This window comes from Carassius gibelio, chromosome A15 (genome assembly GCF_023724105.1).
Source record: "Carassius gibelio isolate Cgi1373 ecotype wild population from Czech Republic chromosome A15, carGib1.2-hapl.c, whole genome shotgun sequence".
Taxonomy (NCBI): Eukaryota; Metazoa; Chordata; class Actinopteri; order Cypriniformes; family Cyprinidae; genus Carassius; species Carassius gibelio.
The window spans coordinates 12,959,540-13,031,628 of record NC_068385.1 but is presented as its reverse complement, the minus strand read 5'-3'; the positions used below and the strand labels follow the sequence as shown (position 1 = coordinate 13,031,628).

The 72,089-nt window shown below is 36.7% G+C and overlaps 3 protein-coding genes and 1 pseudogene across 6 annotated transcripts in view; 3 read left to right on the top strand and 1 right to left on the bottom strand.

Annotated features, from left to right (window-relative positions):
- si:dkey-103g5.4 (uncharacterized) overlaps positions 1-10,053 on the top strand; it is a 21,931-nt gene extending 11,878 nt beyond the window's left edge. For 2 of the 3 annotated variants that reach the window (XM_052617272.1, XM_052617273.1), the window contains exons 15-32: positions 45-380; positions 453-827; positions 2,273-2,443; positions 2,524-2,681; positions 2,784-2,921; positions 3,066-3,213; positions 4,556-4,689; positions 4,944-5,069; positions 5,208-5,397; positions 5,477-5,542; positions 5,635-5,778; positions 5,859-5,918; positions 6,727-6,843; positions 7,140-7,291; positions 7,856-7,942; positions 8,194-8,340; positions 8,445-8,603; positions 8,764-10,053. In XM_052617272.1, coding sequence (XP_052473232.1) covers positions 45-380; positions 453-827; positions 2,273-2,443; positions 2,524-2,681; positions 2,784-2,921; positions 3,066-3,213; positions 4,556-4,689; positions 4,944-5,069; positions 5,208-5,397; positions 5,477-5,542; positions 5,635-5,778; positions 5,859-5,918; positions 6,727-6,843; positions 7,140-7,291; positions 7,856-7,942; positions 8,194-8,340; positions 8,445-8,603; positions 8,764-8,922 — 2,867 coding nt within the window. In that variant the 3' untranslated portion in view covers positions 8,923-10,053. The remainder of the gene's footprint in view (positions 1-44; positions 381-452; positions 828-2,272; positions 2,444-2,523; positions 2,682-2,783; positions 2,922-3,065; positions 3,214-4,555; positions 4,690-4,943; positions 5,070-5,207; positions 5,398-5,476; positions 5,543-5,634; positions 5,779-5,858; positions 5,919-6,726; positions 6,844-7,139; positions 7,292-7,855; positions 7,943-8,193; positions 8,341-8,444; positions 8,604-8,763) is intronic. The other variant, XM_052617274.1, reaches the window with a different exon arrangement.
- A 324-nt stretch (positions 10,054-10,377) lies between these two features.
- Positions 10,378-23,517, top strand: LOC128029470 (tetratricopeptide repeat protein 12-like). 2 transcript variants are annotated; one of them, XM_052617271.1, is made up of 21 exons: positions 10,378-10,512; positions 10,698-10,861; positions 11,086-11,116; positions 11,335-11,412; positions 11,516-11,637; positions 11,750-11,809; positions 12,400-12,471; positions 12,586-12,646; positions 13,023-13,211; positions 15,178-15,247; positions 15,726-15,814; positions 16,203-16,368; positions 17,012-17,101; positions 17,712-17,775; positions 18,912-19,046; positions 19,283-19,375; positions 19,567-19,635; positions 20,273-20,374; positions 21,682-21,781; positions 21,898-22,123; positions 22,848-23,517. In XM_052617271.1, exons 1-21 carry the CDS (start codon positions 10,455-10,457, stop codon positions 22,915-22,917), a joined length of 2,109 nt encoding a protein of 702 aa, XP_052473231.1. In that variant the 5' UTR covers positions 10,378-10,454; the 3' UTR covers positions 22,918-23,517. The 2 variants fall into 2 exon arrangements, with proteins under 2 accessions (XP_052473231.1, XP_052473230.1); XM_052617270.1 differs by having other exon boundaries at positions 12,400-12,646.
- Positions 23,518-39,206: 15,689 nt separating this feature from the next.
- LOC128029487 (ankyrin repeat and protein kinase domain-containing protein 1-like) lies at positions 39,207-40,863 on the top strand (annotated as a pseudogene).
- Positions 40,864-50,611: 9,748 nt separating this feature from the next.
- Positions 50,612-62,654, bottom strand: LOC128028600 (D(2)-like dopamine receptor). Its single transcript, XM_052615865.1, has 8 exons — positions 62,204-62,654; positions 59,455-59,759; positions 57,337-57,446; positions 56,742-56,878; positions 54,391-54,590; positions 53,284-53,367; positions 52,677-53,025; positions 50,612-51,924 (listed from the first exon to the last, which is right to left on the bottom strand). Exons 2-8 carry the CDS (start codon positions 59,731-59,733, stop codon positions 51,737-51,739), a joined length of 1,347 nt encoding a protein of 448 aa, XP_052471825.1. The 5' UTR covers positions 59,734-59,759; positions 62,204-62,654; the 3' UTR covers positions 50,612-51,736.
- Between the last annotated feature and the right edge of the window lie 9,435 nt (positions 62,655-72,089).

The following is a 72,089-nucleotide window of genomic DNA, read 5'->3' as shown; positions in this document are numbered from 1 at the left end:
GTATTAATGCTGATTGAAATGTTATTGAACCCTTTCTTTCTTAGGTGAGGTGGGAAAATGGGAATCACCCCTGCTTCCTTTCATTCCGTACCCTCCATCCCGCCACGCTGAAATCCATGCTGCTTCCAAACTCCGGGGGCTTCGTTCAGGCCAAAGGCTGGTGCTCGGAGGACCCATGTGTGACTGTGACACTGGTGTTTTGGTGCCTATTCTGGCAGTCACCATCCATCCACACACTGGTTTGGTTTATCCTTTGGGAGGAGTGTACACATGTCCCATCTTGCGCCTGAAGCAGCCTATTCAAATAGGCTGTCCCATGCTGGACCCACGTACAGGTGACCTAGTGCTCATCACAGGCATCAGTCTTGATCCCCATACAGGTCCGTTTTCTGATTGTTGAAAAAATGTCTCAGCATGTTCAAACAGCCCGATTGATGAGTGTCTCTGTTCAGGGGCTGTACTTCCAGTTGGGGGGCTTCACCTAGGCGAGTCCTTCATCGAGCCCTTGAGCGGACGGATGGTGCGGGTTGGTGGAGGCAGCGTGCGAGGAGGAAAGGTGGTGCCTCATGCTGGGGGTTTCCAGGCTCTGCTGGACAGCCAGGCTCTGGGCGCTTGCTTGCGAGTGGCAGAGCTCCTGCAAGGATTCAGTGAGGAGTGGAGCTCAGCAGCTGCAGATCCACAAGGTGACCTGGACAGACTCTCGGCAGCAACATCTGAGCAGGAGAAGGCCTGGAAAAGCAGCCAACACTGCATGTTACAGCTGCTGATTCGCCTGGAAGCTGTGCAGGAACAGGCCAGGGGTGTGGCGGAGAATGGCGGTAGTGTGGGTGGGTAGGAGCTCCTTGGTACAAAACATCTATACATCGCATGAGCTGCACATTAATATAAGTTAGGTTATTGCAAAAATATACCATTCTAACAAAATTGCTATCACAGTTATTGATACTTTGGTACAATTCTGCCTTAATAGCTATAAAAGTTGCCAGATGTAGATTGCCAACTGTTGTCTACCATTTTCTTTTCTAAAGTTTATGGAGAATTTGTGTGCTTGGATAGTTTTTTGGAAATTATAAAAAAATTGATGTGGATAGTAACTAAAAAGTTCACTTTTTAATCCCATTCAAATGAGGCTTTTTCATTTTCTGTTGGCTGTGAATGTGTTGAAATATTTCCCTCCTTTCTGATTGACTGTCTCTGCAGTTTTTGATCAAGCCACTGCATAATTTAACAATTTCTTTTAAGAAAAATACTTTGCAGTGTCACAATTCATTCCAGTCCATGTAATATTAATATCAAATCACTTTTTTACCATTTTATGAGCAGATTTTACTGAAAACCATACTGTTCATGGACATTTCCAGTTCATTCTTATGTGATGTTCTATAAGGCTTGTCTGAGTGAGTTGGCAACAGTAGCCAATGGTGAGTGGAGCGTAGTGAAGGGTCATTTAATACGGGATTCAGACAGTGTTCATCAGTTTTGATTATTTTTCCTTTATGATAACAGTGGTGTTTAATACCAAATAAAAGCTTTGTAGTAATATCACTAACAGTAGGTTATGTAGGTAAGTGAGATTAATGTAAGTATATGCTATTTGGTACAATTCAAAAGTCTCAGATTCTCACTAAGGCTGCATTTATTTGATCAAAAATGCAGTGATAACAGCACTATTGTGAAAAGCTATTAAAATGTTAAATATCATTTATCATTTTAATATATTTTTCAATATAATTTATTCCGGTGACGGTAAGCTAAATTTTCAGCAGGCTATTACTGCAGAACTTAGTGTCAACATGATCCTTCAGAAATCATTTTATGCTAATTTGGTGCATGTTTATTATTATTATCAATGTTTAAAAATGGTGCTTAATATTTTTATGCAAACCATGATACTATTTTTTTTTCTTTGATGAAAAATGGTTCAAAAGAACAGGATTTATTTGAAATAGTTTTTTTTTTTAACAAGGTATAAGTGTGGACTGTCACTTTTGATCTATTAAATGCATCCTTGCTGGAAAAAAACAACAACATACTGATCCCAAACATTTGATAGGCAGTGTACATTTTTTTATATTTCTTTTTATTTTAATTATACATTTGTTAAATATTTATTTTAACTTTTTCTTTTTTGCATTTTGCATATTTATAAAATGTTTTTATTTGTATCAAATGTAGGTTTTATTTTTTAAGTTTAACATTTACCGTCATTTTATCAAAGTTGAATTTTTTGCTAAAGCTCATTTTGCCTCCTTGCTTTCTTCCCTTCCTTTAGGGGAAATCAAGCTTCCTGGGATTGAGCTCTCCTTGCCAGCTCTCCCCGGGTTGGAGTATCCTGACCCTGGAGGCTCGGGTTTGCATGTCCCAGTTCTGGGAGCTCAGTTGGACTGGGTGTCAGGATCTATTGTGCCCCTGGCAGGAACCATAGAGGATGCAGATGGTAAAGGTAATGGAAGTTACAAGTAATGTTCAAATCCAGTTACATTAATCTCTAAATGTTAACCTAGAGTATATTTTGACTCTCAGGGCTAGTTCCCATGCATTTTGGAGCGCAGACGGTGGACCCAGTGACAGGGGTGTTGGCTCCAGTTGTGGGAGCCAGTCTGGATGTTTGGAAACGGACTGTGGTTCCTGTAACTGTGTCCCAGATTCTCCTGTTAGGAGATAACCCAGACAGTCTCACGGTGAGCGAAGTTGAACGAAATCACAGCAGCATAAAAGCTCATTTGGCTTGAGGGTGTTTATATGTGTGCAAATATGTGCAAATGTGTGTTTGTTCGCCTCAGGTGGAAGCCCTCCAGAAGGAGAGCAGTGTACAGGGCACTTACTGGCGTGAGCAGACACTGAAGGAAGAGGAGATGGTGGGAGACTTTGACAGAGCCATTAAACACTATCTGTCCACATCCATACAGGAGTCTGACTTTGTGAGTTGTGGCCTATTTAAAATGCAAGTCTTTGGACCAAGTGTCTGTTTTTATTTTGGTGAGTGTCAGTGTGATGGGAGGCGTTTCTACCATACCTGCATCCTGAATGTGATTTCTGCATGTTCATGTGTGTGCGTGAAACAGATAGACTGGATGGACACAGACAGGCAGCTCAGGGAGACCGCCGCTGAGATTCAGGAAAGCGCTCAGTGTGAGGCCCAGAGAAAAGCTCTCCAGAACTCAGAGTTATCGCTGCTCCTACAAGCCCATGTGTTACATGTTCTCACAGGAGGTCAGTCCTCACATTCATACTCCCACTGAGAGCACAAACCACTATGCTTTAAAGATTCAATACATAAAACTCATGATTTGAAGTTGGTATGATTTTTTTTTAGGGCCGGGACTCGATTAAAAAAATTAATCTAATTAATTAGAGGCTTTGTAATTAATTAATCGAAATTAATCGCATTTTAATCGCATATAAATATTTGATCTGAGAACAGTGAGAAGTAATTTTTTTTCACATGGATTTATAGTATACCATTGAATAATGACTGAATAAATAAGCTTAAGCAACAAAATATTGTTTATTTTTGTTCAACCAAGTCTAGCAGACCAGTGCAATTTTTGCCATGAAGTGTAGCAATAGCATATTTAGAAACAATTTAGAAATAGTACCTTTCAGAAATTCAGGAAATATATATATATATATATATATATATATATATATATATATATATATAACATTGGAAACACTGACTATTAGAAAACATCTCTCTGTTGCTTCAGACGCCATAACATACTAAGTCCAACTCTCCATTGGCCAAAACAATAAAGAGTTCAACATAAACTGTTGCACCAACAAAATAATACATAGTTCAACATAAAGTGTAAAGTCCACGCTAGCTGCTATATGTTTTGCGTTGAGGTGATACTTGAGGCTCGTAGATGTGCTGCTGCGGTGATATGCGAACGCTAGTTGGTGCTCCAGCATAATCGGTCCGCCGAAACTCATCCAGTGAGAAACGTTCCGCGGTGCAAAAATAAGTTATTAAAAATGCGGGAATTTTTTTCTGTAATTAATTAATCTTAGTTAACGCGTTATTTTTTGTGTAATTAATTAATCTCATTAACGCGTTAAAGTCCCGGCCCTAATTTTTTTGTTAAGTTTTAGAAAGAATGAAGTCTCTGATGCTCACTAAGACTTGATAATATTGCATGTGAGTCACATGGGCCAATTTCATTTGGAGCAAATGTTTGGAGCTTAACCAGCCCAATCTCATTGGAAAACGTAACTATGTTAGGATGCAATTCGTATGTACAATTGTTACAACAACAAAAAAACATGAACCTCTAAACCTATCTATCACTAGTTCCTAATTAGAACTTAAGAAAACGTACTAATGAGATCGTACACATTCATATGAATTAGCCATCAGATTTCCAAAATATAACATAGTTACATATTGCATTGCAAGTTTGTTGGCTTAACAAAGGTGACTATTAACTATCATTGTTTGGAAAAAAATGTTGTCCTCAATTTTGTTTCAGATAACAGGTTTAGGGTTTGGAATTACAAGATAGTGAATAAGTAATGGAAAAGTTTTGATCTCTGTGTGAATTCTTCCTTTAAGGAGACGAGGAGGAGTGGGAGCAGCAGTGTCACTGGCACACTGAGCTCAAGGCCGTGCTGAACCGAGTGAGTGTGTCCATGGAGAGACTGCAGAAGGACCGGGATCAGCTGTCGGCACAGGAAACACAGCATCTGGTCAGCTTGTTTTTTTACATTAAAACATAAAAACACACTCTCACCCTCAGAGAGAAAGATACAATGCTGACAACAGTCTGTTGAGCTCATTACTACTTCGTTGAACAGATGAATGAGCAGATCAATACACTGGAAGCTTGATATCCTTCACATGACTATTGGTGCGATCGACAATATTCTGGCTTTGTACTGTCCATTTGTTTGATGGAGTGTGGTCTGGGATGAATAACACAGTGTCTTTTTGATTATGACAGAATGGAAAACTGAGGGAGCAGGATCTGTGGGAGCAATTAATGCAGAGACAAGCAGAGCTGGATGCTGCGCTTTCCTCTCTCCACTGTGCTCGGCAGGTCTGCCAGCTGCGTGCTGACATTGCGCAGGTAACACGTGCCGGAGGCCAATTGTGCAGGTTCATCTTAGAGCTGTTTGGTATCTATTTGGGACAATTAGGAACGCTTTAGCAGACTTTATTCCACCTTTACCTCTGACAGTCTACTGAATTGATTCTTTTCCTCTAGTCATTGGTTTCTGGCACATTCTGGTATAAGGATTTTGGCATGCTGCAGCCCAAGGGTGTGAGGAACCCTTTGAAAGTAATAGCTATGACTCAGCAGAAAATCCTCCCTCGGCTTGAACGACTTATTCAGCTGCTGGAGGAAACCAAAGCACTTGGCCAGTCGACCAGCGCACAGCGGCGGCAAAGCTCTGGTACAATAACCTCATTTATGCCTTATTACTTGAAAGTTAATCATGCTTTTTGTTTCAGTTGCAAAATGTTTCTCAAAAGGGAAGCAGGCGTTCAGCCGAGACAGCGCTTCCAGAGCGTGGACCGAATCTGTGCCGGTTGTGAAAGGTATTTTTCAATGCACAAAACAATAAATAGTGAGATTCTGGTTGTCAGCCTGTAGAATTTCACAGCTGTGTTTGTGTCTCCTGCTGCTCCAGGTGTCTCAACTCAGTCCTTTAAAGATCAAATGAAGGCTCAACCTGCAAGTGAACAGAATGCCCTCTTGGTGCCCTCTCTTCCTCTGTCAAACCCATCTTACACTCAGAAAAGTCAGGAAAAAACACAGCTGAACCACAGCCAGGGTGAGGGTGTCTTAAGTCAGAGATCTTACCAGCATCCTCATTTCAGATCACAACATGATGTTCTCTCTTGTTCCATTCAGATGTCCAATCTCTCCAGGAGCCTGGTCTGTCTGCACACATCAGTATCCCACAGCTAGCAGGTCAGAGCATTTTACTTGAGAGCTTTGAGCTGAACCAGTATATCTTAAAGACTCATAGGTTCTTTTATATTTGAAGGTCACATTTGAACCACAAGAGAACACTAATGCAAAAACATTGTTACATTGCACATGACTATTACTACTATGACTATTATGGCTATTATTGGGGTGTTGTTTCCTATACTTGCTTACACTTAGAGTATGTTCACATCCCTAATACTAGGTATTAAACTTCAGTTATTGCACCATTTGCCAGTGTTGTAGTACTCAAGTCTGGACACGACTGGATTCTAAGACCATATTTTTTATGACTAGTCGAAAACAGCTCATTTGAGTCCAAGCCCAGGCCAGGTTCAAATGCTCCTGATGTAAAATCCAATCATTTCAGTAGTAATCCAGGGTGAAAGTTTTCCCCATGCAGATTTCGTGTGTTCAGGTTATTCACACTGATTCACCATGTTGACCAAAAGAAAGCTGGTTTCTGGTTAAACTGTGTTTGTACATAAACTGCACTATTGACAATAGACAATTTACCTTTTGCAGTGAATTCCAATTTTTGAGTGCAGAAAAATGACCCCCAAAACAAACATTGAAAAAAGGATTCATTTTTAGGACAAGAGTATTAGTATTAGAGGATGGGCAACATACTAAAAACCACTCAGAACGTGTTAGGAACTACATTTTAGTAATTAAGGATTGTGATGACATATTTTGAGCTGGAAAGAACCTAAAATCTAAGTACAAGTAAATGCTAAGAAACATTGATTTTCCTGTACTGGTGTTCTGTATTTGTTTTATGGTGTTGCAGAGGAAGACTGGTCCAGACTAGTAGCACTATCTCCTCTATTCCAGCTGATGAAGGAAGTGGAGCAACAGCTCCGGGATAGTGCCAGAGATAGAGGCCTTCTCAAGATCCAGCCTGCGGGTAAGGCTCTAATTATCACCACTGAATCGTGCAATCTGAACTCATCAGAGCTGCAAAGTCATTAGTATAGCAAAAGATGACTTAAAGCCATGAAAAACATCATGTACATGTCACTGTGTGAATATAACTTGAGCTTTATATTTAGCAGCTTCATAAGGTTAAGGGGCTGTGTTATAACTTATTACTCATGTGATGATGTAATTAATTAACAGCTTTATTTTTTGTTAAAGTTCGCAAAGATGCTGAGTGATCAAAGTCTGACTCATTAAATGGTGTGAGTTTGTACATGCATTCAGGTGCAGGCCAGTCATTCATGGATTTCATGGATGCCCAGTGGGAGTGTGAGGGAGAGCTGATTCAAGTGAGCTCTGAAACCCTCAACCCACGACAGCTTCTGCTCTACCAGCATGGACAGTTTCTGCTCCAGCATCTTCACTTACATAAAATGGTCTGGATCCGTCTGTCATTTTCTCCCTTATTATTATGTTCTCATAGACAGTGTTGGGAGTAACTAATGAAATGTAACTACAACTACAAAGTAGCATGATAAAAAAAAGATATTTTAACAAGGTGATGGGTTGCATATGCAGCTTGGTTTTAATTGGTTAGATAATTTAAATGTACCAGTTGAAAAAAAAAATCTTATGAGTACCCGCATTTATAGTTCTGACATTTTATGATTTATTTTTCTAAAGGGATATACAAAATAATATTATGTAAAGCATTTTTTTTACAACTGTTATACAAAATAATCTAATATTTAATTAATGTTGATCAAATTATTTATTTATATAATTTATATAAATTAGGGTGTGTTTTTTTTCTATTTGTATTTAATAAATAATAAATGTCAATGTCAATATAAATATGTCACTTGTCTTTACTGTTATTTTTGATCAGTGTAATGTGTGCTTGCTGAACAAAAGTATTAATTTCTTAACAGTCTTACTTACTCCAAACTTACATGCAAACAGCCTTAAGTTTATTGACAGCTTTGATTTCTTCATTCTAGATACCAGCAATAACCCTTCGACTGGCTTCTACTCTTCCTTTCAACGACTACCATAACAATGCTTTCCGCAACTCTTTCTATTATCAGGTATCTAGGCGCTTAGGCATGTATGTACTGAACCAGCCATAAAAAGAAAGAAAAGTTATTAATAATTTACCAGACTTTGAGAAGTGATAATTAGCACCACTTTCTCTGTGATAAAATCGGTCTCATGGCTAGTTCGGTTGCACTAAGGTTAAATGGCCTTGATTGTCAGTCACTGGATAAGTGATAATTAATTCCTACTTAGTGCTCTGTCATACAAACCCATGTGCACTTAGCAGTTCTTATGTTTTCAGGAGGAACAGAAGACTCTGTTTGTTCGCAGTCAGAGATTGCATTCGGTGGGTGGTCTCTCTCTGCTGCTAATGCACTGTGCTGCACACATTTCCACCGGCCAGATGAGGACCGACACCATTCCTGCCTTTCAAAGAGCCTTCTTCAAGGTGCTATAAGTAACCACTCCACTCCAGCACAGCTTGAACAAACCAAGCATGGAATGTGCTATAGAGTCTTTCTTATTGACATAATGTCCTGTCCCCATTTCCAGGTTTTACAGGTGGGCCTAAGCGAGCTGTTCCATGCCAGACTGGGACAAACTGATAGTCCAGACGATGAGAGGACGAAAGATTTGGCATCTGATGCAGCTCTCGATGGTCTTCTGCTGGAAAGAGTCCAGAAGCCAAGTCCTGGAGTTTTTTCAGAGCATGTAAGTTTGATTTATTTCGACATATTCGCCCCTCATGTTTTCAGTAGCTGTTGCCAAGTAATTCACAGGGATGTAGCAGATGCCGTAGGATCAGACAGATGTGGCAGAAGCAATACTCGTCGTAGTGTGAGATTTCGGATGTGTGCTGTTTTCTGGGCAGGAGGTATTGGAACGTCTGCGCAAATACAGAGAGGCTTCAGTGTTACGCCAGGTCGAGAGTCTTCTAAAAGAGTCTCCTAAGAGCCTGGAGATCAACCGCCTCAACACTGACCCATCACTCAATGACGACCCAGAAAACCAAGATGCTGCTCCTGCATGAACTGATATTTTAACTTTGAACAGCGCTGCCTTTCTGACAGTGATGAATCCAGCTTTCAAAGGAATGTTATGTGCTGTGAGGCAGCTGATGGCCTTATCGTCTTGGGTGGTAAAGGCCCCTGGACCAGGTTAGATCATCTAGTTTTGCTTCTAGTGGTGACCTAGCACAGCTACTTTCTTGTACAGAAGTTGAAAAAATGGCCCTAAGAAAAAAACCTGAAAATGAGCAATATTTTCATCTGCATAGACCCAACAAGCGAAACTTTATTGAATCCATTTTTTATGTCGATTTCGAGAATAAAGCCATGTTACAGAATTTGATCATGTTGGTTTCTACCTATTCTGACTAGCTTCTACCAAATGACACAAATTTGTACCAAAATATCATACAGTTTGTTTGGACTTAAACAAAATTTAACATGCACACACATATATTACATTTTATATATATATATATATATATATATATATATATATATATATATATACACGCACACACACACACACACACACACACACACACATATAAAGCCTTGCTATATTTCTGTGTAATGGGGCAATATGATTATATGACTCATTGCATTTAATTTATTTGTTTAGAACCATCATTTTCTGTTGTCAACGTTTGTATCAAAACCATTAAAACAGACCAACAACCAATTGTATGGTCATGACACAGTAGTTAAGACTCATTGTATTAGATTATGACTAAAAGAAAAAGAAAAAGACAAGCATTTGCAGAAAAAATATAGCAAAATAATGGTCTGAGCATTGAGTTTAAAATAGATTTAACAAAGCAGAATGCTCAGGGCAAAATTATAAAGATTACATTTTAAAGTAGCAATGTATAAACTATCTCTGTCTTCTTGATCTGTTTACTATGATAGTATAAGACAGTCCATTTACACTTCTCGTGTCTCAGAATGGAACTTTAACAGTCTTGTTTACCAAATACTTATACGCATAACTCATTGTTTTGTCTTGCACTGTCTTGTTTGATTGCATTTTATTTATGTATAGTGGTGTTTTTCTGCTATTCACATTTGATACAGCTGCTAGTTTGTGCCTGAATGTCCCTCTAGGGATCAATAGTTTGTTTATCTAAAACAATAAAACACTTTTATCTGTTTAAGTGTATCTGCTTTTGGATTACATCTCAGTCGTTGTTCATATTTATGAATACATTGGAGCACCTTCATCATCGCGTACACCCAAGAGCTCTGGCTTTATCTAGTACATTTCAACAGTAATTCAAAGTTATGTTTTCTGAAAGAATGAGTGTGGCTGTGTCCTTGCAGCTTGCTGTAGAGAAGAAAACGGATATAAATACGATAAAAATAAAACAGTTTTTTTTTTTTTTTTTTTTTTACCGTGTAATGACGTAGTTGCAAGTATCTACCAGCAGGAGAAACAAATCTTCTTGCACGTGGCCGCTGTTGCTATGGTTACAGGTACGCTTCCGCAAACAAAACTGCCTCGCTTCTCTCCGGTTGAACTTCTCTTTCGGTGGGCTTTGTAAACTCGTTTTTAAGCATGAATTTGCAAGATAACGACGACCTCGAAAGGTTTTTGAGGAATGTTGACCAAATGAGTAAGTGCCGTTTGTTTACAACTTATGTTTCTTGATAATAAAACGTCGTCTGACGTCAGTGCGGACAGACGGGACTCTTTCAGTGTAATGTACTGGAATGAACAGATCACACGTTTCTTTGAGTCATGAGGTAAATGTAATTTGGGAGTTAAAAAATATAAATATTTTTTGCTTTCTGATTGCAGATGAGTTAGTAAAAGAGTTCAATTGCAGCGATGTGTCTCGCCAGGAGAAAGCAATTGCGAAGGCAGATCAATTCATCTCATCCCTGGAGCAGAAGGAACCGTGTCAAACCAAAATCAATAAAACTGTTATAAACAAAAGTCCTTCATCTGAAAATTGTCCAGCGGTAACTTACAGTATTTGTAGTCTGTACTGGAAATAAAATATGAATGAATGAGTAAAAACTAACTTTTATAGCATTTTAAATTAAATGTTAGAGTTCACGATTATATCTGTAATAAATGAAAATTAGTTACATGCTTTATGTTAATACCTAATATTTAAAAAAAGCATGTTTTTTTTTCAAATGTGAATAAGTTGTTACAACTACAGTTGTTTTCCTCTTTTTAGAACATCCAGTATGAATCTGGTCAAAATCCAGGTAGGTTTGTGTTGGAGTCTCTTATTTGTTCTTGGTTCAGGAGTTGACAAGACTTCTGTCTGTTGAATAATTTGCTTTCAAGCAAAAAACTTGGATGTCTGCCCTTGAAGTCTTGCAAACGATTTATAAATCAATACAAACTAGCTCACCTTCATCTTCACTTCTTGTCTTTTTATTATAAATCTTGCAACGGTTTGTTGTACCCTTCGATTCGTCAGAGAATTTCTTGAGGATATTAGAAAAAGATGCAGAGGAGAGAAGACTGAGAAGAAAGATGAAGGAAGAAAAAGCCAATGGTGGGTACGCTGAAGCCTGAGAGCGAAATGGGCAGTTTCTGTTTTCTGTGTGCTTTGTCAGTTTGTGACGTCTAGATTTGCTTTGTCCTCGTTTGACCCGCAGCGTTAAGGGAGAAGGGGAATGAGGCTTTCACTCAAGGTGACTACGAAACGGCTGTCAGGTTTTATACTGAAGGCTTGGAGCAGCTGCGTGACATGCAGGCTCTCTACACAAACAGAGCACAGGTACGTCCGCGTTTCTTGTACAATAATCTGAAAAGTCCGTATCATAACTGTTATTCCTGTGAGACTACTCCTCTTGTGATTTTATGGTCTCTTACGTTCATGTATTATGTAGGCCTTTATCAAGTTGAAGAGATATAAGGAGGCCATAAGTGACTGTGAGTGGGCTCTGAGGGTGAGTAAAACACTGGGAAAGAGGTCAGAGAAGTACCCTCTCATTTTTCAGTGTCAGCGGAAGCAGAAGTTTCTCATCCGAACTTTTTTTGGTGAGAACAGCAGACTGCATAGTACAGTGTCTATTGAACTGGATAGTTGTGCAGCATTGGAAAATTGGGTTGAAGTTCCTTCTGAGCTGTTCCAAATAGTCTTTACTTTTGGAAAGCATTTAGAAAGTTAAATAAGAGTTATTTATTTATAAATAAATATATCCATATGGTCTAATGGAAAATCCAATATATTGTCTATTGGGCCAGTGAGAAATAAGGATAAAGAAAAGGAAAAATCTTTTAAAATGCCAGTCTGTACAATAAGTACAACAAATAAGTACAAATAAATAATTGTTATGCCCTCCAAAATATATCAAAATGAGCTTTAATTTAGATGATAAATGTTTCATTATAGAAAAGTTGTAATATATTGGGTAAAATAATAATTTATTCTAGATTGGGACCAAATAAATCACATTACTGGTTCTAGTTTATTACTTTAATGCAGTTCTCTGTTGTTTTCAAGTGGCCAGTGAATATATAAAACTTTTATTCACAGTGCAATGAGAAGTGTATTAAAGCGTATGTACACATGGGAAAATCTCACCTAGCACTCAAGGATTTCAAACAGGTAAGTATCATTCTGGAGAAGTCCTTCTGTCCTTTCACGTCTAAAGCTGGATTACATTTATATTTCTCACCTTATCTGACCTCTCTGACCTGTTACTTTTGCTTCACTTTTCAGTCCAAGATTTGCTATCAAAAAATTTTGGAGATAGAGCCGCAGCGTGAGACCATGGTCAAAGGTATGATCCAGAAATGCTGTGAGGATCTGAAGCGGGGTCAATATACTTTAGATCCATGCTTTAGCACCGGAGTAGGATTAGCATTGTTTTTATTTCAGCATCCACTCTGGCTGTATATCTGCTTTCTAGTCAAGCATCTCTCAGAATAAACTGAATTTGCTTGTAGTTTTACATGAGTCTCTCTCACACATTCCTTCTTTCGCGTCACATGCATTTTTATAACATTTGTCGCTCATTTAAATTGATTTTAAACTTTTCACGGGGAATAATGGCATTGTGCATTTCCATTCTATGCATTTTAATAGAATATTTCCACATGAATTTGCAAAAAAGAAATATGTTCATGAAGCGATCACATTACCTTGCATTACACTAGCTTATCTGAGACAAGTGGATATGGAAGAGAAGGCATCTCTCCAGGAAAAGGCAGCTTGGGAAGAGCTACAGGAGGGAACAGAGCAGGCCAGGAGAGTACCAGAGCTGCTGAAGAAGCTTGACAGACCCAATGAGATCAGTCTTTACTACTGTGGTGGATTGGAGCTGCTCTCACAGGCTATAAAAGACTGTAAGTTCACATGATTAATTCAGAGTCCTTTGTTTATTTGAATCATATATATAAATACTTATACATTTATTAATTGTCACTGAACTCCAGCCGGTTTTGGTAGGATGAACAAATGTTTATGCCATCCTTAACCCTCAGATCAGTCTGAAATATGCCTTCGGTTTACCCAGTGTTGTTCCAGAAACCAAGGCGATATTTCTTGCACTAGGGATCGATGCAGAGAGGAGAGAAGTGAGGAATTTTGTGCTGAGGGCTCATTGATTCTGCTCTGTGGCTCATTTGCAGTTCATGATGAGGAAACTAATCCTCATGATCAGCCACAGAGGACAGACAGTCCTATAGCAAGCACAAGCTCAAGGCTTTTTCACTTTGTTAGTGAATGCGTGCATTACCTTTTATTTTGTTTTTGCATAAATCTGATCCTGTGTCAATATAGATTGATAAAATATAATATATAAAAGGGACAACCTGAGCTTGTTGCCATGAATCACAAAATTCCCTTTACTCTGGTGAATATTTCTCAGGGGGGTGAGTTTATGTTTGAAACTCAATTTCATATGAACACAAACCTTAAAAGTACTGCCTACAGGAAAATTTTAACGGTATATTTAGAATGAAATAAAATCTAAAAGGTTGCTCAAAGTATTTAACTGTTGTTTAGTAATACATTTATTTATACATTTATAAAACACGTCCACTTGCCCTTATGTGACACACACACACACACACACACACACACACACACACACACACACACACTAATTATTATTAAATTAATTCTATTCAATTTCTATTAAATTCTACCCTTATTATATACAGTAATTGACTCTTTTCTGAATGTACACCAGTATTCAAAAGTTTGGGTCTGTAAGACTTTTTACTGTTTATGAAAGAAGCCTCTTCTAAAACAGAATTTGATGTTCTGTTTCTATTTTAATATATTTTAAAATGTATTTCTGTGATGGCAAAGCTGAATTACAGTCTTCAGTGTCACACAATCCTTCAGAAACCATTCTATGCAGATTGGGAGCAAGAAACATTCTTTTTCTTATCAATGTTGAAAAACGTTGTTGCTTTATATTTTTGTAAAATCCTTGATACCTATTTTTCAGGATTCTTTAATAAATAGAAATGTCCAAAGAACAGCAATTATAAAAAATATTTAAAAAAGTAATCTTTTGTAAGATTATACATTTTTACTGGCATTTTTGATCAACTGAATTCATCCTTTTATTGGCTCAAAACATTTGATTGGTTATGTATATGAATGTGATGATATTGCGTTCACTTGTTTACACAAAAGATATTACAAAAATAATTTTGATATTTCACTTTTATTTTACTTTATTTCAAACTAGAAACCAAAAAACTATTGCTAGAGAAAACCCATTTATTTAATGAGTTTTGACTCGATTCCTTACAGCTATACTGAGATATAATATATAGGCACCATGTTTTTGTTTATACTGTACTTCATATTGATATAAACATACATTCATATCAAGGTAACTTGATAAAAAACTACATGTTAAATCAAACTTTTAACTTTGAATTTGACTTCCTACTTTATGTACTGTACTGCAGTCCTTTCCAGAAGATATCCTCTATAAAAAACAAAGTATCAGAAGTATTCTACAAAGGTAAAATATGGGTCTGCACATTATGCAACATAAACTTGAAAGCACTCCAAGACAGAAAGCTTTTTGCCAAATGTTTGTGCAGGTAAGATACCTGGATAGCTCTTTGTAAACTAATTTCTATTATTTCCACAGAATAAACACTGCCTTTGTATAGATAAGGCAGCACTCTCTTATTCTTGATGAGGTTTTGTTTATTCTCCCTGTACTCTCTTTTGCCCTTGAATGGAGTGTATTGTGTGTCTGAGTCTGGCTACTGTGATGTAGTGTTGATATATTGCTCTCACTACACACCTACTAACACTGACCTTATCTGTTGTCCCTCACAGGTACTGGGCAGACATTTTTCAGATTAAACAATGGCTTCAGTATCATTAATGGCAATAACACTTTAAGAAGGTAAGGTTGCTAAAGAAGACAACCTGACAGTTAGTGGTCAGAATGTACTTTTCACATTTAAAATGGCTGATGTGGTGTAAAGGTCTCTAGAAGATGTGTTTAATTTTGGGAAGATCTTACTGTAGTATCATAAAGTGTGCATGCATAATCCACGTATGATTATTTGCATCTTAACTTTCTCTCGTCTCTTATCGTTTGTCTTTCTCCAAGCAAATATGCTATTAAAAATGAATTGACTAATGTGAATGCATGTAAATAATCATGCTGTATAATCGTGTCATATGTTGGAATTTAAGAATGTGCTGGTTGCTCTTTTTTTTAATGCATTTATGCTGAATGAGGAATGGAGCTTTCAAGCTTCAAAAAGGATCCAAAAGATTGTTCTGTTTTTGGGTGTCACAAATCACTTTAACATTTTATCTATGCATGACTGAAATGTATTTACTGTATCTCAGTTTTTTTCCTCTTCTGTATTTAGCTGTCTCTCACAGAATTCAAAAGATCCATATGCGGCTGATTTATGCTTGGCCATCGTCAAACTATGGAGGACAGTTTGCAGTGGAAATGGTAAGATGAAATGCAGCATGTGAATCTTATTCAAAGACCTTGAAAATAAAAGATGCTATTACTGAGGAAAACATACTAATCCCATTTGCACATTCCTTTTTTTATACTCTTAAAAAGTCTCTCTTTGGAAAACTTTAAATGTATTGACACCATTTAATATGGCTCTGCTTTCCTAGATTTATTTTAAAGTAATGAGCATTCGTAAAAAAGTCCAAGTCGATATCAATTTATCCTGTTCTTGCCTGCTAGCAGTAAAATTGTTATTGCCTCCCACATTAAAAGTCTCTTTAGTAAGTAGTTTGTGCCCTTCAGTTATAATCGTATTAACTGGTCAACTAAATCTGCATTTGTCTTTATTAAACCTTCTCCATAATTGTGTTCCTTCCAGAGCATAACCAACAGCTGTTGATGGAGTGTCCCGGTACTAGAGAACACATGGTCCAGCTGTTGGCTTCACCAGTGCGTGTACAGAGGGAAAGCCTGGAATTGCTCAGCATGTACTCACAAACTCAGCACGGACGAGACGTGCTCATCGACAACCTGAATTCAAACCAGTATGTAATTTTTGTGTCATGTTGAATGCATTGCATTGTAGTTTACAAAATGATGTGAATTGATAATTTACAACATAACACACGAGGAGTCATTTAGACATGACTAATTATGTGAAACAAAATAGATGGTCATGCCACTTATGCTTAGACATACTGTCATGTTAATTTGATCATTTTTGGATCAAGATTAAAGATAAAAGTATATGCTTAAAGCATAACTAATAATACTAATAAATCTACATTTCATTAAATGCTCAGCATTTAGACACTTTAAAGATGCTCCATGCCTATATTTGCAAATCTCTTAAAATGTAATGTGTTTTGTATGAAAAGTAATTGTTTGCATTGCTTAATCATTTAAACAGCATAATTAATTCATTATATAAGTATTTTTAATAAATAAATATTTATATTGTTTTTTAATATTTACTAATATTTATTTAAACCCACTTTGATGTCAATTTTATATTAACCTTCTATGCTTTTTCCAAAGCTGAGCAGGAGATAGATTTAAATGTGGTGTTCCTATGATATCTGTGATTCATCTCATTAGATCTAGCATGCAGACACCTCCTGCTGTTATAGCATGTTTTATTAAAGTCCTTTTAACAAACCTATAATGAATGCGATCTGTCCACTGCAGAATGGCAGAGAACCTGATGAGCTGTGTTTGCCGCGATATGAGCTCTGCATTGGCGCTTACAGTTCTGGAGAACCTGGCTGCAGAAAATAAGTATGCACAATCAATATATTTGCCCTTACCATAAACCATGCCCTGTTTTCATGTGAGACACATTCAAATTCATTCAACTCAACAGCCCAGGTCCCTTGAGAACGCAAAGTCAACACATTTAAGAAAAAAACTATCCATCACATTGACAAATCCCTCCATTTATCTCTGTGAAAGAGATCAGCCTCTCGTCGTTTCTAGTCATTCAACACCTTACAGATAGAATAAGGTGCTCTCGTTGACCAGGAGATGGAATTAAACAGCCACTTCATGCACAGAAAGAAATGAGGATGGCGTAACAGTTTGATAGATAGTCAATGACAAGTGTTCAGTGAATTCAAGCCGCTGTCTTGTTTCTAGATAAGGATGGGTATAGGCATATTGGTCTTGTCTAGAGTTGTATGCTGGGTGTCAGCTACATGTGATTTGAAACCTTATAGTTCTGTTTGGATCAGCGACCACTGCATTATAACGCCTTTTTATCTTTTGCCCCTCTAGCTGTTTGTGCATTACTGTGAGAGGGTTATCTGAGGATTTAAGTCTGCTGAGCTTTTTTAAGTTAGTGGTTAGTTTCTTTATTTAATAATTTGTTGTTGCTGTTTGTCTTTTTCAGATTTAAGATTCAGTCAAGGGAGAACTTCACAGCAGTGTTTGCCTTTCCTCTTGAACATCTGCTGGTGATGTATTATGAAACATCGTTCATAGTCATCCTTTTAATAATTATAATCATTTAAAGCATTATAGTGTGTAATATTCAAAACAATAATACTTTATTGTATGATGTCTCAGATATTTTCAGCAAAACAATTATAAATATATTATAAAATAAACTTCTTGTTGATTCAAGATCCTTAATGCATTTTAGCATCTGAATTTTGTCATTCTGTATTTCAGCATCCTATTTCAGTACTCACAGTGTGGCACATGTATACTGTCATTGTGATCTTTAGGAATGAGACCCTGCATGCTAAGGAGTCTGTTTAATTTAGATTTTATTATTTTTCTATACTGCATGATAAAATAATAACAATTTAGTCTTCTGGCAGCAAAAGATCCCAGTCTTCAGAGAAGTTGTTGCATTTCAGTGCAACATAGATTACAGTCTATGTAGAAATCCATTTAAATCAAAAGATTAGTAATTGTACCTATCATATTGTTACTAGTATGATGAGAGCTTATTATGTCTTATTATGAATAGTAAGAGGAGGGTGTACACATGCAAACTTTGTTCTGTCTTTTCTGTAGTTATAATTAGAATTCATAATTATTAAAATGACATAATTAGCTTTACATAATTAACTTGTACTACCATTTAAAAGATTGGGGTTGGTCAAATTAAAAAATGTTTCTGAATGAAGTCGCTCTCCAAGACTGCATTTATTTGATCAAAAATAAAGTAAAAAAGCAATAGTATGTAATATCATTAACATTTCAATAACTTTTCTATTATAATATACTTTCAAATGTAATTTATGGCTGGGATGACAAAGCTTTTTTTTTTTATTCCAGTCTTCAGTGTTAAATGATCCTTCAAAATTCATTCTATTATGCTGATTTGGTGCTGAAAATAACAACTTTTTTTTATTATTATCAATGTCAAAACAATTGTGCTGCTTAATATTTTTGTGTAAACGATGAAGCATTTTCCAGGGTCCTTTGATGAATATAAAGCATTAATTTGAAATATAAATTTTTGTATCGTTATAAAAGTCTTGCCACTTTTGATAAATTGACCCCAAACTTTTTAATAGTAGTGTATATAATTAAAATCGTCCACCTTTCAACTAATGCTGTTTTTCCAATGCACTTGTAGTCAAATATCATGACAACCGACCACAAGACACTGGCTTCTGTGATTTCTGTGGTCGGGACCATGGCTCGAGATGATGTCATCAGTAAAAAGCTGGCAGGACATAGCGGATTTTGGAAATGCTCTCTCCAAACTATGGTAGGCTTGTAGACAATAACAACCAAGCTCCCAAATACTCTGTCCTTGAACATTGTTGAATTATGTATGATGTCTTGCACTCTGAATTTTGATTCTGAGGGTTTGTTTCTAAGCTCCATTTTTCCTATCTTGTTGCATTAACTGTGAAACAGCCAATTCCCACAGACGCTAAAACTGCAAAAGGACATTAATTAAATTTATGGCACTGTCAAGATAAAGCTTTGTTTTGGTTGCAGAAGCAGTGCATCGGCCGTGAATGTAAAAGTGTCCTCTACCCCCTCTTGGGCTTGATGATCAACTTAGCCTCAAATCCCTCTCAGGTTGTCCAGGTAAAGCAGGAGTTTAATATAGCAGGCTCTAGGCCAGCCCTCATCGGAAACATCAAGCACCTTTGTAGCCAAAGGGCCCTGGATAGGCAGAAAGTTCTGTTAGCACTTTCCTCTCCATATGTTGGAATCATGTCTGAAACACCAAATGAAAATTGGAGAGAATGTTTTTTTGGCTCTCTTTTAACATACAGGAGCACGCTGTTCTGGCCAGCAGCAGGTGCTTGGACCTGCTGAGCGATTCCTCTGGAGGCGTCATCACAGTGAGTTGAATTCGTTTAAGCAAGGCCAAAGCAAGCTTTAACCCAACCTCTGATGAATGGAGCCGGCGGAATGTTTGAACTGGAGATTTCTGCACATTAATTATTGAAATGTTCATCCTGCTGGATGTGGGTTGTTGTGGCGCCCACATATTAGCATCTCTAGAGCATCTCTACAAAACATTTACACATGCCTTCTACAGGATCAAAAATGGAAGTTCAGAGTATAAATATATGGATGTCCTTAGATGGCTAACATCCCCAAGAGAAGGATTTTGCATGCACAGAAGTATTTACATAATGATTACCATGGCAGCCGCAGGCCCTAGCCTGGAGACTATGTAAATCTAGGTTGGTTCTACTGTAGGTTGCTTGCTTGGTTTTGCTGCCTTGGCACTTCATATCTCTTCAGTCAGTACTATTAAGGTGAAGGAACTTTGTCTTTGTCTCCCTTTATATACAGTATAATGGAACTGATTCCTTCTACCTCGTGGTGGACTTTTAGTGCTGTGATACTGCTTGAACTACAATTTTGACAAGCCGCAACAAAATACATTGGAGTAACGCCCAATCTTTTTTAAATGACCTATCCATCGTGTTATGGTATCAAACATGTTATATTGTTTTGTTTTGGCTTCAGAGAGCTGCGGGTTTGCTGAGCGTTCTCCTACCGATGTCTCCTGATGCCACGCAAGAAGTTGTGCGAAATGGAATAGTGAAGAAGTTGCTGAAGATTCTGAAGGTAGAGCCTCTGTCAGGTTTTAGAATTCAGTATAATGTCTTTAAGGAAATAAAGTCAAATTAAATTAGACAAAAAATATTTTAAATGGTAAGGATTATGCCCTTTAAATTGGTGAAAAGTCAGTACTGAAAAGACCGTCTTAGCCTAGTTGAAAGTTCAACCTTGTTGACACATTACACTTTTACTACTGTATATTTCATAACCAGTGTATTATAATTTTTTACAGTCTTAAATTAGCCCAGAACCCATATTTCAATTTCCATTGAAAGCGGTGTAAATCTACCTTTATTTATTTGTATGTTTATTCATTTAAATATTTATTTATGACCTGGTTTTATCCTTTGCTGGACCTGAACGCCATGTTTGTTTGTTTGTTTGTTTGTTTGTTTATTAATATAATTTTTCATCTTTTTTTGCCAATTAAAGCCATTTAAAACCATGTATATAATTTTACTACTGTCACATATGTTCTGTTTACATAGACTGTGTAGTTTTGTTCCTTTACCTAGTTTTCCTTAGTTTCCTTGATTAGTTTATTTTGCTCACCTGTGTCCTGTTAATTAAGTCATTTAGTTCCTTTCTTGTCTGTGTATTTAAGTTCCCTCCTTCGAGTTCCTTCGGTTGTCGGTTGTTAATGTTGTTTGTTTTATGTTGATGTTACCCTGCGTGTTAAACCTTCCTTAACCTGTCTTAATCATTAATAAACAACCTAGTTTCTTTTTTTTTTTTTTGCATTGTTTGCTACCATTATTTATTTACTGTATTTATTATTATCTACCTGCTATTATTATCTACCTTTGTCTGCTGTATTCTGGTGAACAAACAGACAATGTGTAATGGTGGCGCGACCAAAGTTAAATGCTTTAACCCTGTAGAGCCTGGCATATTAAATAATATTTCGAAAAATAACATATCTCTCTATCATTTGGTGCCATTGAAACTCTGTATTTCAAAACCACAAATCAAAACAAAAAGCCTTTATGAAATTAGATCAATAGATATGTTTACTTTTTTTAAATGCATTTTTGTGTGATCCGTAAATCCCATAATATCCTGATCATATCCAACCAAATGCTGTATCAAATCTAGTTCATAAAACGTAATTGCGATAAATATATTAATATTCATTATTTATTTTTAAATATTGTTAAAAATTTCAGGCTTTATAGGAGAAGAAGTTTAACACCATTACAAATTATTGTATTCTGGTGACCAGGTATATTGTTTTATTTCTCAGGAGAGTATTGCAGGTGCAATTGTAGAAGTTTAATTGAAATTTGCCTGTGTCTGTCCTTCTGTCCTGCCAGGTAGGAGGAGAGATGAGCTCCAGATACTCCATTAAAGCCCTGACATTCTGTACTGCCTCAATCCCACAGGCCTGTGAAGAGCTGGTAAAGCTTGACAAACGTGAGTTCTGAGAGTTAGGGAGGTAGAGGATTGGATTTAATAACGTTTCTTAAGTTCTGTGGCTTTACGGTGACTTTGTGAAAGTTTCTGGGCGCTACGCACATTTATTCATTCAGGGCTGCACACTTTGAGAAAACTCCTGGGGAGTATTGACGAGTTGGTGGTGGGGAACGCAGCGTTGTGTATGGGCCATTGCTTAGAAGTGGATGGAGCTGCCGTTAGCCTCCTAGGCACAGACTGCGTGCAGTTGCTGCTACACCACGCTGCCAGAGATGCCAAACGAGCAGCCATTCAGCAGAATGCAGCCATTACTCTTGGGAAGCTGTGCAAAATAGAGCCCAGGTAAATTAGGTTTGACTTGCCTTTTGCAGTCCCCTGTATTATACTTATTAACATTCATGCTGATGTACACAGCAGTGATACTTTGGGAAACACGAAGGTGAAAAGATAATGTCTCCCTATAATTGACCCTTATAAGATGATGAACTTCTTGAATGCATAATGAATTAAAACCCCTCAGATCGACAATTTAAGGACATAAACAAGGCATCGTCAATGAACTGATTCAGATATAAACATTTTTGTTTGTTGAATCTGAAATTAGTTTATATTCTTGTGTCGTTTTTGGACTGTTAATGAGCACTTTTAGAGATGTAAGAGTCTCTTTAAATATTTACCAATTGGGCCTTTATCCTTTTAATGACCTAAAGAACACTTGAGTTTTTTCCCATTCATCTTTAATTTATAAAGTGCCCACAAGCTCAGGTAGCAGCTCTGTAAGTTGTGTGTTCTTGAAGTGTCTTGTTCTCCAAGTCAGCATCTAAAAAAGACAATCCAACAAAAAGTAAAAATCTTACGTCATTCATCTTTGATGAGCTTTCAACTTTTTAGAGGTAACGCTGCTCAGAGCACGAGTCTTCACAGTGAGATTTCAAACCTTAGTTTTCAGAGTACAGCCTTAAAAATACATTTTAGACAGAAAACAGACACTGTATTCGACACAGTCGAAGTGAAAAAGAACCTAATTCTATTGGTTTGATAGATCTCTGTTTTGATTTTTTTTCAGGCACATGGAGAAACTCAGGGAGCTCCATGGTTTAGAAATCCTTCACTCCTGTGTAAGATTGATCACGTGAGCCGCTACCAGTCATTCAGTTCCTCAGTAAATGAAATCATAACTCAGAACCCGCACACATACACACACACACACGCACAGATGAATGCTGTCCTTTGCTTTACAGCTAAAGACGCTCTTAAGTGAGGTCACAAATTACTGTCATGCCTTAAGGCCTATCTTGATTAGGCAGCTGTTTCCTGTGTTCGTTTTAATTAGAGAGAATTCACACTGACATGTGACTGTGTTATCTGCTGTTGTTGAGAACATGTTGCCCTGGGACGATATTCGAAACATTTCAATTTCCTTTCATCCCACTCATTTTGAGTGTGTTGTCTTGATTACATTTTGCTTTCTGTTTGATGGATTAATATTAGCTTTCATGTGTTAAATAAAAAAAGATTAATAAAACTGCATTTGAAAATAATTATAGTTAAAGCCCGCTCATCTTTGCAGACTTGAGAGCTTTATAAAATATGATGTAATAAGAAACATAAATATTATTACAATTCAAAAGAGTTTAGCAGATGTGATTCTGACAGTGTAACCCAGGGTTTGGGACAGAATTTCACAAATATTTTATTTTAGAAGTGTGTCTTTGAAGTGATTCCATTGCCTAAAACTATTGTTCCATTGGTCACTCTGTTTGGTGTTTTTATATATATATATATATATATATATATATATATATATATATATATATATATATATATATATATATATATATATATATATATATATATATGTATATATAATTGACACATCACATTGTTGTAGCTTTTTGTTAGCAAGCTAGCAGCATAGCCTACTACCTTATCATCATGATAACTGGTTAAGAAAGGCTCTTTTGATTAGATTAGAGCAAAATATGTTGATTAAATATATCCCAAACTGCTCTGTGCGAGATTACATTATTCTAGGGAATAAGATCTTGCATTACATTTCCATGTGATTTCAGACTAATTAGTCACATGGCATTTAAGACTGTTGACTGGTTCAAAAACAATTGAATTGAGACCCAAGTGACCATGTGCATAGATGGTATTATAAACTGCTGTTTATAGAGCCAAGTGATTTCTCAAGAGACCTTTTTTCAGTGATATCTGCCATGTAGTAGGAAAAATGTAAAGAATCGCTTACAGTGCCTTTTTACGGTACATTTAAAATGTATTCATTTAGCAGACTCTTTTATCCAAAGCAACTTACTAAGTAAGACATCAAAGCAATTCATCATAAGGAGCAAAAACACGAGAAGTGCTAACAATACAAAGCTTCAAACATTGTCTAGAGTAGTAGTTTGTAGAACAGGCAGGGTTTTAAGAAATAGTCAAACCATACTTTTTTTTAAAGAGTAAGCAGGATATGGTCAAGTGCTCACAGAAGAAATCTGTTTTTAGCCACATAAATAACTTTCATATATTCTTATAGTAAAGACAGAACTATCCCCCCAAAGACATTTGCCTTTGAACTTTCCAGCAATTGAACAGTGGTGCAGATATGAATTTGAACAGTGGTGCAGATGAATTTCTACCCAACGTTGTTCTTGGCACACATATACGTTATTGACCATGAATGGATTAGTCTAAGCTTTAATCTTTCTGTGAGAGGAATTGTGTAAACTCACCTGAAGATGAATTGACATGGAAAAAAAAAGTACAAACTCTTTCTACTTTCTATGCTGTATTTAAGTCTTATCTGAATCTGTTTAATAATGGATGACTTGAATACTACCTTCTCATAGCAGCTCACGCATGCCGAGGTGAGCATGAAAAATTATACGCAGTCAAACATGATGAGGGTGATGAGGGATTCTACTGACACAGAAATCTGTTTTATTTTTCTTAGCTTGCTTTTGTTCACGTGTCAGTAATCTAATCTACTTATAAATGACTAGAGAGCAAGGTAAAGCTCACAGAAGGCTCCTGCAGAGAGTGTAGTGTGAGCTCTGTTGGATCGTATCCTGTGTAGTGCATCTCAGTAGAAATTCATTATGGTTTTTTATGTATGTGTAGCTTATAAGAAACCAAGAGAGAAGATTAATTATGTGGATTGGTTTAATATTTTTCATTTTTGGACTCAAGGTATGTACACTAAGTTTTGTATTAAGTATTGTTAATTAAATATTTAATGTGCTTATTATTATTATTATTAAATTAGCGTATTAATTAAATATATAATACATGTAGTACCACAAATATATATTACAAAATTATAACTTAATTATTTCATAATTCATTTTAAGTAATAAAAGCATTATCCAAATTATAATATACATTTTAAATTAATTAAATTAGAATTTAAAAGTTATATAATATAGTTAATTCTGTATATAATTATACATTATGCAATTTATAATTTTATATATAATTTTTTGTTTTTGATATTTAAAAAATATATCATTGTTTAATTTTGTCATCCACCAACATACAAGCTTTCAAAAAATAAAAGAATATATTTATATTATAATAATATATTAAATACATTATACTAATGTATTTACTTGTGATATAAGAGCACTATTGATAAGTAATTGGTAATTAGTAATTAGGTGTTATAGGCCTGTCCTTATGGGTGCAATTCTGTAGAAATGTTCTGTTCAGTGTTAGCAACTTTATTTATTTATTTTTTCTCTGAGAGGGTGCAACATATTACACATTTGTGTTTGTAAAAATCACTAAATTATTAATTATGGCAAATGTTGCAACTCACTTAGCTGTATTATGATATGGAACAATCGTTATGCATCCAATAATTTTTACTGCAACCATCTATTTTTTTTTTGTTTTGTTTTAATGGCTCTCGAATTATATACTAGAGACATTTATGTGTGTTTTATGAGGCATCTCCCAAGCCAAATTGCAACTCTGCTTTTTTCAGTGAGCGCTAAGGAGGAGAATCTGCAAGTCTTACAGTCCCTGCAAACCGAGAGAGCAACCTTCATAACAATTATGCCATTAGAAGAGCTAAACAGCTCCAGTGACAACGGTGAAAAAATTTCCACTGAAAGCCCTACTCTCCTGGCTATAGCTGTAATCAGTTCTCCAGGGACAGATTTGTTCCATACGCCACATCAGATGCAGCACTCAAGTACAGTAAATGCAACCACAACCACCCATAAAGATGCAATTACCTCAAATGTGCTGAGATTTATCTTAGCTTATGGTACAGGTTCACGTTCAACAGGTGAGGATAGTATTGCTGCAAAACTGTTTCAGTCTGATGGAGACCTCTCATTGATCTCCAATGATGAGGAGAGACTTCATCCATCAGTTGAGGCTGAATTTGAGACAATGATGAATGACATCATGATGCCTGCCTCTCGTCTGTCCAGAGGCAGGCAAAAGATCTCTGCGTTTTTTCACGCTTTGCTTGAAAGTAAGAATCAAATAGTCTTGGAGTCTATTACTCCGTCACCCGCAAATGGCATTCCCATGGCATCAGCCTCTGATCCGGCAGTAATTGATAACCTTGGGGAGTCAAGCGAGAGCGTGGAAAGAAGGGGCGAAAACAAGACTGTAAATTGGACTCTAGAGTCGTTTGGAGCTGATGACCCTCTGAATCATACTGAAGAGGTTTCTTTGAAGAAGAACCATTCAACCATTATGCATTTTACAGTTTTGCAGGGTACAGGGCTTTTAACCACTGAGCTTGGTAAAAATCCTAGAAATGGATCTGAGCATGAGCCAAAAGACCAGAAGAATCAGCTTTCACAAAGTTCACTGATCCTTAATACTCCATTACAAGTGAAATCAACCAGCCAAGTAATAGTTAATAAAATGGCAGAAAGCAGCAAAAATCCTAGGACCAATGAACCAACATCCTTCAGGGTGTCACTAAAGCACCAAGACTCAATGTTTTTATTCTCCTCTTCAGAGTGATCCCTGCTAAGATTCCAGACGCAACCACGCTGAATTATTTTTCAAACATGGTAACTGCTGCTGGCAAAATACACGTGACAAAACAATTTGTGGCCTCCTGGTTGATATCTGACTCCGTGAAAAGAATTGTCTCAGCAAGGGACAGGCTAGAAAGCAAATCGATTTTTCACACCAAATCAAGTAAAGAGCGTCAAATTTAACCAACACTCCAAACCACACCAACAAGTTACCTTCATCGTCAGAATAAAAGTGACTTTTCTTTGGCTGTTTAAACCTTTGAATCTTTTCTAAAACCTTCCCATCTTCGTACCAAAGAAGCCAAAACATCTAATATTTCTGTGATGAAGAAACGTAACAGAATGAATCATTTTCCAGTTTGGCTAAGTGAATTGATGGCCTTTAGTACTGCCTCGTTAACCAACGCTAAGAAATCAACTACAGCAAGTAATAAACCAGTGTTCATGAAACAGACTCCCTGGACCATTTTACCTCAAGGAGATACTTCAAAACACCTCAATCAGTTTGACGAATTATCTACAGCGGCGCCTCTTCTGCCTCTGACAAAGAATGTGTTTCATGTCTTCAAATAGAACGTTCATCAGCCTCGGCAGCCTCTAAATAATTTTCCCTCAGAGAGATAAAAGCCTTTGTATCAGTTCAAGCTCCTAAATCGATTCCCACTTTGTTTACATATACAAATGTGAAGAGATTCACAAATATAGAAGACTTTTTTAAATTTGACTCTACAAACCATAACCAAGAGCACGGTGCATCACAAAAAGCACCATCCATCATATCCAAGAGGCCAAACATGAACTCAAGCAGATTAACAAGACACAAAATAGTAAATACAGCCACAGTCAACTAAAGCATGTCACAATTTAGCATTCCCCAACACATCAAACTTCTAACAGCTACATATCCACAATAAAGACCTTCATTACAACAAATAAAAATCCCAGGTGCCTTTTGCCAATATCTCCTTGTTCTCTCATGCAGTTCAACAAAAGAAGTCCTTGCTGCTGCCAACAACTTTCTGTAAGTCACAAAATACAGTGACAACAGATGGCAGAGTTCTTAAAAAACTTTTGTCTATTTCTAAGAAAAGTATTAGTGAGAACGCCTTGTTAAATCACTTGACGACAACTGGAAAGATTGGTTTGCCATTAGACAACAAACAACAATTTCTTATAAACTCGAGAGGGACTGAGATTTATTTTTTATTTTTTTGCAGCTATACAGTTAGCAGTATCCCATCAGTCCAGCAGCTCGTTGAAGATCAGGAATTCCTCACAGAAACACCACAATCAACATCTGGACTTCAGATTGAGTCATACTTAAAGAAGAGAGATGGCACAGTTAAACCAACATCTCTGAAACACCATGATCAGAGAAGTCATTCAGTTGTAGGCATGAATCATACCTCGTTCATGTCAATTTAAAAAAAGATTTGTTTCAATCCCAAATCACACTACTGTTTCCCCTGTTGCTCTCTTAAATACAGAGTTTAAAATACATTTGACCTGTCATTATCTATTGAGTGAACACTGACACAGAAAATTGGACTTGACATCCACAAAGATTCACTGCATATGTTTGTTAATGTATCAGATGTTAAATTGCATCCTTGGAACATGAGATCCAGCCCAATTTCTGGCATCAGTAGGCACACAACAGCTGCAGCACGACCAGAAGGGACCAAGTCATTCACTGGAACAACTTCAGCAACTTTCATTTAGCATCTTATTCAAATGCAGAATGTGTTGCATAAAGAGCATGTGACCTTAACTGAAAACTAGACTGAATTTTTCTCAACTCTAAATGAGCATTCACGAACGACACAATCAAACTTTCCTTCTGATGAAATGTCCAGCCCAGGCGCAGCAGAAGATGTGCAAAAACACCTTGGGCGGACTGCGCAGTCTGCTGTTACTGGGAAAAAGTTCTCTCCTGTTGTCCACACAGATTTGAGTTTCTGAAGTACAGAGACACAATCGCTCCCCAAAGGTTCATTACAGTCCAGGGAAGAGAGTGAAGATATTTCACATGGTACCACTCCATTTGCTGAAAGTGACTCAGGGGTATCTGCTGGGTTTGTGTCAGACCTGCCAGAGATAAACAAGAAGAGGAGGATTATATCACCCGATTCTCCCAGCAGGTAATGACACAGAACTTAAATCATTTTTTATGTGGAAAACAAGCTATTTTATTAGCATGTGTGTAGTGCTACATCAGTCTGCAGCATAGGATAGATAGATAGATAGATAGATAGATAGATAGATAGATAGATAGATAGATAGATAGATAGATAGATAGATAGATAGATAGATATTTCATTTTAGTGATATATAAAAAAAGAAATAGGCTATATCTGCTGCTGTTGTGGATGGAATGATACTTTAGCTTTATGTTACTTTGTTTGTTTGTTTATTATTTGTATACTACATTTAAAAGCAACTCATGTTGGCCAAAGTGCTTTCCAATAAAACAACATGACATCAGCAAACAAGACCATCAGATATACACCAGTTATCTCACATCAAATGCACAGGCAAAAAAGTCCCCTCTTAAAAGTGTTTTGTAAGGATGTACAACATCTAATTTCCAGTGGCAGGTCATTCCAGAGACAAGGTGCTGCAATCAAAAAGGTATGGTCTCCTTTGGATTTTATAGGGACCTTTAATAGATTTTTTTTTAGATTACCTCATAGCCATCTCGGAGAGTAAAACTGGATTATGTCCAGTTCCAGGTGCTAGAACATGCATGTCTTTAAAAACAAAGTAAAACCTTAAAGGGATAATTCACCCAAATAGCAAAATTATGTCATTAATAACTCACCCTAATGTTGTTCCAAACCTGTGAGACCTCCATTTATTTTTGAAGCACAGTTTAAGATATTTTAGATTTAGTCCGAGACCTCTCAGTCCCTCCATTGAAGCTGTGTGTACGGTCTACTGTCCATGTCCAGAAAGGTAAGAAAAATATCTTCGAAGTAGTCCATGTGACATCAGAGGGTCAGTTAGAATTTTTCTGAAGCATCGAAAATACATTTTGGTCCAAAAATAGCAAAAACGACGACTTTATTCAGCATTGTCTTCTCTTCTGTGTCTGTTGTGAGAGAGAGTTCAAAACAAAGCAGTTTGTCATATCCGGTTTGCGAACGAACCATTCGATGTAACCGGATCTTCTTGAACCAGTTTACCAAATCGAACTGAATCGTTTGAAATGGTTCACGTCTCCAATATGCATTAATCCACAAATGACTTAAGCTGTTAACTTTTTTAATGTGGCTGACACTCCCTCTGAGTTAAAACAAACCAATATCCCCGAGTAATTCATTTACTCACACAGTACACTGACTGAACTGCTGTGAAAAGAGAACTGAAGATGAACACCGAGCCGAGTCAGATAACGAACAACAGACTGACTCGTTCATCAAGATCAAGCATCAAGACATTGTGTACTTTTTAAAGGGTCAGACCTCTGTGCTATGTTTTGATTTAAAACCAGACTGAAATTGATCCAGAACTGAATATTTATTTAAGAATGAGATGAGTTATGTCAGGATTGGACCTGTTGTCATATGTGGTCAGAGTCTCCCTCACCTCTGCCTCCAGCCTTTGAGGCCTGGACTCCGCCTCTGCCTGTAGTCCCAGTCGCTCCACCTCGGCTCCTAGCTCCCTATCCTCCACCGTCAACCATTGATCCATCAGCTGTACTGGGCTCCCTCATCTCTCCGGCTCCGCCTTGGTCAGGCGTTGACCCGCCATCATCTCTGGACTCCTCTCCACTGGCTGTGGCTAGTCACTCCGTTCCACCAGCTCCATTGGGCTCCCTCTTCCCGCCAGCTCTACCTTGGTCCTCAGTCACTCTGGCTACGCCGTGGATCTCTGGATCTCCGCCTCCATCTCAAGCTCCTGCTCCATCGCCATTGGTTGGCCCCCTGTAGTTGGGGACTCCCACTGCTCCAAGCTCCTCCTGTCTCCTCCCTGGTTCCTCCCTCCATCGTATCTGTCTGCCGGCCCCTCCTGGGGGTCCGTCCTCCACCGGAGCATCCTCCCAAGCTCCCACCTATGCCTCATCCTGTTGTTGCCTACGGTGCAAGGACGAAACTTCCGGGATGCGGCCAAAATGTCAGGATTTGACCTGTTGTCATGTGTGTCAGTTCCTGTTTTTCCTTATTTGGTCAGTTTCCTGTCCTTGTTTAGTTTGATCATAATTGATTCCCTGCACCTGTCTGTTCCTCGTTATCCAGCCTTTATAAGCCAGTATCCTTTCTGTTCAGTTTTGTTGGGTCTACCAGTTCCATACGTGCGTCTTCCTCCTGGTCTCCCTGTTGGAATAAATAAAGACTATTTCGATTATCCTCGGCTCTGTGTTCTTTCCGGCAGCGTAGTATGACAAGATGATGATTAACAGCCTTCTATAATATTTTGAATAAAAAAGGGAGCTTTAGGAAAACCAAAAAAATAAAATCAAGTCCAATGTATGCCCACAGCTATTAGTGAGCTCCAAACCAATGGTTTTTCAGGGCAAAATAACGCAATATTTACTTCATGTTACTGAATAAACTTTAACTTCACAAGTACAGATACGATCTATAGAGATGCCAGCGGGGGGATGAACTGTAGTCTACTTGATTAATTTTCACTGCACTGTATTGGATTTTGACCGTCTGATTGTCTTCTTCCAGTCCGGCGCAAATCTCAGATGATATCTGCGGCACTGGCAACTACACAACAGAGATGAGTCTCTGAACTTGGAGAGAGATATCATGCCTGGAGATCTCATCCCTGCCCTCGGAAATATACGTGTCATCAGCCTGAAAACAAATAACAGCCAGGTGAACCTAGAGATAAAATCCTGCTGCCTCTCTCCCACCGCCAGACTTGATGAATTTAACACCACCTGCTGCATTTTTTGCAGGTAATGTGCACCTCTCAAGTTATTTTAGATTAACTGAAATCACATGGTGTCCTTGAACCAGGCCACATTTCACATTATGTTGCCAGATCAACTACATGTTCCGAGCATGGCTGGATTATAGGGATTCATTCTCCCTCGTTTTTAGGTGAAAGTTTAATACATAAGCATTCGTTCCTGTTTATATGATTATATGATTACATTCCCTCAAACTGTTTAACATGAGAAAGCTATCCTGGGCAAAGCATGTCCCTATATTTAGCTGAAAGTTTTGTTGCTAGAGCAGTACAGTAAACTGCTGATTTCTGTGTCCCTGCTGGTATGTGAAGTATTCACTTTCTCAGCTCTGTTGCCAATAGCACATTGCCACAAATATCCAGAGACAGCTTACTACGCTCAGTAGATTTATGTACTAAATGTACTAATGTTCTTTCATGTATTATTGTAGTTACTTAAGCTGTGTGAAAGTGTTTTTACTTTTTTGTGCAGTAATAATCCACCATATGTCATCACCACAGAAATTTCTGTCATTTGAGATATTTTAAGCTCAATTTTTTACACTTTTATTTTAAATGAAATGCATGCATGGCCGAATCTTTCACAAAAACATCAATACGATTTATTTAGAAAATAAGAGTTATGATGACACTGATATATAGCAATTTACAAAATATACTAAATTGTGTATGCCATTGACAGTGCTAGATAGATTATGTTAAAATAATTGTTAAATGATGTTAAATTACCATCTCACATTGGAATAAATCGAACTACTTCTACCATTGTTATTACAAAAACACCAGATATTTGCATATAGCATCCACATCCATCCACAGGATTTAATTGTCATGCTTTTTAGCGCCAGACATTTCACCTCTTATTGCATCAACCCGGCAAGTTCATTATTTTAGTTTTGTTTGCTCCCAGAGCTAACACGTCTCTTTGATGTGAACTCCCTCAGGCTGCCTATAGACCCTCATGACATTAGACTACTTCCTAGCGTCCTGTCAAAGAGGGCCAGCTTCGCCATCAGTCTTTTTCCAGATGATCAATTACGCCATGGCTTACCTGCACTGTGACCTGAGCGTGTGTTTGAGGAACCATTCACAGTGCGAGAAGGTGAGACAGAACCCGGCCTCACAGATGAAAACTTGCCGATCATTTATCACTGTTGAAGAGGTCTCAATATTTCTGCTGAAAGATTTTCTCCTTTTCATTACTCTCCCTGTTTTGATGACAGTGTCTGCAGTTTCTAAACAAATGATCTTCCCTGAGCTTATTAGTCTGTCACTGCAAGACAGAAAGTGAAGTGGTCGGCAGTTTGTAGGCTAACAGAATAACTAATTGAGCCTGAAAACAAGTTTCAAGTATGCAGAAGTTTAGGGGATTTATTTTAGCTCCGTGTAATGGCTTGATTTCAGGATGATGACATTATTGGTTATCCATTTCTCATCTCAGCAGTGCATGTCAAAGTGTCAAAATGCACATTTCAGAGATGAAGCAGGGGTCATCTTAGCAGCACGGATAACTGCATTACTTTCAGCCTTGTTTTGAAAAAAGCAGACAATTCATCATTCCCTGAAACAGCAGGTAACTTATTACCAAGTTTTTTTTTTCTGGTGGAATAATAAAACATTCATAGCCAAACTGCCGGTCTGATTTGGTCTGTTAATGCCGTGTAGATGACACTGAAATCGTTGTAGTGATCATCAGCTCAGTGGCCAGCTGTTTCCTGGTGTGTTTGGCTCTCTTTCTTGTCTGGGTGGCAAACAGATGTTGTCTGCAAAGGTCTGCCTACTGCTGGTCAAGGGCATTCTGTGAATGCTAACAGAACAGAGCTCACTGCAAACCAGCCAACCAGACTAAAATCTGCATTGAGAATTCAATCATTATCTGACAGTTTTTGAATTGCTCATCATTATGTTTAGTTGCTGCACTAGGAGATTGATGAAACTATTAACACTGTTAAAAGAGGCCCAAATTGCTCTTGGAAACACGCTTATTCTGTTTCATAGTGCCATGCTTTTTAATATTACAATATAGATGTAAAAATTGCAAGCCAGTCAACCATTTCGTTGTGAACACTTATACATGCTAAGTAAATGAGTGAATACCAAGAGAATTGCCCAGGGACCACAGATGTAAATTAGCTTTACAGCTAACTCTGGTACAGGTCTTGAACTGTGCACGGCCCCTGTCAAATAAACTAATAAAATAAAATAAAAATAATGTAAACAGACAGCTATTTAAAGTGATAGGTCATATAGTTGTTCCAAAACCTTTTTTATTTTTTCTCTTCATAAAAGTGCAGTCAGATTTACCTTGAATCTTCTGTTTCTACTAAATTATTACTAAAATATTCAATAATTTCTGTAGGAATCCACATGATTTTTCCCCATGCAGATTTCTCAGACTGTCCAACAGCTGCTTGGTGTGAAAATGACCTCCTTCATAGATCGCCACAGTATTGACAATTTACTGTGTGACGCAATTTAAGACCAAAGATATTTTGAAGAATATTTGTGAAGGTTCATGTTATCCAAAACAAGATTCATGTATGGATAAAAAAGAAAAAAATATCTTCTTTTTTTAAAGTAATCCAGGTTTGGAATAACATGACAGTTAATAAATTATGACAGAATTTTCCATTTTGGGTTTACTTAAAGCCGCTGTTGGGTTGCTCATCCTAACATTGCCTAGTTTCTTTGCTGCTTTGAGATTTACCATTCTTCAATGTAGGACATACTGATGTCAAAGATATACATGAATGCTTCTCTGAATGTATCATTACCCCAGCGTTCTCAAAAATTAGTCATGTTCTTCAGCTGTGTATTAGGCTTCACGTTATGTGTTTCCCTTTCAAATAATTGCCACTGGAGGAAAAAAAGAGACGCAATTAAGTAGTAACAAGCAGAGATTGCCTTTGAGATGCATCTCTATGTAAATCCCTCTGCCAGGTTGGGACAACCTAGGGGCACAGCAGACTTACTGGCTTGAATATTGTTGCTCTTTTGTTAGTTTTGACTGCTTTTATTGTCCTCATTTGTAAGCCGCTTTGGATAAAATCGTCTGCTAAATGACTAAATGTAAATGTAAGATCACTTAATAAAAAACATAATGACTTATTGTAATTGAAAGTAAAACCAATATAGACCCCATGGGAAATGATGCGAATATGTTACAGAAATAAAAGGAAACAAACTTCGATGTTAAATCTTCGAAAGTAGAGAAATAGATCATTAGAAACAGTTGTGGATGCTTGTTGCATAAGTACTTCCTCAGTAATTAATGTTATTAGCTTATTTATTCACACCGAAAATTATAGTCACCTTTACTGCATCATTACAAAGCAGAACATTGTGACATGTTTTGACTTTGAGTCTGGTCCTTGCATCAATATATGCCCAAGTAGAAAGTCAGCAGATCCTGTATTCATGTTGAAATGCAATGGCTGGCTCTTTGTGCACTTCTTATAGGATGAAGTGTCTCTTTGGATGGCCGACAAAGACTTAGTCGCAGCAGCTGAATGCCAAGTCTCTCCTTCAAAGTGTTGCAAGAGCGCTGAAGAGTATAAGAGTGCTGCTCCCAGCTTGATTGTTAATTACTGTTGTTAGTATTATTACTTAATTTTTTGAAAGCCTGTCATCGAAGGTTACAGTAATTTACATCACACTTTGACTTAGAATAACATTCACTCCAGAGGTTTTTGCTCATGTGCCAAGAAATTCAAGATGTAGTGCTTGAGTGATTAATGAACAACAGGAGAACTTCTAGAGAACAATAGTAATTATATTGAAAATGTGACATGTACTTTATTTACGTTTTGAACTGTAAGACAATTAATCATAAAATGAAACTTCTTCCTTAGCAACAAACCACAAACATACAGGAATGCTATTATTTGATTACATGAAGCTGCTATATTATCAGGTGTCCCGTACAAATCTCAAAGCCTCACCTGTGGAACTCATTAAAAACTGGCTGTGTTAAATTTCTCTTCTAATAATCAGGAGTGTGACTCCTCCTACCAAAACCAGCAGAGCTTTTGTTTATTATGTGTTTCTTTGACCTGGTTTCTGTGTGCCAAGAAGAAATGTTGAAGGGCAACGTCTTAATTTCCTGAGCCTGGAAAGCAAAATGACAGCAGCTAATTCCAGTCTGCAGGATTCTTTCAGAGATGGTAGCCTGGAGAGATTTAATCATTTGAAAACAGATGAGTTTGAAAGTCACTGGGAGAAACTGGCTGAGCGCAAGTTTCGTCGAGTCTATAAGGTGAAGGTTAAAGTCTGGCTGGAAACGTGCCCTAAAGGCAACGACCAATGATTACAGGTACAAGTACACATAAGAATGGAAGACTAAAACTATTTTGCTGTTAAAACTATGAGATTTCTAGTACCTTAATGAAAAGAAAAACTGAAATGATAATTTTTGGTCCCCCTAGAGGCATTCCCTTAAATTATATTAGTAATCTCTTTGGTAAATCCCAAGCCAAAAAAAAAAGCACACCTCAGGACCTTCCTGTGATGAGGAAGGATTGAGATATGGAGGTATGCATCTTTCAGATCAATCGGGACAAACCAATCCTTGGATGTGATCTGAGACACAGCTTGCTTGATGAGCATCTTGACTTCAGTCGCAGGACTGAGCGGATCAACTGACGCAGATCTAAAATAGGAAATGTTTCCAACCCTTTTGAGAATGATGTAGTACCAGCTGTAGAACCCTGACTCTCTTTCGTGAGGAGGGATCACCTCAATGGCCTCCTTCCTCAAGAGAGTGTCTACTTCTTTTAGACACTCCTTTGAGAGCCGACTCTACGTGCTTTGCTTCCAAGAAGACAAAGCACAGACAGTGTCTATCCCAATCCGTAAAATAATGTGGACAGGGAGGAACAAAGCCTATGACACGGTGTGCTCTAGCCCTTCAAATGCTTTGTCTTAGCCTCAGGTTTTGACATAATGGAGCTAAATGATTGGGACTAACAACACAAAATAAGACTCACAACAAAGAGTTGACTGACACACACACAGAGTGCTTGCTGAATTACAAAAAGCTGACACGGGTTCCACTGCATGTGCTTTTATAGCTTCCTGGTCTCTACGTCACCCACCCGTGACGTCTTTCCCATCCATCGGTCTGAATACACACAAGATTCAGAGCGTGGTCACGCTAAAGGCATTCCCATAGCGTTTTGATGCAGCTCGAGTTTCTGAAGGGGATCAAGTGTTTGTTTACAAGTGCATTATTTGGAGATTGTATAGAACAAAATAGAAAACACTCCAAGCTATTTGTTCTATTCTCCTTGTCACAGGTCTGAATATGACAGAAATATGAATCAGAGTGTCATCTAGCAAAAGGCCTGCTTGTAGAGAAGATCCCTGAAATAAAAATCCCCTAAGTGCGAGGACATGATTGGTGTCATTCAGAAATGCTGTCACCAAGATTGCACCAGGCGACCAGCCTTCTCTAGTAACAAACCTGATTTTTGTTCTGGTTTATGTTTAATGAAGACTATAATAAGTGCAGACAAAATGCATTCCAAATGTCCCAGCAGACGTTTACTGAGTTGTCTTACTCTTCTGAAATAACAATGAGCAAACAACCAACATTGTTGCATCTTTTATCAGCCTCCCAGTTCTTCTGTGACTGTTTCTTCCTCAGGTCACGTTTAGTAATTAAATTATTTGATTTAGGGACTGCAATAATGAATTTTAGTGTTAAAAGCATTAAAGTAGTTTAATAAGCTTCTGATCATTCTGTTGCAGTGTCATATTGTATAATGAGTTGAATACAATTAATCTTGTACATCAGATTACTAAAAATGCAGTGTGATTAGCACCGTTATATCCCCTGCATTACGATTTTATCTCACATTATACACTGCCCAATTAGGCCGCTAAAAGGCTGTCAATCATTGGCTGGCCGTTTGCACATTTTTTTTTACTCAAATGTTCACTCTTGTGTAAGAAGGACTGAAAAAGAGCTAGAGCAAAATTGCTCCCAAAGTGACATTCAACTGCATCATCTCCATTTCTCTGCAGAGACTGCTCGGTTGACTGAAGTCCTTAGCGAAGTCCTAAAAATCCCAGACATGAATGCAAAGGGTGAGATAAGAAAGTGTCTGCCTGAACAGGTATGGAATGTAAGTGACTCTTCTAGTGCATCTTTAGACCACGGCATATCGTCATCACATAAGGTGTTAGTTTGAGTAATACTTAGGGATCTGTGAACACATTTTCTTATCTAACTTTGGGAAGGAAACCTTGCAGAATGTTAAGGAATGATTTAAACGAGATAATTCATCATTTTTGAATGTCATAAACACTTGTAATTGAACCATTTGGTTTAAAATCCATTGGAGCCTAGCTTTGTCCAGTATTTAGACTTGTAATCAAACTAAAATTGGTATCAGTATTGCGTTCTTGCTCATTGATAATGTGCAATGTGATTTTAGACAAGAAGATTAACAAACCTCATTTTGGTTCATGTTTCTGTTCAATGAAGACTACAATAGTGCTTGATTATAAGCACTTAAAAGTTGCACCAGTCCACTTTCTGCAAAGTCGAACTAACAGACCTAGATAATGTGATTGCAGTTTAGCTCCATCCAGCATTTATACATTAATCAGAATTCATTTAGCCTCAGGGGGCATTTACATGACAGTTTTCAAGTGAAAATGGAAATCTTTTCATGTGTTTTGTTCTTTCATTTATATGACAACAGCATTTCGGAGGCCTGAAAATGCAAAAACGTTGGGATAACAGATTTCAAAGTGCCAGTTTTGGAAAATGATACGGTTATTGTCTCCGTTTAATCTGCAAAAATGCAAATTTGTGAAAACATCAAAATCATGCAAATGTGTCTCTACGTGTTCAATCTATAGCTATGTCCGCAGACACGTAGTGATTCCCTACAAAGTGACTGACGACTGGCCTTGCATGAATAATATATTAATTTTTGTGGCTTCGTATGAAGAGGGAACTGTTTGACAATGTTGTCATCTGTACTTGAAGGAAAAACTTTGTGGATGTGTAAAATGTAATTGTTTTTGTCCACTCGCACCAAAAATCAGTGATGACATGTTTAGTGGTTTTAGAGTTACAGTTTAGCGTGTCTATGCAAAATGCTGTAAATTATGTAAACATACTATAAGGTAACTGCCATATTGACCAGCATAACATAAACAAAAAAGGCACACAAACATTTTAAAATTCATAACAATAACACCTTCATTTTTTACCACTTTCTGATGTCAGCCAATTTTGCTATTAGTCACACAATAGAAATAACATTCATTCAATTTTGTTTTCTTTCCATTATCCAAAGAAAACAGCTGACTCCTTAGGCAAGTATTTTGACCAAATTTGTCTGTAGAAACTCTCTTCGTTCATACTATTACTACAGTATATAAAAAAAAAATCCTACAGATGATTCTAGCATTAACTCTCTCCTTGTAAAGAAAGACACAGTTTTGCGAAAAGAGCATTTGTGAAGTATTTGGAAGTGTTTATGCACTTCCAAGACAACAACTCTCTCCGTCATCATGCCGTGGCAAGCGGGAAAAGAGTGCAGATGGTCTTGAATCTGAAAGCCTCAGTGAACTGCCAGAGTGTAAAAGGCTACACCCCACTCATCGTCGCGGTTCTGCACAAATGTTACAAGATCTGCAGCTTGCTGGCAGACTGTGGAGCTGACATCAACCTTGACGATGGCGACCAGTGGACCGCGCTGCATTTTGCCGTAAAGGCTGGCGACGACAGATCCCTTCGCCTTTTGTTAGACAATAAGATGAGAGTGGATGCTAAGGAGAAGGACAGGTGGATCACTTTGCATCTAGCTGCTCAGAACGGCCACATGCACATTGTGAGAATCTTGCTCCGATGTCTGGATGCCGTGGAGCAGCAGTCTGGCCGTACGCCGCTTCACGTGGCTTGCATTTATGGTTATGTGAACATAGTCAAACTCTTGCTCAAAAATGGAGCTGACGTTAATAAACCAGATAATCTTCAATCCACTTCTCTACACTTGGCGGCAGATGAGGGGCACTTCAGGGTGGTCCATTTTCTGGTTAATAATGGGGCTGATATGAATAAGCAAAGCTACAGTCCCCTACATTTTGCCGCTCTGAAGGGTTACACAGGTATCTGCAGACTCCTTTTGAGTAAAGGAGTTGACCCCAACATCAGAACTTATCAGAATTGGACACCCATACACATGGCTGCCCTGAAAGGCCATCCGGAGACTGTCCTCATGTTGGAGGAGCACCACGGCTCCTCTGCACTTTGCCTGCCATCATGGGCAGGCGGAGGTGGTGATGGTGCTGCTAACAGCAGGTGCCAACCCTAACCTGGCTGAAGATAATGGCTGGACACCACTCAATTTAGCCTGCAATAGTAGCTGCTTCCCTAGCGTTCTGCAGCTGATATCTCATAATTTCAGTGTGAACGCCCAGAACAACAGCTAGTCAACACCACTGCATTTAACTGACCAGCTCAGCAACATCCCAATCATCAAAGCCCTGCTGATGAATAATGCACAGCAGGATATTCAGGACTAGAAAGGATGTACCACTTTAACCATAGCTCAAAGTTGCAACTATACAGAAACTGTGGAGCTACTAAACAGTTAGCACACTGGTTGAGATCTTGGCAGAAAGCGAGCCGTGTTTGGTGACAGACAACTCCACCATTAGAGGGAGTGCAGCATTGATTTCTGCCATCGATTTCCTCTCTCCTGCAAAGCCTGTCCTTATAAACAGTCTTGCTGTTGTTGTTTTAGATTCCTAGAATTTAACACCGTTGTCTGGGTTTGGTTAAGAGCTCAGGTGTGTTCTCTGAATGGAAGAGATATGAATGAAGGATTTAACAATTAGCAGTGTGTAGTGGAACTAAACATAAAATCTAAATTCAGTCTGTTTATTTATTTTGAATGATTCATCGGGGCATTTTATTCCTAAAAAGACAATTGTTTGTTTTTGCAATATTTAATCAAAATGTGCTCCAACACTGAAATATCTTTCTATATCTGTTTAGACACTTAGGTTGCACAAGCTATGGAATAATGTTAAAGGGATAATTTATCCATAAATTAAAAAATTCTGTCATAATTTATTCATACTCATGTTGTTCCAAACCTGTATGACTTTATTTCTTCTGTGGAACATTAAAGGGTAAGTTCACCCAAAAATGTAAATTATGTCATTAATAACTCACCCTCATGTCATTCCAAACCCGTAAGACCTCCGTTCATCTTCGGAACACAGATATTTTAGATTTAGTCCGAGAGCTTTCTGTCCCTCCATTGAAACTGTGTGTACGGTATACTGTCCATGTCCAGAAAGGTAATAAAAATATCATCAAAGTAGTCCATGTGACATCAGAGGGTTGGTTAGAATTTGTTGAAGCATCGAAAATACATTTTGGTTCAAAATAACAAAAGTTACAACTTATTCTTGAACCAGTTCACTAAATCGAACTGAATTGTTTAAAACGGTTTGCGTCTTCAATACGCATTAATCCACAAATGACTTAAGCTGTTAACTTTTTTTAATTTGGCTGACACTCCCTCTGAGTCAGAATAAACCAATATCCCGGAGTAATTCATTTACTCAAACAGTACACTGACTGAACTGCTGTGAAGAGAGAACTGAAGATGAACACTGAGCCAAGCCATATAACGAACAACAGACTGACTCGTTCTCGAGTCAAGAGCCGGTTGCATCGGTATTCGGATCAGCAATACACTGAACCGAGAACCGTTTCTGTCGGACACGTCCGGTTTGAGAACCGAGGAGCTGATGATACTGCCCTTGTGTGATTCAGCATGAAGCAGACTGACACACCGTGCATCTGAACCGAACTGGGCTGAATTTCCCAAAAGCTTCGTAAGCCTAAGAAGTTCTTTCAAATTATCATATCGTTCAAATTATCATATGACTGATCTTAATATTACGGTCTGTTTCACTTGAAAATCATCGTAGATCTACGAGTGCTCTGGAGTAGGCGAGCGTGATTTCACCAAGTACAACATGTTCCTGGATCAACATTCCAATCAACCAATCAGAACTGAGATATAACTTTTCAGAAAATATCTGTTTTAGGCTTACAATCAGATTTAGGGGCTTCTACACCCTTTTTAATCAACTATTATTTCCCACTGATTTTATAATAAATTAAGGTTAGGTTTAGGGGTAGGGATTGGGTTAAGTCTATATTTTTGGACAATGATGTTGATCCATGATCATCAGAAGATGTTGATCCAGGAACATTTCTTACTTGGAAAAATCACAGCGACCCTCTGGAGTATTAGTTAAGCCCTAAGTGCATCGTAAGAAAAAAGGGTTTATATGGTCACCTGCAGGACAATCGGCAGATTACACCTTTAACTTTATTCAAGCGCAATGTGATTATAATATAAGGATTTGATTGTGCTTTATTGTACACTTTATGACTCGTTTTCTTAGTTTTGTTTCATTAATTTATAAATGAAATAATTAAAAAGGCAGAAATATAGAAATACACATTTAAATTAAATGACTGAACAAGAACAACAACAAATAAAAAAAAAAAAAGTAAATGTAGGAAATGTTTCAAAGACTGTGGGGAAAAAAAAAATATGTCAATGACTTGCTGAAGCCCCACAGTCTGCCAGCAAAATGTATTTGGTCTCACTCTCTCTATACTGTGTATAAATAAATGTATTTAATAATTTTATGCATTTAGCAGACGCTTTTATCCTAAGAGACTTACAGTGCATTTAGGCTAACATTTTTTACCTAACATAATATATATAAAATATTTACAGTATATTATATATTATTATGTAAAGTATAATATTATAGACTATAATATTGTATTGTGTTATAGTTATTATATCCAAGTTGTCTGTCAGGAAAACAGCATTTGGTTAACGTCAATAAACGAAAGTGTACTGCAGTTAAGAGCCATTCTATAACGTGACATTTCAGCACTAGATAAACAGATAGCGACTCCTTTAAAGCATAGCTACATGCAACTGTGTTAAGTGCATTGTTACGTGAAATAATAACGAACAATTGCAAAATTACTCGTAGAAAACGCTTTTAAGCTCTAAGATCAATTGTTATTGGGAAACCCGGCCCTGGTTCTTTTGGTGATTGATTTTGAACTGATTCTGTGCTAAAGTTATGAGCGGAGTGCTCAACAGCACAATCAGCACATAATTGTCAGATAAATGATAAATGAGCCTGTTGTGTTTTTACAAATGAAACTACATTTTGTGCCAGGGCTAATCAATTTCTGATGGGGCTATACCACTGGCATGTAATAAAGTCCGGTAACCAAGGCATATGGTTAATATAATAATAATTTTATAATAAAATATTTTCTATAATAAATAATATAATATTTCATTAACTCAAAATAAAATATAAATTAATACATCTCTGATTATCCAGGGTTGCTATGGTCACACAGGTTTGTTTACGCATTAGATTCATGGCCACTAGAAAAACATGTAGTTCCCTCAACATAAGAAGTTGTGGCCACAACAGCAAACGGTCAAAAGCACTGCAAACCGGTTCTTGACTCGAGAACGAGTCAATCTTTCGTTTCAGGGTGTTTTCATTCAATGTATATGTACAATGTTTATTTCAGTGTTTTAGAAAGCTGTAATGAGGATTCAGAGCTTCTGAAACAAATGTCAGAATATCAGAATCACTTTTTTTTGCAAGGTTCTGGCGTGAATATGTTAATAAAACATCAATGCCTTGTGAAAGAATCTGAACACATGCAGCCCATAATCACAGACTGCTCTGCTCTGAGCTTCTCTACTGTAATGTACATGACACTTTAAATATCTCATTAAAGTCTGCATAATAACAAAACCGTCTACAGCACAAATAGATGCAATCCTCATTCATATGTATTGATATGAAATTAAATGAAGTTTTATGTAACAGCATGCTTCTTAGGTGTTTTTCCCATGCAGAGGGACCTTACGTGAGATTAGAAAGTTTAGAAAATGCATGGATCAGATCATTTCCTGTCATATGTCTAATTCCAAGTAAGGAAAAGAAGAACAATTGAGCTCAGTGTGTGCTTGTGTGTTCATGTTTACACAATAAAACAAAGGCAGATTAAGAGAAGGCTTTCTTCTGCGTGATTTACACTTGTCGGATATCCTCATTTTTATATAATTAAATAATTGTTAGTGTTTAGATCCTGAGTTGAATTTGCGACGGAACATTTTTCTTCAAAGCTTCAAAACATTCATAATACCACAGCCCAAAATATTCCCTGTGGACTTGTTAACGCACCAAAGAGCATCATATATGCGGATTAAGTTTAAATCTCCATGGCAAATTTGATAAAAATGCATTTATACACAAGACTGCACATCCAAAGAAATGTGCTAAAGAATACAGTACCATCTCCGAAAGAAGATTGCTAGTGAAGCATGACCAATTATTGCTCTGTCAGTATTTCATTTCATTACTTTTGGGTCCTTTAGGCAAGCACATAGAAAGCCCGACTAATGAGTGCTTGATTAAGTTTTACCCAGCATGCACCAAACCCTCTTCCAGAGAATGACACCCTGATTTCACTGTCAACACATTAGCAGTTGCTAAAATAGACCATTACAATTATTTTGTTTACATAATTGCTATAGCGAGAGGACACCACTGTTTAATGTCACAAAGAGTGCAATTTTCCTGAATTTTGGTCATCTATATTCTGACATCCTACTAAAAGTTGGCAAAATAGCATTTAGATATCATATATTTCAAATATACACTCTTTCTCTTCCAGACAAACCGACCAACAATACTGATGACTCATCCTGCACTACACAGATTTTTGTCCAATCAAACGCTTTCTAGAATGAGAATCCCTGGAATACCACATGCAAATAAAGTGTCATGGTTTGACTGATTAGCATATCCCAGTGAGCTCCCGCTGGCGTGTTGAAAATGTACTTACCCAAGGAAAACCAATACCAATAAAAATTATAAGCTTTCTCAAGACTTTGTTGAAAGGAATAATCTCACAGTGTAATATAGGCATGAAATTATTTATTATTTTATAAACACATAATTAAATTCAGTGCCAAAGGAAAATTGAACTTGTTTCATGTTTTATTAATGATCCTTTTTGTTGCCTAGAATCTAGATGCTGCTAAGAACATTTAAGTAGTCTTTTGTTTCTGCCTAAGACTGCCATCCAAAAAACCTCGGAATCACCTTTTTAGGAGCATATTGGCAACAAATGGTGCTGATGTGGGATGCAGTCTCAAATGTTGTGGTCATTTGAAATAATGTTTTATAGATTATTCATCATGTTGATTAAAACTGGCTTTGTGAAGGGCCTTGGGCAAGAATAATGCAGAAACTGTTGGATATGATTAAGGATTCCTTAGAGATAGTCAAAAATAGTAATTTTATGTCATTGAAGTAACACTGAAATATGATAGAATAAGGCACATTTCTTTTTTTCTTTTTTTTTATGGTTTACAGGCGTCTGTATTCTAGCCAGTGATATTCGTCTTCATCAAGCTTCTTGATAACATCATTCTTACCTCTCTAGAGCTCTCACTCTATTTTCACCTGAAATCGGGAAATTCTCAGTGTGTCATTGTGACATCAGCAAACTGTAGATGCCTCCTCAAACTGAACCTTGACGGGTCTTCAGTACGAGACTTTCATCACTAAGCCTCTTTTTATCTTGGTTGAACGTCACACAGTTGTCACTTCCTGATGTATAAAACATTAAGCAGTTTCCCCAAACAACTGGTATCCACTGATCTGGTCACATGCTGCACAAAATGGAAATTAGATTTTCATTCACTCAATTTTTAAATATCACGTCTAATATTGATTCAATAAATTCTGTAGTTCACTTTGAACTGGTTTACTCACATCTGTCTGGGTGTATGATACGTATAATTTTTACATTGTTTTGGAATATCATAAATAAAATATTTCATTAATAAAATATAAAAGCTGAACCTTACTTTTATTAAAAATAACAAAACACAACATAGCTCAAATTCAAGTTTAGTAAGGTGAATGACTAAATTATATATATATATCAGCACATTTAATAAATGGCTATGATTTTCTTAATTTTGTCATTTCATCTGAATATTAAGATTTGCAAGGTTTAGTGTCTGTAAAATAGTGACTGTGACATTGTATTATGCCGAATATTTAAGGATTTTGTATCTGTTTGTTAATGGGGGATTTATGGACAATAAAAATTGGCACAGAAGGCCTTGACTCACACGTTGTTGCTGGTGTAACTACATTTTATTTCATACTTAATATAATTCATGGTGTTATTATTCAGTAATTCCACGAGTTATATATATACATTTCACATATCTTCACTATTCATTTAGTAAAATAATTCAATTTGAATGCATAGTGTTGCTTTAAAGACATGCCTTCAATGAAATAGCAACTGAATCTGAAAATATTCATAGGGCTATGTATAAGTAATTGATAAACTTACCTTTCAGATAAATTTATTTTAAAAGGGATTCTTCTCTTACTGATTATTCAATAGGATAGTTGTTTAAGTATTTTAATAGAATGACACACACAAAAAAGATAAATGATAATGATAACACAAGTAATTCATAAATTCTGTAAAACTTTAGCAGATTGCTCTTCTTGCACAAGGTATGAAGCCAGTAGTGGGATCATTTTACATTTTATTTTATGACAACTAAGTTAGCAAATGTTTCTATTTATTTCCATTATTAACTCATTGGCTGATGCATCATCACCCTTTCCATGCTAAACGTATATCTAAATATGGTACATTATGCACATTGTTCTTAAGAATTGGATATTCCTGCTTAAGCAGAAGTGTTTACTTTGAAAATAAATGTATAAGTGGCAGACCTAGTAAATCAAAATTCATTTCAAATCAAAACACGGCTTAAGTTTTGAGCCGAAGGGATAGGAGAGCCACAGTTCAATGCTATTTCCTCAAATAATTACATGATTGTGTAGACAAATGTCTTCTATTTGCAATTGCTGACAGCACTGCCCTGCTAAATGAATCAGTTCTGTGTGATTTGACTGAGTGGGGTGTGTGGAGGATGGTCCAGTGGGCAGCAGGAGTGCTCTTATTAACACATCAGAAAAACAAACACAGCACCTGCCTGTGGCTCAGCTGGCCCAGCTTAATTCTCTTTAGTTGGGCTCATAGGAGGGGGGTAAACGTGCCAAGCAAGTGATTATAGCTTTAGTGCTGTGGGAGTCCTCACACCCTCCCTTCCTCCTTTCCTCTCTCTCTCTCTCTTCTTGCCTGCACAGTTCATTCTCAGAGAAAAAAACAGTCCAAAACAAGCTAATGCTTGAATAAGTGAACGACTAAATGTGACATTTCTGCTGTTTTAAACACGAAAAGCCTTAAATGTTTTGTTTATATTACCCGTCCTCTCTAATACATTCTGCCATGTCACATCTCCAAAATGACTCAATATCCCACCCAAGTGACCCCTTTAAAATACTGTTAAGTGGCGACAGCATTCAAGGATTGCTGACAATAAAACCTGCCATCGCATTTCTCCTTCCATTGGTTTACAAGACAACAGCCCTGATTGCTGGGTATCAAATGAACAATTGATTTAATTACACACTGTCCAAATTCATGATGTTTTTTTTACCTGGAATGTTGTATTTCCATTACGGGAATATTTAGTGCAAATTACCAAGCTGCACAGTTATTTTTAACAGGTGATTTAGTCAGCTAAGGAAGCTTGAAGAATTTTAAGTTCTTAATCTGTTTCTGTTGAAAAGCCAAGTGCAGAGTTTACATTGCTTAAATGTTTCTAATTCTGTCAGAGCAAAATCATTATTTGCAAACTTCACAAACAGCACTTCCACATCCACTTGCATTTGTGACTGCAATGCAGACAAGTTGTGAAATAATTTTCTTGTCAGGTTTTATTTACAAATGTGATTTTAATGACTATGGCTTTACATGTCCCTGGTGTCTAGGGTCAAACACCACAGGTTTAATCTCATTTTAAGAACATCAATGCATGTCTGTGTGGATGGCCCTCTGACAGTTCTGACAGTGATCTGTGCTTCACAATCAATGCCTGTGTTTTATTTAAAATGTGTCACTGTAGCTTACACACGCAAATGCACACACACACACACACACACACACACACACACACATATATATATATATATATTAGTGCTGTCAAAATTAGCGCGTTAACGCATTCGATTAATTTGAAATATTTAACGCGTTAAAAAAAAATAACGCAATTAACGCGGTTGCAGTTTTTTTTTTTTTTTTTCCAGTTGTGGCCTATGTGTGTTCAACGTGCAAAGAAATATGGATAAGACCAAGGAAGGACTTTTAGATGGAAAGTTTCAGTATAAAACTCAGCCGGATTACTCTTCAGTCTGCCACAAGAAACATTACTCTTCATTTAGTCTGCCACAAGAAACAGCAACATTAAAATCATGAACTCAAATGTCATTGTTTAAAAAAAAAAAACAATGACTGTAACAGTGCGTAAATCAGACCTTTCTGTAACGCTAACGTTAATAAGCTTAAATGAAAATAACGAAATAATTGTGTAGCGGAGTATTTTTTGTACACAGTGCCGCGAACTGTCAATCACTCCTGTACGCGTGCAACACTGTCCTCCTCACAGCTGCAGCAACTTGCACTCTCTCTCTTCATCAAGCTTTAAAACAAAAAGGGGACAAAAAGATCATATTGTCTTTGTGCATAGGCTATAGATTAATTAGATAAATGAATATCTAAATTTGTGCCTTGCCGTCTACGGTATTTTTTTAGAATTAAGAAAAAAGATGCTGCATCAAATGAACAGCCAGCGGGGGCTGCAGGACGACTCAACCTCCGCGGACAGTTTTTAATGTTTATCAGACAATAAATACTCAAGATTTTGCTTTAGTATAACTCACAACGAGTTTCACACACCTTCTCCGGCCACGTTGAGTTGTTGACACTTAACAGTGGGAAAAGCGACACATGCGCTATTCACTTGTATAACTTAAGGGTGAATGGGTAATGTAGTTTCTGCTCTGGGTGGGATGAATTAGGAAGCTTGCATTGTGAAGGGCGGTCTAAAAATCGGCAGTGCAGGTAAAAGATTAAAACCTCTATTAAAACAGATGTCCAAATGAGCGTACCGGTACGCTACAAGCACGTTCTGGGCGCACGGAGAGGTGGCGGTACGCTCAAGAGCTATATTTGGAAGTGGCAGTACTGAGTAACTGTGCTTACTGGCCCACTTAAAGCACTGGCAATGACTATACTTTGGAATTTTTTTGCAGTCCACTTAGAATTCAACATGGAAATCATTTTGGTTTTTTATTGGCATTGATTGTTTTGAAATTCAAATGGTACTTACATGCCTGTGTTTTTATTTCTGTAATAAATATGGCTTTCAAGCCAACAGTTAATTTTGAGGATATTGATGGTTTATTGCAGGTATGTTGTTTACATGAGAAAATCTGTGTTACAAGTTAAACAAAAATTCCAATAAACAATCATATTTTGAATTTAAATAGTTTCTTTGTCTTGAGTTTACATTAATTATTTACATTTTACATTTACATATCCAAAAAGTTTCAGTCTTTTAATTGCGATTAATCGCGATTAATCGCGATTAATTTTTAAAAATTGTGCGATTAATTAGTTAATTTTTTTTAATCGATTGACAGCACTAATATATATATATATATATATATATATGTATATAAGGCCCTGCTAGTAGATACTGTAACTGCACCATAATATTTCTCCATTAACAACCATTCAGAAGGAGCAGTGTATTCTGATGAGAGAACATTTTGGATATTTTCCCCTTTTCTGCTGTCTTTTAATGTTATGACTCAGAATAGTTGTGGGCCAGTTAAAAGCATGGAATCTTAAAGGGATACTCCACACAAAAATTATTATTATTATTATAATTTATCATCATTTATGCCATCCTATATATATGACTTTCTTTACTCAGATGAACATGAACAAAACAAAAAATATCTCCAAAGAACAAACACAACGGTAATCCTTATGACAACAGCTGATGAGTCAAGAATATAAAAATACTAATATTTCAAACTTTTTAAACTAAAAACCAGTGATACTTTAAAAGGTGTAAACCATTAGTAGTTTTTTATCACACACATATCATTTAACATTAGAGGACATTGATTCGGTGTCATGTTCACTCTGTGTGGTTTTTGAAGCTTCCACTTTTTAGTCCCATACACTTGTATCATATGGATTCACAGAGATGGATTATTTTCCCCAAAACTTTTTTTTTCATCTGAAGAAAAATATCATTGTGTCTGGGACAGCATGAATGTGAGTAAATTATTTTTGTGTGAACTATCCTTATAGATGGTTTCCAGGCATTTTGATTTTTTCTATGGATTCTGAGAAGAAAATGTACATTTAAACTACACAAAGTTTGTGTAGCCAAGAGTTCAGCAGTGTGGTTGTGTCTGCAGTAGTTTGTGGCGTCCACAGAACATGCATTCATCTCAAACATTCTGCGTCACATCAGTTAAGTTAACCCACAGGCTGGAGAAGAACTTCTTTTTGTGGCTGCAATGTTCTTTTACTCCATAAAGTTTGCAGGAAAGTCTGTCCCTAGAGTTCTTACAAGGTTTGCAGCAGGGATCTCCAAACTCAGTCCTGAGTAGCAGAGTTTAACTCCAAGTTTCCTCAAATCACCTGCCTGGAATTTCCTAGATTGCCTACTAAGATAATAATTAGCTGATTCAGATGTATTTGATTAGGGTTGGAGCTTAACTCTGTTTGATACCGGCCCTCCAGGACAGAGTTTGGAGACCCCTGGTTTACGGTGTAGATCTCGTATATTGTAGCTCTGTATCATTAAACACATCTGTCAGCAAACCACCAGTGCACAATTACTTTATTCATAAGCTTATACCATTGTGCAATATACATCTCATGAGAACATGCATTACAATGCAAAAACAGGCCCATCACATTCAAAGTGTGTCATATAAAGCATGAAAGCTATGTATATCAACAATAGACAGTAAAAAGTAACCTTAAATTAAATGTACACTCATTTCATAAAACGTTTTTGCACCCTTGACTGATGCTTTTGTCAATCCACAATCCACTCCTCAGGGACTGCATGTAGTTTATCCGTATCGTCCCCTTACACTCCATCAGTATTATCTCCACCTCCACAAGGCCTAAACAAGATGCTGAAATGGTTAATGCTTCCATCGGGAAGGCTGACAAAAGAAGGTCAAGGTTATTTTGCTTGAAAATCCCAGCAATTTATTGAAATAGTATTTATTTTCTTTGCTTTTTTAAATGTTAAATCCACTCTGCTTTAAACGAGGCACAAATGTTTTGATCTTCATACAGAAATGACAGGTGATTACAGTTTGATTTTGCTGAATGTATTATTTAAGGTTTCGTCCTGCTGTTAGTTGCTGAGAACATCTAACAGACATTATAAACGTGGGACACAACTTTGCAGACTTGAATGGCATAAATAAGCTTTTCCAAAAAAATAAAAAAAATAATAATAATATTAAAAATAATAATTCCAGCTTCCATGCAATGCATGACCTATTGCTTACTACGAAGCATCTGATTATATCACAGTATGTACTACTATGATTTAAAATGCTGTAACATTTAGGTTTTGAGCAAATACCGGGAATCAAAATCAAGAAAAAAATAATACTGACAAACAGATAAGCAAAGGCATTGCTTGAAATATTAGTCCATACAAGCGTTTTTGTATGTTGATGATACTTCTTTAAGCCCAATCTCCCCCAGGATTTTCTTTTCTTTTTTGGGCGATATGATCTTGGAACAAAATCTTTTTTATAATAGAGACAATTTATATACATTCCTTAAGCTTTAATCTCAGTGAAATGCAAGAGATGTAGCCCCTAGGCCATAGTCCACATGGTATCCCATTTAGATTCTTTATATAAAGTCTTACAGTAGTCCACTGCAGATGAGTTATCATTTCTATCCCTTCAGCTCCGGGAAGTTAGTTCTCTCTCAACAGTGTAAAATCTTAATGAAAGCTTTGCGAAACTCAATGTTGAAAGTGGTGTATATGATGGGATTTACAGCACTGTTCACATAGCCCAGCCACGTAAAGGCAGTGTAGAGTTCAGGAGGGACTTGGCAGTAAGTGTTCACAATGTGCGTGATGAAGAACGGCAGCCAGCAGATGATAAATACACCTGAAAATAAAGCACGCAGAGGTAATAATCCAGGTTTGGGTGGGCAATGTTAGAAAACTGTACTCTAGAGTTGAAAACCTATATAAAATATTTTATTTATGGGTACATACTAGGGTGGCCATATGCAATGTTCATATGGGACACGTCCCAGCCAGGATTTTAATAATGCCTAAAATATCCAGGTTTTGGCTATTTGAACTGTTTTAGGTTGATCGTTGTGTAACATTCATGAGAGCTATAAAGAGCAGAGCAGACGGCTCCTTATGCTTTCGAATCGCTTTCACATGTATGTTCGTTCGTTTGACATGAAGCATTGTGGCGCACTTTGTTTTTTTATTTGTAGGTAGCAACATTTCAAGTCAAACGAACGAACAAACACATGCGCATATTTGCATTACTTTCATCATTTCCTCTAGATCTCACCTTCTCACACACAGCCCCACGATTGGTCGATTACGTACAATAGCTGCATGTTATTGGTCAAACTGCTCTTGTTTGCAACTTGAACTTGTATGTTCATGTGTTTGTTTCTAATAACTTTGCTTTTAGTTAGTTTTGTGATGCCATTAAGATGGAGTATGGTGTCATGATTGTGTGCTTGCGATTGGGTCTGCGGGAGTTTGGGTGTGACTTTGAAAGTTCCACATTGTTTACACTTTATAAACAAATCAACCAGCAAATGTTTTACTTAAAGTATTTTAACATCGAAAAATCACACCCTTCACCTAAAGGTACTGTAAAACCAAACTTACCAAGAACAATAGCTAGCATTTGAGTGGCCTTCTTCTCCTTCTGCTGGGAGATTTTACGTTTGTTAAGAGTCTTGACCGATGTCTGTATTTTGCCGGTGGGGGAGACCTGGATCTCAAATGCTTTTGCCACTTTTGTGATATTGCTGGTGTTACCATTTCTTTCAGGTTTGACACCAGCTTCAGGCGATGGGGGTGACATGTCAGTCTCTCTTAGATTAGAGTTAACCAGCCTGCTGTGTTGTTGACTTGCACCAGACTGATCCTGCTTCCTCTGTCTCGGAGGGTTTAAGTTTGTGATTTCCTCCATTTGGATGTCATCACCATGGTTTACCACCTCCTTTATGAAGATCTACCAAAAAAAAAAAGATGAAAAAGAAGTAGTGCTGAAGTGCTCAATACTTGATAATAAATCAATTCACTACAAAAATTGGTTTACGCTATCAAACAGCTCATTTAATAACAACAGTGTATTGTTTCAGCCAATATAAACAGTGTCATTTGTCAAATGTCATCTGTCGTTATTACATCTGCTGCAATTGACAAACACTTAGAAGCAAAAATCTTGTCAAGAGTGATATTTGGAAAGGAAATGTGAAATTGGCTGTACCACGTTTTTGCTGTTTACAGCAAAATTCCCTCTGGACTTGACGATCACAGTGCACAGTTTCACATCAGCAGGGTGGGTGCATTTCTGAAACACACATGGGAGAAAACACCAGAGTGTTTTGACAGATTTAGACTAAAAAGGAATTAGTTGTTTCAGTTTAAATTTGTTTGCAATTATAGAAACATGCAACTGGAAGGTTGGTAATTCGTTCAGTCACTGTGCTATTTTTTGTAAATGTCAGCTTATAGATTGTGTTTATAGGTTATGCGCTAGGAAAAGTTTCCAAATCATTTTAAATTAGCTGCACGGCATGATGATTGCTGAACCTTTGCATTCTCAATCTACAAAGCATACATTTTGGATGCAGATGTGGTCAATCTACAGATCATTTCAGAACTAAATCAAAAAGTTCAGCATTTTGAAAACAAGTCACTTGCTATATAGAAGGATAAGGATGAGTTTTGCACTTCAAAATGAAAGTGCTCCTGAAATAAACATGATGTTGATCCAAGCCGGTTTTCACACTCAGAATATTTTGGAGGAGACACAGCATTGACAGAAACCACTGATAGCAGATGCTATGTTTACTTATGCCGTCAGGACACAGTATGAGAACTCCCTAACCACAAACGGCTCTCAATAATGCACCGATGCCCTTGCAGAAGCTTAGGATGGGTAGATAAGCTATCAGTTTCTTTGATAATGCTATATTGAATTTATTCTGCTGCACTATGATCTCCATAGAGAAGCCTGGGTGATGTTGCTCTGTGTAAAACAATGCAAAGACTAGCTGTGTATTATAATAATGAAATGAAGCAGTGGCCATTTCCTGCATGGCACACATTTATTTGCTGTGTCAGCAGAATCAATACAAGCAAAAAAAAGAGGAAGTAATTCTACGCTATGATCACTGATCTAAAGCATGTACTGCTATTCCCTACTATCCAACTGGTCATTACTCATATACTGCTAATGGGAATTGCAGTGGTGATGAATTAGTTGGAAATTCATTGACATTGCAATTTCTTAACAATCCCAATTCACTAAACTCTAGTGGAGTGCCAAAGTAGAAACTTTAACAACTCGTCATCAAGCAGCTGTTCTCACCTTTAAAGTTGAGCTCAAATCCATGTCTGTAACTGGGAATGTGCGTTTGGTGTTGACACGTTTCCGTCTCTTTCGCAGTACCACGTAGATCTGCACATATACTAGTAGTGTTATGATGAAGGGAACGTAGAAGGACACAATGGAGGAGTACACTACAAAGGCAGGGTTTGCGATCACGCACAGAGCATCATCATGGGTGACTGCAATAGAACACAGTGTAAAAATTAGATGAAGTGATGCATTATGCATGATCTAAATAAAAAGATTTTACTAACTACGAGAAAGAAGGGGGGAAATCTACTTTAAATTGTATTCCAAATTCTTAAAAATATATTTTGTATTGATGTTGGGTTTTATATGGTTTTGGATTTTATATATATATATATATATATATATTTTTTTTTTTTAAGAAAGAAAGAAAATAAAAAATAAATAAATAGAACGTCAAGTCATATACCCAAGTAAAAAGTATTATTTTTCAATAAATAAATAAATTATGCAGGGGTCCTCGTTCTGATATCATTTACTGATTTATGTTTGTTTGTTTTATTTATTGAATATTGGTCATACCACATGACCCAGGGGACAAAAGTATTCAAAATTTAATTAGCAGTTAATATATTTTTAATAAGGTTTCCTATGATTTCTACATTTTTGAATTTTGAAAATTTTGAAAAAATATATAAATATAAATTAATTCATAAATGAAAAACATGCTCATCATAGAAGTGTATTTAAGTCACTGTATATGTGCATTTTTAATTAGTTTTTCAATAATGAAATATAAACCTCTATTAAATACATACCAATATATATATAAAAAAAATAACAGAGAGAAAGCATAAAGTTATCAAATCAGCAACAGACATAATACTTGTATTTAATCCTGCAGAGTATAATGCTCATGGCAGGCCCATTGACTGTTTTGTGTTTTATTTCATCCCCCACGTTCTCCTTGACCTAGGTCCTATAGGTTCTCCCTCATGGTAATTGTGTTTATTGCTTCCAGGTCTGGTTTCCTCCCTTGTTTTTTAGTATAATAACAATTTAATAATTTATAGTTATCTGCCCTATGTTTCGCTCTCTGGTATTAAACGTCAACTCCTTGTGCAATGTGTGCGTCTTCCTTCCAGTGATTAAAGATTGTTCTGTGTGAAAACTCCTACGCCTCCTCGTTCCTTCGCTCCTCGTTCCTTCACAGTAGGCAAGTGTGACAGAAACTTCCCAGTCTCTTACATTATGATTTGTTTTGTTCATGCCCACAAGTCCCTGACTCCCATCCTCCCAGCATGAGAAATCAAGCAGAAGAATGCTGATTAAATGACTTCCTCTATTATAACTATGGTGACCTAACTTAAATTTAGCTGCCCCTAACACCAGTGTGCACACAAGATAATGACACTAATACTCTGTAAATTCAGCTCTTAAGTGCAAGCTTTTGTTCCATAATAATTTTTCTAAGCAGAAGCTTGTAGGACAAGGAGATCCACTAACACAGAGTCTAGCTATTATATTCCTTATGGTTATTAATTCACATTCAGAATAATGCATTTAAATGAGCCAAAGTGGACAGTAGGTCAGAGACAAGCTTACAGATATAAAACAGTGTACTGGATTTCAAAGCTTCTTTACATGTCTATGTCTGTCATTTATTTTTATTTAAAATAATTTCTCCACAAATGCATGCAATGAATTGTATTTAATTTGATTTGATTGATTAATCAGAATATTATTAGATGAAAATATTTTATAAATTGACAACCCTAATAAAAACATGTACACTGACATTGAAATGTTTGGGGTCTGTAAGATTTTTTTATTTTTATTTGTATTTTATTTTTTGAAAGAAGTCTCTTATGCTCAGCAAGGCTTCAGTAAAACGGTAATATTCTAAAATATTTGTACAATTTAATATAATGATTTTCTATTTGAAAATGTTTTAAAATGTAGTTTATTCCTGTGACGGCAAAGCAAAATTACTCCAGTCTTTATAGTCACAGAAAACTTTCTAATATGCTAATTTGCTATTTTTTTTTATCAATGTTGAAAATGTTTGAAAATGTTTAAAATATTTGTAGAAACAATTACATTTTTTTTTCCAGGATTCTTTAATTAATAGAAAGTTTAAAAAAATAGCATTCATTTGAAATAGAAATCTTTACTGTCACTTTTGAACAATTTAATACATGTTTGCTGAACAGAAGTAGCCATTCCATTAAAATAAAATAAATAAAATTCATACTAAGTCTGAACTCTTGAATGGTGATGGACTGGCAGTCTAGTTAGTGATCCCCCCCACCCACATATGTACCAGTATTATTGTTAGTGATCCCCCCCACCCACTTATGTACCAGTATTATTGAGTCCAAACAGCAGTGGACATGATATAGCAAAAGACAGAATCCAGACGACAGAAATCATGACTGTGACTCTCCTCTTGGAGCTGTAGCGTGTGTTGTACAACATAGGCATGGCTACAGCTGTGTACCTGTGGGAGATACAAGACAAAAATGGATATGTTGTTAACTTACATATTATCTGTATCATATCCCCTTATTGCTCTGCACACAACTTTACAAATATACTTGTAATCATGTGACCTGTGTTGTATAGAACCACATATCAGTGCTTCCCATGACCTCTGTAATCATTTCTAAGTCTTTTCTTCTAGTATCTGATTACATAATATATAAATAGAGGAGATGTTTAGTATGAACTGCTACTGATCTCACAAGTATTTCTTATTATTCTGAGCTCATGTGACATTACAGGTGACAATGTACAATGAAGTTATTGTCGTCTATATATAACAACAACCTCAGCACCATATGTGGTTTATTTTCAGGTGTGCAGAAGCTGAGCTGGTCCCTCTTTTGAGCTAAGCAACCAAATTATGTCTGGGTCAGCATTAGACTGTTTTTATAATGGCAGTGCAGAAACACCTACCTGTCGATACTGATGGCACATAGATTGAGTATACTCGCTGTACACATCATCACGTCCAGGGTGACAAAGATGTCACAATGGATTGTGCTGAACCGCCACTCTCCCACCACCTGGGAGGACAGACATGAACAACTAAACACTCTGCTAATTGTAGAATAATACGTCTGAATGCAACCCTACATTTATTACTTGCATATGTGCTATAGTTAGTTACTTTCCAGAAGCACTCTGGCAAGTATTGCATATTACTAATATCTTCAGACTCTAAATATCCATGCTAACGCCTGTTTTTCTCATCGGCAAGTCTGTGGGAGTCAATTTGCACCAGCTTCAGCCACTATAATAATGTTTAAACCAATAAGATACTGGCATTTTCTGTGGTTTATGTGATAAAACCGGCAGAAAATAAGCAATATAGCACAGGTCAGCCTCATTCACAGTTCGCATCTTCTGAGTTGGCTGGTAGAGATTTCTGAGCTGCCTCTGATTAATGTGTGTCCTCAGGCAAGCCGAGGGACTCAGAAACCTCTTGATGATCTTAGGTCCCTTCCTCTGGAGTTTACATCGCTGTCATTGATTAAAGAATTATTTGACACCTCTAATGAAAGTGGCCGTGAGCCGCCGGAATCAGTTCATCACCATATCTCTAAACTCAAATGAAATGAGCCTCACCCCTATCATTCTCAGGTGTCGCTAGTGATCAAAACATGCCTTTGCAGTAATAGAAGGAGAGAATGAGAAGGAGAGAAAGGTCCGTAGAACAAGCATGTAGTGTGAAGAGAAATAGAAACTTTTTAAATTGCTGCGCATGGAAAAGCTAATCAGTATGGAAGCTTCTTTTCACTGTGGATAAAATAATACAACTTTTTTTTTTCACAATTCTGACCTTTTTCTCCCAGTTTATATCTGTTTTTCACAATTCAGAGAAGAAAAGTCAGAATTTTGAGACATTAACTCACGTTTTTTTTTTTTTTTTTTTTACAGAAAAAAGCTACCATAAATCAGAGCTGTGTGACATTCAGAACTGAATTGAGAATTAATTTAATTTGATTCCTGAATGAAGGAAAACATTTAAATAGAATGAAATGTATTCAGAGGACAAGCGATGTGAAGAATGGATGGATGGAAATGTATTCTCTGCTGTATGAAGGAACTATGTTTCACTGCAAGTAGTATAGTATTCTGTGCATGTGACAAAATGTTTTAATTGAATTTGAATTGGCCCAAGCCTGCAGCTAAGCTAAAGCATTTGATTTTATTGGTATTTCTTGCTAGTATAATTAGACTATTTTCATGACTCATTTTCATTTGTGTTCTGAAGTTGTTTATGGAAATCGTCTTTTGGAATGATGATCCCATCGGCCCTAATAATAATATTGAGGACTTTCATAGTGCAGTGCAAAACCAGCTATTTTTACTTGGCCAATACACATTTCAACCATCTCACAATAGCTCTCCTTAATGTTCTGTTCATGTGTCTAAATGATTCAAACGCACTTGACTCATCATTGACTTAAATAAATCATAAATGATTGACTTACAATGCAGTTACTCAGTGATGCCCTTTAGGAGAAAAACAACACATCAAAAGTTATCACTATAATAATGCTGTAAATTGGATGCGCTGCATAAGAACTGTCACTTTTGACCCATTGTTCAGAGCTCAGTTTAAAATCACACAATCAACCTGCTTGCATTATTCACTTATGAACAGGAGTCAAGAATAATGGTCTGCATGTACATTCGAACCTATGGATTTTGCTTGCTATCTGATATCTATGCTAATATGTATGTCTCAGTGACTTACACCAAGGAGCCTTCTCTCGGTTGAAAATAACTACTAACCCATGGCTAGGATCAGATTTTCTAGAATTAGACATGCTGGTGGCTACTGCAATTTGATTGGCTAGAATAAGGTTTAAAATGGTGCCTGTGGCTCTTCTTAATTAATTCTTGCCCAGATGGACTCTAATGAGTTATGAAAAAGATGGCACAAGAAATCACAATCTAATCATGTGAGAGTAATTTAATAAACTGTCCTTGCATTAATGTAAACCACAGATGTTTTACTGTTAAATCATTTTAGCATCCCTAACAATATCACGTTTTGAGACCTACCTCAAGGTAAACCACCCATGGCATTACAAGTGTAGCAACTAGCAGGTCAGCCACAGCCAGGCTGACTATCAGGTAGTTGGTAGTGGTCTGCAGGGCTTTCTCTCTCGAGACGGCCATACACACCAGCACGTTGCCAAAGACAATGACGAAAATAAGCAGTGTGAGAAGCATGGCGTAATAGTTGTACTGGTGCCGCCCCCCTTGTTCCGTGCCATTGAAGCCCCGGGACCCATTTTCAAAGAAGCTTTCATTATAGGCATACTCTGTGAAGACTTCCATCAGATGGTTGAAGCCAAACCGAGACCCTAGAACCAAAGAAAAGAGACTTTTTATGAAAGAAATCCAGAATGTACTTTTTTTTCAAGTCACAAGTTTTGTATCCCAGTGTGTGTCTTATCATATCATCTAGATCGCACAGCATGTGCCACTAAGTTTTGGCATTAAAAAAATCAATTTCTTATTGGAATACCTGAGCAGAAGCTTTCACTAAAAAGCACATAGCTATGGCCTTGTGCTGCGTGGTACACTGTGTAAAGTATATTCTTTGTTTATGGGTGATCATTCGCATAGCTGTGCTGAAAAGCCTGTGTTTGAACTCTGGATGTGACTAACTAGGACAGAAGTCTCCTCCCTCCCTACTGTTTCCCTTGTACGATGTCCAAGAAAACAGACAGAAAGATAAGCAGTATCAGCTAAATAATAAGTGGACACGGGGAGGTAAAAATATTACAACAAACAGGCTTGTACTGTATATATACTCTGTATGCAAATTTAGAAAAAAAGGAAATTGCACAGTGAGCAGTTGTTTTTTTCATTCCATATTTGGCCGATTTTGCAAAGTTTTTGCGAGCTCAGGACTAAATTTATTATATCTCTAATGTGGAAATTGATTAGATTAATTTATATTTCGTGGCAAAATGAAATGATATCAAACTCAGAATAAAGGTCTACTTGTCTTCTCAAGTTTGTGTGTCATATTTCATGACTAGATCATTTCTTATGGTGTTGAGTTGGAAGGGACAAGGTAAATCTTAAAGTGACGTGACATACATACAGCCCATACTCCGAATTCGTGCTCTACATTTAACCCATCCAAAGTGCACAAACACAGCAGTGAACACACACACACTGTGAACACACACACAAAGCATAGTTAAAGAAATAGTTAATCATATTGAACTTAACTATTTCTATCTCTAACTACAGTATCTCTTTCTCTTATCTCTATCTCTTCAAGTTCAAAGCATTTCTATTTTGTTCCCCCATGCTATAGATGTAAATCGGTTCCAAAACAACACTGGACCCCACTGACTTTCACTGCAAGGAAAAAAGCACTGAGATTATTTATTTCTTTTTTTTTCTGAAATAACTTATTTTGTCTTCCACTTATGAAAAAGTCATAGGGGTTTGGAATGACATCTTAGAGATGACAGATTTTTCATTTTGGCGTAAGACTATATTTACCGTCAAAGTTTTATAAATGCCTGGCTATATATAAAATTATACCATGTTGCAAATTCCATTTGAACACATCACATTGCTCACTGCCTTGACTTATGTTATGTAAATCAGAAAAGATATGTAAGGGGAAATAACACTTGAACCTTGCCGCACCTCGAATGTAACATCACTCAGGGTGTGAGCAGCGCCGTGTCGGCAGATGTGCAATGTAAATGAACAAATGTGCGATGGCAATATGTCATCACTTAAACCGTTCAATATGATAGTAAAAATGCATTCTGTTGGCAGAAGAACCCATACAAAGCACCATCACCACAGATATAACCCACTGTGTAAAGGGAACGCACTTATTGTTGTATATTTCCACGTAATTGCCTCTTTAGCCTTCTCAGTGTCAGTTTTGATCATGAAGGCTGTCTCAAAGATGACACTCCCTGCAGAGGAATAAATATGCAGCACAGCTCAACAAAATGCTTTTTTTTCATTGTTTCTCATATCAATAACTTGTGATTGCATTTGTGTATTAACTTTGTAATGGGATTTTGAATCAGAACAATTCCGAATCTGTACACGTCTGTAGATATGTGTACATTAACAATGGAATCAAGCCTAGGAGAAAGTCTCTCAGTCATTCCTGTAAGCTTCGATCCATGCACCAGTTTTGTTTTTGTTCATCAGAAGAAACAAAATTGTCTACAGGAAGAAACACAGGTCACACTTCACATTATGTTAGGTGTCCTGTTTATATTAACATGTAAAGCATTTGATAATGTAATTATTGTGTACATACATGCTGTTATGTGAAACTCTTTGAGATTTGCATCTGCTGCAAAGTTGAGGGTTAACATTATGGTTTGGATCACTGTGGGACTCCAAATAAACAGTACACTGATATTATCCACCAAATTGAACTTTTTCTAAATTCAGCTTATTGACAAAATATAAACAAAAGACATTGGTTACAACCCTATCCCCCCCCCCCCCCCCCTGTCTCTCTCTCTCTCTCTCTTTCTCTCACGTTCGCTCTATGTCAAACACGCTCACACAACATCGTACGCAATTTATACAACAATTTGTCACTTTGAAAAGCGGCTGATTAACTGGAAAAAATTACAACCAGCGGTTGTGCAGTACACACATATTGTCGTGTAAAACAAATGCTTGTTTTCTTCACGTAGTAGAATAAAGTTTCTCTGAAAGTGTCAGCCTCAGCGAATATCTGTTAATTATCTTACTAATTATTCACGAGCAGAAATAACTAGTTCACAAACGAGAGAAAACCTTCTACCTTCAAAACCGCAACTTTCGTCCAAGGAGCGGAAGAAGTATCCCGTTTCTTAGAATTTAAATCCACGTTTCGCCGTATGCACTTGTCCATCCGAGCGACTGTAACTGTATTCCTCTTCTGACTCAATTACAGCTCCACGGGTGGATACAACCACCGTAAACCGGCAAACGCGGCAACTTCCACGAGGAAATTACATTTTGGGGATTAAAAGAATGTGATCATGATGTAAATATGCTTTTCCTGGTTTTGTGGACGTGTTAAACTGCATTTAGCAGGAGCAACCCATATCCGTTTGAATCCAAGTGGCGTGTGAGCAACGCGCGCGTGTGAACGCAGCATCTGAGCGCGCGCTTTACGCACGCGGTAACCTTCAGCATCCACTGAGGGACAATCTCAGTCCCTTGCTCCAACAGAGGTTGAGAAGGTTGGAAACAAGGCGGTGCTCTTACATAAACATCAGTACGAATAAAGTACAAGTGCTGCCTTTCTAATCACAATTTGTTTCTTTTCAAAACCCCGTAATTGATAGTATTGATCCCCCACCCCCTTTTTTTAAGAAATGATGTACAAATTCGAGTCCACACTACAATTATTTCCCATTTTGCTGAGATATACGTCACAATAGATAATAAAATATGTCTCCTGATTCTTAACAGCTGTTGGGTGATCATTTTTCTAAAACTGCATTACATGGCACATTAAAGCTAAACAAACATTACTGATACCCACTGATTAGTTGTGCGTCTTGTCTCGGGGCGAGGATTGATTTAGGTGCTTTCAAATGGTCTTCGTGACTTTGGACACAGAAAACAAGCCCCCACTTCCCCTACAGCAACAGAAAGCAGCTTTGAGGACTGGATCTGAGTGCATGGACTTTAGACGTGTTAGACAGAAAAATGGATTTGGTGCCATGCGTCGTGCTAGGACTGTGAGATTATAAGGCCAATGCAATGAAACCCTGGAGAGGTTCTAAGTTCAAAACCTGAGACTGATTTGACAACATAGACAATTTCATATATATATATATATATATATATATATATATATATATATATATATATATATATATATATATATATGATATATATATGTTCCAAACCTTACTTACTTTCTTGTGGACCCCACTGACTTTCAGTGTATGGACAAATAAAAAACATTCTTTCTCAAAAATAATTGTTAACTATTTTTTGGTTCTGCAGAAGGAATAAGCTCATGAAGGTTTGGAATGACACAAAGGTGATTAAATGATGACACTGACAGGATGGTCTTTTTTTTGGGGTGAAGTTTCCCTTTACACAGTGAAGGAAAAAAAAGCAGTTCAACTAGCACTCTGGTTACAGTTTGTTTATACCAAAGCCCTACATCGTAAACTATTCAGAAGCAGCTTACAGCTTTCAAGTTGAAAAGTTCAGCGCTCAAATATTCCGGTGGAAAATATAGGAGTCAGCATTAATTTGGCTCTGAAAGTCAAATGTGAAAGTGACTTCTGTTCTCTGCCGTCGGCGCGCTCTTTCCTTCCAACAAGGTGATTCAGACTATAAATCTGTCACTTATTCAAGTATATGGAGCAGGTGTGAAGGAAAATCCTCCTTTTTGATTTGCTTACTTGGAACTCAATGCATAAATTTACGTTGTAAATGAAAGGACGTTTCTTGTAAGGCCAAAATGTCACAACATTCACCTGATGCCAACATTTACAGTACTCACCCTGTCATTTTTAATGCAAGTTATACGAATACAAATTACTTTCTTGGTTATTTTATGATACCTTTGTGTGTCTTGTGTGTGTGTGTGTTTATTAAAGTTAGACATTCCCTTGCCCCAATCAACAATTATTTTATGCAAAAGATCAGCTCAGGCATTTTTCTAAATATCTTCTTTTGTGCTTTCTACAGAAGAGTTTAGAACTTAAACACTGGTCATGAAAATATAGCTTTTTTTATGCTGATATATGTAAAGAAATTCAACTGGATATGCAGAGCTCCATCACAAACGCATCAGTGTATTCTGGGGTCATTTTTAAAGGTCAGCTTGTTTAAAAACTTTCCAATGGATTGTTTTGGGGACTCAAATCTGAAAATGCTATCCCACAATGATGATAAATCACCATGCACAACACAAAGCCAAATTATTGGCTGCCATCCCTCAGGAGAATACAGTACAGTCTGATCAGGAACTTTTCCTCCACTTTAAGGGGCTGTATCATAACAATGAAACTTCTCTATTTAAATAGCTGACCCTGGGTTCTAGCAAGTGGGAAAGAGAGAGAGCCACAGGGCTACCATTATAACCCAGCTCACACTGAATGGCCTCTATTAACTCCTTCTGATGACTAGCCTTATATAGAATGCAAAACAAATCACACCGACTTCACTAGCAGCCACTATGTAATGTGACTTTAAACTCTATGTTGAACTATTGACAGCCAGTGAGCACTATGAAAAGACTTCTTTAATACGCAGACTTGTGTTGATGCTGTTTGTTCCTGATGGTGAAAAACTATGAGAAGGGAGTCTGGCTGCATTATGCTGAAGTTCTCAGAACAGATGGTAGAAAAAAAAAGTTCTTTTTCTGACTCAGTGGATGTGAAGACTTGACAATGGCACATGCAGAACTTGAGAGCTGTCTGTCTGGCGAGTTGATGCAATGAGCTTTTCGGCCAAGACGTCTTTAGAAAAGGTGCACTGAAGCGTAAATGCTTTCCCCACCTGTCTTTGAGCAAACTCTACTTCTAGTTTATCTGTGAATGGAATTTTAAAGCACCATTATGTGGTTCAGTCAACTCTGTGCCAAACCTGCAAAAGCAATTAAATGTTTTTTCCTCCACATCAACCCTTTGCACCAGAATTAATGATTAAATTACACAAATATTTATAATAATAATAATTAAATCCTAATCATACAAATGCATATAAAAAATGAAATATAACATAAACGTATACCTTTACAAATAAACAGATAATACATTAGTCTATACTTACATCTATATAAAATCAAACATAACACAGGTGATAATCATGCTTAAACCAAACAGTCTTTCCAAGCCTTTTAGTTATAGAAATACAAGAGTCTTTATCCTGTTAAAATATGTATTTACTTTACTTTTTTTTAGCTGTCCCTTTAAAACCAAAACAAGATGCACAGAAAATGCAAATCCATCAATTTCATTCATCAAAAGTATTAAATATATTTAGCCAACAATGCTGAACAAGCGTTGTTTGATTGACATCGATTTGCACCATGTTCTTTTCAACCCTTTTAAAACTGATATGGCAATAAATCATGCATATTTCACTCTATCAAACTTTTTGTGATAATACAAATATAAATGAAAATACATTTAGCCTGTTTTTCTGGAATAATTGGCCCTTGATAGTGTAATAGAGATGAATGACATTCTGTAAATTAGAATAATTCCACTGTTTGGATCCAAATGGACTAAAATATGAATGTTTGAGCCAACATTACTCATCTTCATAAAGAAACTGGTCACTACAAAAGGTTGAGGTGTGACAGGGCTATGGTGACCTTCAGTATTTAGCTGAACATGAATATTGCTATCTTCTTGCAGGAAATGATTTATCATTATAAATGCTCATATTTCATAATGAAAACAAAGAGGTTATAAGAAGACACCTGAGGAAGGCATAGGCTGATATAATGTAAATACTGTTCCTGTCAATAAATCATTGTGCTGACAGAAGAGAATAAAATTGAAGTACTGATATAGGATGAGATTAGAAGCAGAATTAAGAGGATATGATTTGTTTTCTTCTTGCTTTTTCACATCCACAGATTTAGCTTTTGATGAACTGGTTGATAGCTGGGGGAATATATTTGATCATTTAATGCAAATTGAGTAAGCCATTAAAAATAAATGAAGATTACAAAAATGCATTAAAGATGACTTTTACCTTGAGAATTTTACATCTCAATAGCAACAGAGAAACATCAAGTTTTATCCTTCAAAAGGTTAAGCTTGTACTGCATTGTGCTGTGACTGGTTATTTATTAAATATACAGTAAACCAATATACACTTTGTATTAGAAAAAAATCTGCTGATGTACCCAAGGCTGAACCTTTAGTGTTACAATGAAAAATATAGATTGAAAATATCTATATAATAATGTTATACATACGTATAACATGGTAATGATTTGACTCCAGCTGCAGATTACATTCTAATGCAAGTAGGTGGTGTCAAATGACCACTTTTTTATTGGAGTCATTTAAATCATTCACTTAAACAATTTTTTCAATAATCCATCATCACTATAATTTGCTGTTCAGAGATCCGCAATTATGTGCTAGGGGGTGTTCATACAGAAACTTTCACAAGTCTGTTTGTACAATTTCATACATAACACAGCTTTTTAAAAATGCAGTGCTCATGTCAAAATATTTAAATGCATCATTATGTCATGGGTTGTCTGCCAGAGGGAAAACAGGTGAGGTGAAAATCTACATCCATGTGATATCCTTATTAGCCTCTTGAATTTTTTTCATTGATTTTGGCATACCTGGATTTAAAAGAGTTCCATACTCACATACATTGGAGTAAATTGATAAAAATCGCCATACATGAGATATCCTTATTAATCCAAACCAAAGTACTGAGGAGCACCAAGAAAATGTAGGAGATTAGCAAACAAACTCTCACATGAACAAAAACAAAATATTAACAAATGACACTGAAGACTATACTGTAAGTGTACAGGAATAAACAAGCAACTAAACAATATACAGGTGAACTAAATTGGTAACAATAACGACAAATGAAAACATACTTAGAAACCTAGGAACCAACAAAACAGGAACTAAACACAGGAAAAGGGAAAGCAGGAAGAATGGAATTAAATACATATTAAAGTAAGAGTCTCTGAACACAAAACGTGACACTTTAGACTTCTGTTTGTGTGTTTTATTCCACTGTCCTACGCTTCATGTTTTGAAACATTAAATGCATTCTGTATGAAAAATGCAAGGTCTCAATTCAAGAAGGGTGGCAAAATTTTTAAAATGCCATATCTTGTTCGAAACGGGGTTAAAGCGAGTGTGCATGTGAAAATGCATACATGTGCAGTGGTCAAAGACTTCCATCTTTTTTTTCCTTTTTTTTTTTAAGCAAGAGACATCAATCCATCCATCAAACACTCAATCACTCAATCAATCAATCAATCAATACTAAATTAATCATTAACTAAACAGCCATATTCCTAATGGTCTCTCATCCAACACTAAACAGCATTAATTTGCTAGGATGGCTTTCAAAGGGAGATCATGGCTGAGTTTTTGATAAGAGAACATCTGCCAGGCCTCATTGCATCCAGGTCTTTGACCCAGAACGTGGTGATCTGGCTCTGACCGTGCATCTGCCTTTTTAAGCCTGTTAAGCTGTGCTGTGTTGTCAAGGCTGTGAGCCTGCTGCTGCTAAACGATAAGTAAGAGTTAGATAAAACTGAACCGAGGAAACACTTACACGTCTTATTTTCTCTTATATGCAAGAATGAATCGAAGACAGCACAGTTCTTTAAAAAGTGAAGATGGAGGATGGGCAGTTTTAATTTTTTTATCTATCAGTGGTTCCCAAACTGGGAGGTGCAATAAGGCTGAGTGTACAGTCAGCATATTCATGGGCGTATATCATGTGTCCCTCCTACTTTTAATACCACGTAAATTTGTCCCCCCGCACTTTTTCAGCTGTGTGTTCACATAGAGGTTTTCAAGAACTGGTGTAAATAAATAGCTTATAGATTTAGTTTCACACAGACAAGACAGTCTGTGCATGTGATTTTGTAGCCAGAATGATGTGATATGCAAAAAAGCGCTAAACACTCCATGCAGTGTGTTTTATTCATACTAGAAGCCAGAGGACGCTTTTGCACAGAAAAGCTTATACTAGGAAATCCCTCATATGGAAAAAAGCATCCAGCTATGGCTGTATAAATTAAATAAAAAACAGAAACGTTTGGAAACATCAAGACATTAAACATACGACTGCGATAATATGTTTTATTTGTGTTTTCAAAGAGTTTTAATAAACAAAGTACAGTATATGAGCAATGTAGTGCTAATTAGCATAATTACAGTATAAAAACTGTTCTGCCTTATTGTGTGATAAAAAAAAAAAGTGTTTGTAGAATATTAACAAATCATTATTATTGGTTATTATCCAGCAGTGATTTCAGATTTTTTAGCAAATTAAAAGATAGAAATAGGAGAAATCTGATTTGCTTCTCCTAAAGAAATTTATTATTATTAATATAGTTTTTTTTTTCAGGTTTCTTTGATTAATAGAAAGTTCAGAAGAACAGCATTTCAAATCTTTTGAATATGCTAAAACCATTCAAATAGATATTCTAGTTGTATAATATTTCACAATATTTCACAATTTTTGAAAAAGAGAGAAAAGAGGAAGAGGGGGCTTGATAATATTTTTCTCTACAAAACGGGGGCCCCCCGCAGAAAAAGTTTGGTAACCACTGATCTAGATCAACCTGAATGTCTATTTTCTGTTGATAGAGGAACATTAATGCATGCAAACAGGGTGAGTGTGATAAACCAGGCCCAAAGTGATGTATCTGCACTGACAATTTACTTGTTTCAATAAGTCTGAAAACTCTCTCTCTCTGCCACAATGTAAAATCCAACCTCCTCCTAGAATGTCATTATAAAATTCACAACTGACTGACTCACTATTCCCCTCCACCGGATGGCTATGGGTGACTGACAAGTGTTGTCATCCATTTTTATAACAAATCAGACAGACTGCTCTGTTGAATAACGCTTCCCATACATTAACTTATTTCATCTTTCTCAGCGTCCCGCAGAGCATTTAATGGTTTGTGTATCAGCAGGAGAACTGATGACATAAATCTTTAGTTTTTGACAGAAGAGGAGAAAACTTTTTCTTTAGTAAAACAACTACAACAGCTGAATATTACTAATGTGAGATTAATCATACACTCCAGTAAAGAAGTTCCTTATATGTCTTAAAGAATAAAATCTTCTTTTATATTTTAATTTATAAGAAGTCACTCTACTACATTGTACTTCAAGAATTCCTCTTCAGTTAAAAACAGCTTTTCAGCATTTACTGTTTGCAAAAATATACCATGTACAATGTATACCATGGTAAAATTTAACACACTGATTTAGTTCTGATTACGGTTAGTTATTTCTTTTTGAAATACACACACACACACATACACTCACTGTCATGGTGATGGTAAAATGAGATGGGGGTAAAAACATTATAATCAAAAATTATATTGCTTTTATGCAATATTCAATGCTTTTGTATTTGCATGCAAAAGTTTTGCATTCCCCAGACAATATTTGTGTTTGCTTGCAAAATGTAATGGTTTTACAAAACACAAAGTTTCTCTGAGGAGCACAATCATTTTGCAAGAGAACGCAATATTTGAATGCAAGCGCATTGAAATATATATATTTTCCTCCAGTCTCATTTTTATTTTTTTAGGGGGCTCTGAAGTGGGGCGGAATCCATAAAAGGATTCAGGCTAGGCACTTTCTCTTCTATTGCCATCTGGAGATACATTTTAAATCAAGATTGCAAAAGGTAGTCTATAAAGACTTGTTTTGATAAAGTAAACCTTAAAACCTTGAACCTTGAATTTATTTTTCTTATTGGAGAAAACAATTATTTATGTATGTGTGTAACAAAATGTAGTGAGATTTATGATTTAAAAAGACAAAAAACTAGTTATCAATTTTTTCTAATTTTGTTTCTCAGGTAAATGTATTTATTATATTGTTTACATAAGTATGGTTGAACTTTGGTTGAAGGTGAAACTAAAAACATAGCAGCCTGTGGTCCAGCTGATGATATTGATGCTCCATAAGTTTCCACAAGTGTGGGCGATGTCTGGCAGGTGTGTTGCACATTTAGAATCTATCAGTGGGATGCTGGCAGATGGGAGTTAGAGGGCAGAGTTTGGGGACTCCATGACCTTCAACGTCGTGAATGGAGGTTGTGCTCAACACTTAACGCCTCTGTGTAATTGAAGGCGCGCTATGCTGTGATGTGTTCATCTACTGCTGTTTGAGTTGAATCACACTTTTCATAGTTCATTGAACCCAGTAATTAATGAATAGTGAAATGAACTGCTGTAAGGAGCAGAGCAGAAAGCATTGACTCAGCTCTGTCTGAGAAATGCTGGGCAGTTAAGATCGTGTTAAACATATTGGACTTGGAGATGTACTTGAATATATTTTTCAGGAAAGCAGACTGTGATGTCTGGAAATCAGTTCTGTGGTGAGATTAAGGTTGGTGTTGCATGATGTAAAAGTTTCAGTTCCTTCCTGAATGCTTAAAGTAGGTAAAAAAAGCTATCTGTAGCATTCAGTTAATCTGCAGTAGCACCATCCAGAATTATGCAATGAGAAATTGGCCCTGGTGAAATATCCACTATACTATAAAGAAAGATTCACTTTTTTTTAAAATATGTAAGCCTATTTCCAAGGTGAATAAATTAAATGTAAAATATAAAATTGGCTATTGCAAGATAAAATTCAGAATTCAGAGAATAAAAGTCAATATTCTGATCTTATATCTGACAATTCTGATTTTATATCTTGCATTTCTGAATTGTGAAAAACAAAGTCTAAATTGTGAGGAAAAAAAAAAACTTGCAGTTACCCTTTTTATTTCTTTATTCCATGATGGAAACAGGTTTCCATAGTTACAACATCTACCAGCAAGAGGCAATTATGCAAACCAATCCATTTGACCCCCTAAACTGTATAATTTTATGTCCTCATGACTGTAACTCATATACACAAGGTATTTCCGTAAATCCTCCAAGTGCACAGGTTAGCAACAAATTGATTGTACATTCTGGGCTAGGATATCCAGTGTGATGATTTTTAGAGCACTTTGGTCTAATTAGAGGTATCTGAACACAGGGTGACTGACTGAATGTTTAATGGAGCTAAAGGTCACATCCTCTGATGGAATCTTATCTTATAATACCTTACTGTATACTACAATTACAGGACTTCAGCTCTGAAACAGGGATAACCTTTCCTCAGAGAGCGCTTGATCCTTGTTCAGTTTTTATAAATATTTTAAAAAATCCAATGGAAATTCAATAACTCACTTAATAAGCATATTGGACACTCTTGATCTATAATATGAAACTCATTCAAGATGTTGACAGATTTAGTCAACAAGTGAACAGCAAGTTTCCTCCCTGCCAATATTCAAAACTATAGTTTTGCACCACAGGGGAATCAGAGGCGAAGCAAAGCATGCATGCCAAGTGTTTAAATTGCTCGTATTCCTTTGAATGGATTGAAATCCAGCATTTTTATGTTAGCCAGATTTAATCTCTCAACACTGATCGTTTCAAACTGGTTTCACAATCACTGGTCACAGTGCGGGAATTATTTTTTTTTTTTTACCAACTCATTTTGGTTGATGTATTAGTGAGCCACTTATAATCTATATAATGTTTTTCTTTTTTTCTCTGAAAGGATTGGTTTTTGTAGTGGGAATTTGGTGAAATCGCAATGTCTCAGTGGAGAGAAATGCTTTTTTTGAAATGCTAATAAATGAACTCATTTGCATATTTTTATTCTTCTATAGTCATTTGTTTGGCTTTTGGATAGCGACGCATTATGATTCTAGAAGCATATGCTACAAAAACATGTTCTAAAAGAAAAACCAAGTCATCAGTGCAATAGTCATAAACACACTCAACAGGTGATTTACAAAAGCAAATATTACTTTCAATTATACAAAAAAATATAAAATAATAATAATAATACTTTCATCTGCGTCAAATTGTTGAAGTAAAGACATCTCAAACCATCACAGCCCAAAAAAAGAGCTGATGTTCACCGGGTTAGTGGCCCATTCAC

What these genes read in the sequence shown, in the direction of transcription:
- LOC128029470 (XM_052617270.1), top strand. Translation starts at nt 10,455, where the DNA reads ATGAATTTGCAAGATAACGACGACCTCGAAAGGTTTTTGAGGAATGTT. An exon ending in CATCTGAAAATTGTCCAGCG is followed by an intron (nt 10,862 to 11,085) that starts GTAACTTACAGT and finishes TCCTCTTTTTAG; the next exon opens with AACATCCAGTATGAATCTGG. An exon ending in GAAGGAAGAAAAAGCCAATG is followed by an intron (nt 11,413 to 11,515) that starts GTGGGTACGCTG and finishes TTTGACCCGCAG; the next exon opens with CGTTAAGGGAGAAGGGGAAT.
- LOC128028600 (XM_052615865.1), bottom strand. Translation starts at nt 59,733, where the DNA reads ATGGAAGTCTTCACAGAGTATGCCTATAATGAAAGCTTCTTTGAAAAT. An exon ending in CATGGGTGGTTTACCTTGAG is followed by an intron (nt 57,447 to 59,454) that starts GTAGGTCTCAAA and finishes CTGTCCTCCCAG; the next exon opens with GTGGTGGGAGAGTGGCGGTT. An exon ending in CTGTAAACAGCAAAAACGTG is followed by an intron (nt 53,026 to 53,283) that starts GTACAGCCAATT and finishes TTTTTTTGGTAG; the next exon opens with ATCTTCATAAAGGAGGTGGT.